Genomic DNA, 72089 nt, shown 5'->3' on the forward strand with positions numbered 1-72089 from the left:
ATTGATTATTTTTGTGTGATTTTGTTGTCAGCACATTCAACTATGTAAAGAAAAAAGTATTTAATAAGATTATTTCTTTCATTCAGATCTAGGATGTGTTGTTTAAGTGTTCCCTTTATTTTTTTGAGCAGTGTATATATATATATATATATATATTGTAAATATCCAAAATAAGCTTTGGCTTATTGTTACGTCATGCCAATAAAGAGAATTGAATTGAATTGAATTGAATTGAATTGAGAGAGAGAGAGAGAGAGAGAGAGAGAGAGAGAGAGAGAGAGAGAGAGAGAAGTTGTATGGGCTGCTGTATGTCTTACAGTAAGTTGTCATGGTGATGTTAAACCACTTTCTCAGTTGAGTTTGCTGCCAGTTGACAAGTCATTCCCTGCCTGAAAGAAAGAAAAGAGAAGCTCCTACAAAGCATCCCAAATGGCACCATATATGTTATATAGAGCAGTCATTTGGAACAAAGCCTTATGTGCCCTGGTCAAAAGTAATGCCCATTAAAGAGGACAGGGTGCTATTTGGGACACAGGCCTGGTTGTGGTGTCTACATTGTACACCATGTTCAGTAACTTACACAAGGTCAAGGACAGTAGTTACTCAACTCTCTGTGGATGATGTCGACATTCTGTCTTGTGTGTGCCAACAATATTGACAAACTACTGGTCCCACAAGCGATGCAACGTCAAGTCTCATTTGAATTGTGATCTTTGCTTGGTGAGTACCGAACTATAGTGTGATAGTAAATACATGTATCTGCATCACAAATGGAATCCTATTCCCTGTAGTGCATTACTTTGATCAGAACCCTATGGGCCCTGGTCAACAGTAGTGTACTAATAGAGTGTCATTTGGGACACAGCCTCACTCACAGAAAGCCAGCCTCAGGAAGATGTTGAGAGAGACTTGTAGAACACACAGCACTCCTAAACACACAGCAGCCAGCCTGTATAGTCTTGTTCTTCCATCTGCAGAGGAACAACACAGTGTTGGGGAAGATACTCTGATTATATAGTATACACCAAGCTACCAAATACTTCACACTGGAAGAAGTTAAGATATACTAAAGCTACCCTCAAGAAAAATATTGTTTTTACTTAACAGGAGTTACTTTGAAAAAGTAGTTCACTATAGTACATCAAAACTATTTTGTAAAAAATGATCATATCTGAAATGTCATAGATCAGATCACTCTCCAGTCAGATGTTGACAGAATGGGTAATTTACAGTGCCTTTAGAGAGTATTCACACACATTGACTTTTTCCAGATGTTGTTGTTTTAACAGCCTGAATTAAAACATTATTAAATTGAGATTGTTTTGTTAAAGGCCTACATACAATACCCCTTTATGTCAAAGTGGAATTATGTTTTCAGAAATGTCTGGAGTCAATAGTTATTCAAACCGTTTGTTTTGGCAAGCCAAAATAAGTTCAGGAGTAAATATTTGCTTAACAGGTCACATAATAAGTTACATGTACTCACTCTGTGTGCAGTAGTGTGCAGTAGTGAGTAGTAGTCTCTAGTGGCACAGCTAGAACTGCGATGCAGTGCCTTAGACCACTGAGCCACTCGGGACACCCTTGCAATAATAGTTTTCAACAGGATTTTTGAATGACGACCTCATCTCTGTACCCCACACATCTGTAAGGTCCCTCAGTCGAGCAGTGAATTTCAAACACAGGTTCAACCACAAAGACCAGGGAGGTTTTCCCAATGCCTCACAATGAAGCGCACCTATTAGTAGATGGGTAAAAAAAAAGCAGACATTAAAAAATCAGTTTGGGCATGGTGAAGTTATTCATTAGAATATGGATGGCGTATAAATACACCCAGTCACTACAAATATACAGGCATCCTTCCTAATTCAGTTGCCGGAGTGGAAGGCAACCGCTCAGGGATTTCATCATGAGGCCATTGGTGATTTTAAAATGGTTACAGAGTTTAATAGATGTGATAGGAGAAAACTGAGGAGGGATCAACAACTTTGTAGTTACTCCACAATTCTAACCAAAATGACAGAGTGAAAAGAAGGAAGCCTGTACAGAATAAAAATATTCCCAAAACATGCATCCTGTTTGCAACAAGGCACTAAAGTAATACTGCAAAAGAAATTGGCAAAGCAATTCACCTTTTGTCCTGAATACAAAATGTAATGTTTGGGGAAATCTAATATAACACATTACCGAGTACTATTCTATATTTTCAAGCATAGAGGTGGCTGCATCATGCTACGGGTATGCTTGAAATTGTTAAGGACTGGGGAGTTTTTCAGGATAAAAAAATTAACTGAATGGAGATAAGCACAGGCAAAATTCTAGATGAAAACCATGGTTTATTATGATTTCCATCAGACACTGGGAGATGAATTCACCTTTCAGCAGGACAAGAACCTAAAACACAAGGCCAAATCAACGCTGTTGTTGCTTATGTAACCGATGTGAAATGGCTAGCTAGTTAGCGGTGGTACGCACTAATAGCGTTTCCATTGGTGACATCACTCGCTCTGAGACCTGAAGTAGTTGTTCCCCTTGCTCTGCAAGGGCTGTGGCTTTTGTGGCGCGATGGGTATTGATGCTTCGTGGGTGTCAGTTGTTGATTTGTGCAGAGGGTCCCTGGTTCAAGCCCAGGTTGGGGCAAGGAGAGGGACGGAAGCTAAACTGTTACACTTACCAAGAAGACAGTGAATGCTCCTGAGAGGCCGAGTTCCAGTTGGGACATGAAAATCTATGGCAAGAACTGAAAATAGTTGTCCAGCAATGATCAAGAACCAATTTTGAAGAATTTTCAAAAGAATATTGGACCAATGTTGCACAATCCAGGTGTGTAAAGCTCTTAGAGACTTACCCAGAAAGACTCAAAGCTGTAATCGCTGCCAAAGGTGCTTCTGCAAAGTATTGACTCAGGGGTGTGAATACTTACGTGAAATAGAATACTTTCTGAAGGCACTGTAGCCTATTAAACACAAAAACTGTTTCAAGTGAGAATAAGGCAGGTCTGATCCTGCAACATGAATGACATTTTTTCCTACTTCACCTGTATTTTATTTTAGCAAAAAAAGTTGTGTATTTCCAGTAGTTGGCTTCATCGCTACATGACAAACAAGTCATTAACTACTGAAAACACTACCAAGATTTTAACTTAGTTTAACTACCACCAACCCACAGGCCACAGACATCAGTTCTGATTTACATTTGGTTGAGTTGTCTATCTGTGAATTCAATGTGAAATCAACAACAAATGTCACCATGTATTTGGATTTAAGTTAAAAGGTAGGTTCATTTTTGTTTTTATGCCCTTATGTTGATGACTTTTTGCAAATCCAACCAGTTTTCCAAATTGATTCAACGTCATCACGTAGATTTTTTTGTTTGAAATCACGTGGAAACAACATTGATTAAACCAGTTTTTTGCCCCGTTGGAAGCTATTGCAAAATGTAGTTCAGAAAGTCATTAGCGGTGCTGCGCACTAATAGTCATTAACTACTGAAAACACTTCCAAGATTTTAACTTAGTTTAACCACCACCAACCCACAGGCCACAGACATCAGTTTTGATTTACATTTGGTTGAGTTGTCTACCTGTGAATTCAATGTGAAATCAACAACAAATGTCACCATGTATTTGGATTTAAGTTAAAAGGTAGGTTCATTTTTTCTATGCCCTTATGTTGATGACTTTTTGCAAATCCAACCAGTTTTCCAAATTGATTCAATGTCATCACGTAGATTTTTTTGTTTGAAATCATGTGGAAACAACATTGATTCAACCAGTTTTTTTCCCAGTTGGAAGCTATTGCAAAATGTAGTTCAGAAAGGAAACACCATGTAGAAATATGTTTAACCATTTGTTAAAGAATGAATAACGCAAGTCTTGGCGATATGAATGAATAGTTGATCTGATGGGTCACCACCCGGTCCCTCTCTGTCTGTGGCCCACAGATGGTGGCAGGATGCTTCAAGGCCCCATCCACCACTAAGAAGGTGACTTGGGTTGCATCCAAAATGGCATCCTATTCTCTATATAGTGCACTACCAAGGGAAATAGGATGCAATTTGTGATGAAGGCTTGTAGTTCTTCTTCTTATTATTATGCTGATTTATGCTAATAATTGATCATGATCTTTATGTTGTCTCTCTCCGTCATTACCTTAATTGTCTTCTTCCTCTGCTGTGGCTCACTCTGACACTGAGTCCTAGATTCAATCCGTAGAGCAGAAGATCTATTTTATAGCACTATTGAAATGTAAAGTTCATTTTCAATTAAGCTGACATATGCAGATTTTATCGGGAATGCAGTCTCCACAAAGGCGGGAACATTGTCTTTCGATTGCGCTATAGCGTGGATCTTCTGCGCTATGGACTGAATCTAGTACCCACAGCGTGTACGTGTGTGAGAGAGAATGAAGGAGGAAGTTGTGTGCACTGTCATTGCCTTTGAAGGCTATTTCATGGTATGGCCTGGTATATTCCCACAGGCTTTAAAGATCCTGCACGAACAATTGTTATTTATCAAAGGTTATCTCCTCCTGGTGTGCATATGAAGTTGGTTGGATTGTTTGATAAATCACTTTTTTATGCATACCAACATTCTAAATTCCGTTCTTAATTGTCAGGGATTTCTTCGTCGGAGGACGATATGGCGAAATCCTCATCGGAAAATGAGGACCAATATGCAGCAGAGTTGAGATGGTTCATTTTGAACTTTTAATAAATTCCAAAACGAACATACAAAAACAACAAAAACGAACGCACGATACACTGACAGTCCTGTTAGGTTTACACACACTAAACACGGAACACGGAACAATCTCCCACCAATACACAGACAAACACACCCAACTAATATAGGACTTCCAATCAAAGGCAACACCACACAGCTGCCTTCAATTGGAAGTCCACCCCTATTAACTCAACATAGAAACAGATCAACCAGACTACACATAGAAATACATCAACATAGACCATAACTCAAAACCCGGAAATAATAAATCAAACGCCCTCCTAACTAACACACCACCCTGAACCACATAAAACAAATACCCTCTGCCACGTCCTGACCAAACTAAAATGACAATTAACCCTTATACTGGCCAGGACTTGACATTAATGCCAAAAATATGGGGTTAAATACATGTAAAAAAATATATATATATATATTTCCTGTTGTTTCTTATATCTCTCAGATAGGAGTGTCACGCCCTGACCTTAGAGATCCTTATTATTCTCTATGTTTGGTTAGGTCAGGGTGTGACTCGGGTGGGAATATCTATGTTTTTTGTATTTCTATGTTGGCCTGATATGGCTCCCAATCAGAGGCAGCTGTCATTTGTTGTCTCTAATTGGGGATCATATTTAGGCAGCCTTTTCGTACTGGGTTTTTGTGGGATCTTGTCTTTTGGTTAGTTGCCTGTGGGCACGCAATTTGCGTCACGTTTCGTTTGTGCTTTATTGTTTTTGTTTGTTGAGTTTCATTTATTAAACTATGTGGAACTCTACGCACGCTGCGCCTTGGTCTCCTTACGACGAACGTGACAAAGAGAAACATTTCAGAACACACTTCCTTCTGCTATTTTTTTGGACTACCTGTTGTTCCATGAAGTGAATCTGCTATTCATTGTGTTTGTATGGGCTAATAGAAGTTAGCCTCCCCCTGGAATAAACAGGGCTTAGACTCTGATGGGTTAAGTAGTATTGATAAATGAGGCCTCAAGGCCCTTCCTCTGATACAGTCCTATCTGCTGTCTGTCCTGTTTTTAGTATTGGTCGAGATGTAATACCAGCCTTCAAAATCATCTCTCTCCCTCTGTAGCTCTCTCTTTAGTCAGTTTGTTGTAACTGGTATCTCGCTTTAGTTAGGTTGTTGTAACTGGTCTGTAGATGGACTCTCTCTTTAGTTAGGTTGTTGTAACTTGTCTGGAGCTGGTCTCTATTTTTAGTCAGGGTTTTGCAACTGGTCAGTAGCTGGTCTCTCGCTTCAGTCAGATTGTTGTAACTGGTCTGTAGCCTCTCTCTTCAGTTAGGTTGTTGTAACTGGTCTGTAGCTGGCCTCTCTCTTCAGTCAGGTTGTTGTAACTGGTCTGTAGCTGGCCTCTCTCTTCAGTCAGGTTGTTGTAACTGGTCTGTAACAGAGGAGGAACTTAGCTATTGTACACAGATAACATCTGAATTTGGAGCTTGTTGTGAAAGTCTGATGTAGTGTAATGACTAGATAACAATAGACTCACAGACTAGTCTCAGGGAGATGTTGAGAGTGACTTATAGAACACACATTATCCCAAAGCTCACAGCAGCCTACCTGTAGAGTCTTCTCCCTGAATCCTCAGGTCTGAGGAGATACATACTGATGTGAGAACACACACACACCCACATACCGACACACACAGGCGCTTGCACACACACAATCACATGCACATTCACATGCACACACACACACACACACACACACACACACACACACACACACACACACACACACACACACACACACACACACACACACAATAGCACAAACACACTCGTACACTCCCCCAATCACACGCACGTGCACACACACACACAAGTAAAAGAGGGTGTTACAAAATCGGCCACAATAGGACAATAGTTTCTCACAGCTGTTTAACCAATCCATTCTTAAAGATGATAACTTATAAATGCCTCATCAGCTTAGTTCAACAGTTGTACCCCATCAGAACCCAAAATATAAGATTTTGTTTTTAATTGTTTATAAACAATGTTATTGTAAATAAACTGTACGAAAAGCCTCAAAACACGGTTAACTTCTTTGGGATAGGGGGCAGTATTTTCACAGCCGGATAAAAAAACGTACCCAAATTAATCTGGTTACTACTCCTGCCCAGAAACTAGAATATGCATATAATTAGTAGATTTGCACAGAAAACACTCTAAAGTTTCTAAAACTGTTTGAATGGTGTCTGTGAGTATAACAGAACTCATATGGCAGGCAACAACCTGAGAAGGTTCCATGCAGGAAATGCCCTGTCTGACAATTTGTTGTCCTTCTGTTGCGTCTCTATCAAAATTACAGCATCTGAGCTGTTACGTCACACTTTCTAAGGCTTCCATTGGCTCTCTAAAGCCGCCAGAAAGTGGAATGGGGTGTCTGCTGTCTCTGGGCAAAGTATAGGAGCAGAGTTTGTAAGTGGTCATCCTGGGGACAGTGAGACTGGAGATGCGCAGTCACGAGAACTCGCCATTTTTTTCTTTCTCTCTTTGAATGAATACAACGTTGCCCAGTTGGAATATTATCGCTATTTTACGAGAAAAATACCATAAAAATTGATTTTAAACAGCGTTTGACATGCTTCTATGTACGGTAATGGAATATTTTGAAATATTTTGTCACGAAATGTGCTCGCGCATTACCCTTCAGATAGTGACCTGAACACACGAACAAAATGGAGGTATTTGGATATAACTATGGATTATTTGGAACCAAAACAACATTTGTTGTTGAAGTAGAAGTCCTGGGAGTGCATTCTGACGAAGAACAGCAAAGGTAATCCAATTTTTCTAATAGTAATTCTGAGTTTAGGCTGCCCCGACGTTGGCGGGTCTGAATAGCTAGCCTTGACGGCCGAGCTATGTACTCAGAATATTGCAAAATGTGCTTTCGCCGAAAAGCTATTTTAAAATCTGACATAGCGATTGCATAAAGGAGTTCTGTATCTATAATTCTTAAAATAATTGTTATGTATTTTGTCAACGTTTATCATGAGTAATTTAGTAAATTCACCGGAAGTTTCCGGTGCGTATACTAGTTCTGAACATCACATGCTAATGTATAAAAAGCAGTTTTTTTTATATAAATATGAACTTGATTGAACAAAACATGCATGTATTGTATAACATAATGTCCTAGGAGTGTCATCTGATGAAGATCATCAAAGGTTAGTGCTGCATTTAGCTGTGGTTTGGGTTTTTGTGACATATTTGCTTGCTTTGAAAATGGCTGTGTGATTATTTGTGGCTATGTACTCTCCTAACATAATCTAATGTTTTGCTTTCGCTGTAAAGCCTTTTTGAAATTGGACAATGTGGTTAGATTAACGAGAGTCTTATCTTTAAAATGGGTTAAAATAGTCGTATGTTTGAGAAAACTGAATTGTGGTATTTTAGCTGGTTTTGTATTTCGCTCCGTACGATGCCATTGGCTGTTGGCTAGGGGTTCCGCTGGCGGAACGTCTGTCTTCAACAGGTTAAAACTATAATGTTGATGGATGATCAGTTGTTGCATCCATAGCTCTGTCTATGAATTTAACAGTGGTTACATTTCTCCAGCCCCATTCCTCAGCCTTTTACAAAATCAGTGGTTGGGTGACCACTTTGTTTAGGTTGAACAGTAGATTTCCTCTATAATATCTCTGAATACACTTAAAACATACATCTATTTGCATAATTGACAGTAATAATTAAAAAATGCATCCACTGGGACTTGCTATCAGTTAGCATTTTTCTGTGTTTTAAGTCATTTGTTTTTGTAAATCTGTGTGTGTATGTGTGTTCGTGTGTGTATGTGTAATCTGCTTGAGGTGCAGTGATTGCGTTTTATCACTGAGGTGCTTCAGTCTCCGTGATAGAGAGTTTTCTTAGTTCTTACCTGAGTGATGGGTCTCAGTCTTCACTCTCGTCGTTGTTCTGTTCTAATTTTCTTCAATAACCTGGTCGTTGATGTAGTCATCCATCTTAACTAACTGTATGATTACCTTTCTAACTGACTCCTAATGGTAATATCTACTGTATGATTACCTTTCTAACTGACTCCTAATGGTAATATCTACTGTATGATTACCTTTCTAACTGACTCCTAATGGTAATATCTACTGTATTCTAACTGTACTTGGTAGTCGTTCTAGTATTAGTAGTTGTTCTGATGTGTCTCCACCTTCTCCCTTTCAGTTTTCTGTCTGTGGTCCACAGCAGGCGACAGAATGTTTCAAGGCTCTATCAACCAAAAAGAAGGAGACTTGAAATGTGTCTGTAAATGCACCCTATTCTCTATATAGTGCACTACGTAGGGAAACAGGGTGTCATTTGGGACGCAGTTTTGTAGACCAGACAGTTGTGTGTAACGTCCTCTCCATCCCTTGTTCATTCTGTTCCCTGCCGTCTTTCTTCCTCTTTTTAATGTTTTTGGAAGGTTATTTATGATCCAACCCTTCTGGTGTTGTCACCACAAAGAGGATGTTAACAAGATATGAGTTAAAATGTACACTGAGTGTTCAAAGAATTATGAACACCTGCTCTTTCTATGACATAGATTGACCAGGTGAATCCAGGTGAAACTATGATCTCTTATAGAAGTCGCTTGTTAAATCTACTTCAATCAGTGTAGATGAAGGGGAGGAGACGGCTTAAAGAAGGATGTTGAACGCTTGAGACAATTGATTCTGTATGTGTGCCATTGAGAGGGTGAATGGGCAAGACAAAAGATTTAAGTACCTTTGAGTGGTGTCATGACGTTGGCCTCTTTGAGTACAGGGAGGACAGTTGACCCCCTCCCCCTTTGCACCATCCCCCAACCTACCTCCCCCCACCCAGGCCCTGTGTGAAAGGGTTGTAAAAACTCTAAGAGGAGAATCTCTTGCCACATGGCCCATAGAGAGACACAGGAAATTCTTCCAACTCACAGAATTGGGGAGCCAAGCGACCTTTGTGTTCTGGAGAAGGTATGGATGATTGGTGAAGAATCCAGCTACGAACTGGTCCGCTTGGTACAATTTTGTGATACTCAGAAGAGACAATATAGCCATATTACCATAAAACGGTTTATATAATAGCCTCAGCCTTGAGACTTGCACCCAAATGGTTGTATAGAATGTATTAATAAGGATAAAGCTTTTGTTATACATTGAGATGCTATGTACTGACGTTAATGTGATAGAATTGTATTTCTGTACCAAGTCTAACTCAGTCATCGGCACGCCCCCAGGGACACAGACAGGACCAGGCGTCATTTGACAAGCCTGTTCTATGTTCACTATAAAACCCCCTGACTTACTAGTCCAACAGACCCGGCCTCCACTCCATTGCGAGTTGGCCAATAGGTTTGACCATCCAAGTACTCTACTGAAAGTGAACTATACCACGTGGTTCACTTTTAGACTATTGATACTGACAGAATAAGAACAAGTCTTTGATATTAATTATTAGTCTGCAGCTAAGTAAATTATATCATTGAACGCGAAGACCAACGGAATATCCATTCTATGACGACATTAATGAATGTCACTTTGAAAGATCCATTCTAACCGAGAGAGAGAGAGAGAGAGAGAGAGAGAGAGACAAAACTCTCCACAGAACGATGCTCCAACAAGGATCCCGACGACACACTGAGCGTAAATATATATTGATTGCAATTGTTCCCGAATGAGTGAGCGTTCAATTGTCAATTGTTCATATTAATGAACTCTGTAGGGTCTTCTCAGCTGCCCTTTATGACCCATTGTCTAACAGACCAGCCATGCCTGTTTTACCCCACTAGGGCACATTACTCTACCAATTCTTTGTGATGATACTGTTTGTATACATTCTGTGAATTAATTAGTTTAGTAAATTAATGATTTTAAGACAATTGATGTATGGATGACTCTTAGTAAAGACTGGGTTCGTGCAGATACAACAATTTACGACGTTTGGAATGAGACTGGACGCGAGGTAAAATACACCATTTAAACCAGAAGATAATCGGCCTATACTATAATAGAATATAATATATAATGTTATAATATAGGAAAGTTATATTAGGAAAATTATAACTTTGTAATCTGAATATTTTCCTTGGTGCCCCGATCTCCTAGTTAATTACAATTAAATGATGAATCAGTTTGATCGCGTGATAATAATTACAGGGAGTTAATTGATAAACATGTCTTCAGTTTAATGGTACCCCAAAGACACGACAGTGGGGTATGGTAGTAGGTGCCAGGCTCACCGGTTTGTGCCAATAACTGCAACGCTTATTGGTTTTTCACACTCAACAGTGTGTATCAAGAATGGTCCACCACCTAAAGGACATCCAGCCAACTTGACACAACTGTGGGAAGCATTGGAGTCAACATGGGCCAGCATCCCTGTGGAACGCTTTCGACACCTCGTATAGTCCATGCCCCGACGGATTGAGTCTGTTCTGAGGGGAAGGCGGGTGGGGGTGGGGTTGCAACTCAATATTAGGAAGGTATCCTTAATGTTTTGTATACTCAGTGTATACTTACATAATTTTACAAAAATTGTACCGGGCTCCATTCAGACAAGGCTTGTGAGGCTTGTGGGAGTCATAGAGCAAATCAACCAACCTGTACGTGCTCGTGTGAGTCGTCTTTTCAAAGAGGTGTAAACCGAACTGATCGGACGCTACTGACGTTTTCGTGAGAAGACCGATTTTCGGATTCTCTCATGGTCTGATAAACCACAGATGCAGAAGGGCGACATCGACGGATGCAGTGGATTGAGAAGCATCCCATGTAAAACTCATATCTTGTTACCTTCCTCTTTGTGGTGACAACACAAGAATGAAATGTTGGATCATAAATAACCTTCCAAAGAAATGTGGCATTTAACAGAATGAACAAGGGATGGAGAGGTCTGGTCTATAAGTCTGTGTCCCAAATGGCATCCTATTTCCCTAAGCAGTGCACTATATAGAAAATAGGGTGCCATTAAGGACACATATCAGGTCTGTTTCTTATTGGTGGATAGAGCCTTGAAACATCCTGTCACCTGCTGTGGTCCACAGACAGAGAACAGAGAGGGTGGAGACCCCATTATGAGTGTGTAGCAGACAGGTCCTCTGGTGCTTGGTGTTGCCATTGGTAACCTACACATTGTCCCTTGTTCAGTGAAGGTTGTGAGTCACCAGTTTTGTTAGCATTGAGATTTTTGTGTGTTTGATCTCAGTACTGTTCTGCGCTCTGTCCAGGTCACACTGTTTTAAGTATCCATTCACATTCAATCAGGAAGCTGGTAGACCTTGTTTAACAACATTGTTCTTTCATTTATTAATCTGTGACCTTGTTCTTTTTTTAAACATTTTAGTCATTTAGCAGACACTCTTATCTAGAACAACTTACAGTAGTGAATGCATACATTTCATACATTTTTTTTTCTTTCTCCATACTGGTCCCCCATTGGAATTGAACCCACAACCCTGGCATTGCAAACACCATGCTCTACCAACTGAGCCACACGGGACCATTATTATTATTATTAAAGTGATAATCATAGGTTAATAATTGGTCCCACCTTTTTTTTTACTAAGCATAAGCCTATGGCAAATCACATGACATGTTTTTAATAAAAACAATGAAGAAGCATTTTACATAGTACAGTATGACTACATACTCTCTTCTAAATCTAAACAGAACAATTATTTGTCTTAATTTTCTTCTTCCTCCTCTATGTCTCTCTCTGACACTAAGGCTCTATCTCAATTACTCTTTCCTAGATTCCTCTCCTCCTGTCTCCTCTCCTCCTCTCTTTCTCAACCCTATTAGAGGATAAGGTCCAAGGTCCCTCCCATAGGATTGTATGTGTTTTGAGACTGAGGCAAACAGAGAGGATGTGAGGAAGAATCGAGTAAGGTCAAATTGAAAAGGAGACTTAGGCAAGTCTGTAATACCATTGTTTCACATCTTTGTTGTGTTCATCTCTCACTAGGTGGCAACATCACCTAACCGTTCCGGAAGTTTCCAGAACTCCCTCTTCCTTTCACCTTTCTACTGATTTGGACCCTCTGTTTAGTCCCAAATATACATCAACATGTTCAGGAGGTCCAGGACTACAAACGTGGGTCATTATAATGTCCATACAATATATTTGACACTACAGACTGCTCCAAGTGGATATTGAGGGTGGGTAGTCTTAACCAATGAGGATGAGATGAACACAGTAACCACCTGGGCTCTCCTCTCTCTTAACGAACCTGATTGGTTGAGGAGTTTTTGAGTGACATCTTCTTGACCCACTGAAAAGATCACTCCACTTCTCTTCCTTTTTGGGACCCATATAGGGGAACAACAATCAAATATGAGCATTTGATATTGTGCTTATATGTAACGTGACAACAAAGACTGACTGTCAAAGATTATTAAGTAACATGCTTTGATATCTCTACTACACTCATTGATTGGTGATACAGTCAACTCCTGTACAATGTATGTAATGGTGGGTTGGTACTGTTGAGAATGTTATCGCCAGGCCTAAATTGGAGCATGTAAATATCTGTAGTAAGTAAGAAGAATGTATTTGAATTGGAATTAATGAAATGAAATGCATGCAGAGTGTGCACAAAGTCAAATGTAACCGACCAGCTCAAATCAAGCTAACTTGCTAGCTACTTCCAGACACAAATGACAGAACAGCTCACTGAACATTACTCGCCCTAGCAGAGCTGGTTTGGCTGCTATGTTATCCAGAGCATGTAACTATGCTGCTGGCAACAATTTAATTACGCTTATTTGCAGACGTTTACTGACACCGGCCACATTTAATGGGTGTTGAGCACTCGTAAATTCATCAGTTATTCTGCGTTCTGGCACACAGACGAGAGTGCTCTGAAATCGGAGTAGATGGCCAGAATGAATTTACGAACGCACCCGAAATGGTTACTTGCATAGTGAAGTCTTTTGTTAAGACATGTAGCTAGCTAGCTAGCTAGGTAAACAATTAACCATAATCCCAACTCATGACGTTACTACCCTGCATGGATCTACAGGTAGCTAACCAACCAGGTTCAATGTTAGCTAGCTAAAATGAGGCTATAGCTAGCCAAGCAAATGGCTCTGAGATACGAATAATAAGATCATACACATAACGTTAGGTAGTGAGCCAGCCAGCTAACATTAGCTAGCTAGCTATCAGTACACATTAACTTGAAATGAAACCACTTTTTGTCAAAATGAGTTACGTGTAATAGCTAAAAATGTAGCTAGCTATAAGATCTTACCAGTATACATCATTCATGGATGTACACTTCTCCTGTCGGATGCCATGGTTGCCCTTAGTTTGAAGATATAATCCCGGAGACAGGTGTTTTCTCCATCTACTAAGCTATTGTCATGACGTTGGCCTGTGGGTAAGGTTTATGACCCCCCCCCCCATAAATACCTTTCTCTCTTCCTCTCTTACTGACCCTACTGAAGGACTGCTGTCCTGTTAAATATAGAGAGTCTGGGAACATCAAACAAATGTGGAAAGGTACCACATATTTGGTTAATAAAACCAGTTGGAAATATGCTTGGGAACGTAATGAGTATGTATGTCAGTTCGGTTGTCATCTGAGACATTATGACTGATGACAGGACGACATAAATTGTATCTGAGAAAGTATACACCCTCTAGTTATCAGAGTCACATGGAATTGTTATGCAATTGAAATGTTTGATATTGAAAATGTTTGTTAGGAGATGAAATGTAATTTTAGCTTCCGAATGAGAGATTTGGGTTTTCATAAGGAAAGTGCCCTGCTCGATCAGTGGCCAACCCTGTGAAGAGACAGGGGTTATAAACGATGAAACACCTCCCTCCCCCTCTCCACTATATAATCCTTTGACGAAAAGATAACCAGGTTGTTCCAGTACGGGAGGCCTGCAGCCTCCACGTTAGAAGGAGACACACATATCAAGGACAGAACTATGCCAACCTCGGCGTGAGCTTTGATGGCGAATGGTATGAACTTTGAGCTTATTCACTACAGAAGTGATACTTCCTAGCCGTTGAGTTAGCAGCTGCCGCTGTCGACGTGGGCTAGGAAAGGACGGACGACGGATCCAGTCTAACAGCGGACGAAGATACCACCACGTATCCAATTTACCACCAGAGACATTGTTCCGAGTACAGGAAGATCTGTTGGCCAACCCGGCCAGCATCTACGACCAATCTACCGAAGCGCAGCTCAGAGTAAATATTTATTGCATTTTCCTTTTCCAAATGGGCGGTAATTTAGAATGCATAGGATAATGTATTTACGATAGCATAGCTGCTGTTTCTTTGTTCCTAAATCTTCCCGCTCTTTCATTCTAGCCCAACCCCCTTTCCTTTGTGTAACCAGCCATGATACAGGTTCCGTCCACCAGGACGTTTTCTGTATGACGTCATTGTATTCTGTGTATTTGTAATTCTGTGTGATTAGTTAGGTATTTAGTAAATAAATAATTAAACCCAATTTTGTATTGCTGATTCAACTTGTTAGCCAGGGTTCGTGAAGATAGCCAAGAATTTAGAACTTTCATTATGAGACTGAAAATAAGGTGAGGATTGAGATGACGGCTATCGATGTAAAATATTACTAAGTATTTTAAGAGTTTATTCGGAAGATAACAGCTCTATAAACGTTCTTCCGTGGTGCCCCGACTTTCAAGTTAATTACATTTACATGATTAGCTTAATCAGGTAATATTAATTACAGAGAAATCATTTTATAAATTAGCCTGTCATATCACTTAATAGCCAAAGACACGACATATTGGAGCCCCCGTGCGAGGAATCTAAAATAGGATGAAGCTTTCATTTTGATTCAGCATATATAAAATTGAAAAGCAGATTACATAATATACCAAGTTGATTATATACATTATGGGAATTGTAGACTGAAATTATTGGTGCGTGTGTGTTCCGGAGAATAGCCTCCGTGTTGTGCTCTGACGTAGTCAGTGGGGAGCATAAACTATACATGTATGTATGATGGCTGATAAAGCTATCTGAGAAATAGCACGTTTGGCCAAACGCTAAGTATTTCTGCCTCTCATCAGTAATATTTTCACACAACCTATCCTATGTCTAGATAAAAAATGATGACAAACTCACGTTTCTCAGATTTATGCGCAGGCGCAAAAAAATGAAGTGATGACATGTCAACTTCCTTGGATTCTAATTTGCTCTCTGTTTATCATAGACGCTTCAAACAACTTTATAAAGATCGTTGACATCTAGTGGAAGCCGTAGGTGTTGCGAAATGAATCCTTTCTCACTATGGTATCTATAAAACAATGACACTAAATAGTACAGTCACAAAATTCACATTTTTTTTGGATCTATTTTTCACAGGTTTTTGCCTGCAATATGAGTTTTGTTATACTTACAGACACCATTCAAACTGTTTTAGAAAATTCAGAGTGTTTTCTATCTGAATGTGTTAATAATATGCATATCCTAGCTTCTGAGTTGGTGTAGGAGGCAGTTAAAAATGGGCACATATTTTTTTCAAAATGTCTCAATACTGCCCCCGAGCCCCAACAGGTTAAAGCACTTTCTCACATATCCATTTGAGTTTCCTGTCACATGACAAGTCATTCCATGGCTCAAGAGGACTCCGATGTTGTTGTATGTGAACACAGTCCTCCTCACCATATATGGCTAGGCCACCACCATTATCAGGCTGTGGTTGATACCAGTACCTACAGGGTTAACAACAGTCAGATATCATGGTTAATACCAGTACCTACAGGGTTAACAACAATCAGATATCATGGTTCATACCAGTACCTACAGGGTTAAAAACAGTCAGATATCACGGTTAATACCAGTACCTACAGGGTTAAAAACAGTCAGATATCATGGTTAATACCAGAACCTACAGGGTTAAAAACCGTCAGATATCATGGTTAATACCAGTACCTATAGAGTTAAAAACAGTCAGATATCATGGTTAATACCAGTACCTACAGGGTTAACAACAGTCAGATATCATGGTTAATACCAGTACCTACAGGGTTAACAACAGTCAGATATCATGGTTAATACCAGTACCTACAGGGTTAAAAACAGTCAGATATCATGGTTAATACCAGTACCTACAGGGTTAAAAACAGTCAGATATCATGGTTAATACCAGTACCTACTTGGGTTAACAACAGTCAAATATCATGGTTAATACCAATACCTACAGGGTTAAAAACAGTCAGATATCATGGTTAATACCAGTACCTACAGGGTTAAAAAAAGTCAGATATCATGGTTAATACCAGTACCTACAGGGTTAAAAACAGTCAGATATCATGGTTAATACCAGTACCTACAGGGTTAAAAACAGTCAGATATCTTGGTTAATACCAGTACCTACAGGGTTAACAACAGTCAGATATCATGGTTAATACCAGTACCTACAGGGTTAAAAACAGTCAGATATCATGGTTAATACCAGTACCTACAGGGTTAACAACAGTCAGATATCATGGTTAATACCAGTACCTACAGGGTTAAAAACAGTCAGATATCATGGTTAATACCAGTACCTACAGGGTTAACAACAGTCAGATATCATGGTTAATACCAGTACCTACAGGGTTAACAACAGTCAGATATCATGGTTAATACCAGTACCTACAGGGTTAAAAACAGTCAGATATCATGGTTAATACCAGTACCTACAGGGTTAACAACAGTCAGATATCATGGTTAATTCCAGTACCTACAGGGTTAACAACAGTCAGATATCATGGTTAATACCAGTACCTACAGGGTTAACAACAGTCAGATATCATGGCTAATACCAGTACCTACAGGGTTAAAAACAGTCAGATATCATGGTTGATACCAGTACCTACAGAGTTAAAAACAGCCAGATATCATGGTTAGAACATCACAATCCTAAATAACATACAGACATTTTTCATCTTAATGTACAGATATGCCACCGTCAATGTCAATAACCTGTATAGATAAAGGTTGAATGAACAAAAATGATGTATTTGTGAATTCACAGGGTCATATTTTTGTATCTGCTAAAATAAATTGGGATCCTGTTGTTTGACATACACACTACATATATCCTGACTGAGTTTACAGCACCACCAGCCTTCAAATGGAGAACACATTATGGCTCTCACTCTGTGACTGGTGGTGTGGGGGGAAGTTGCCCCAAGATAAAGATCTTAGGTCCATTATGCATTTCCACCACAAATGGTTAGGAAAGCTGATCCTAGATCTGCCAATGAGTGTGAATAGCAACAATGATCATATATGGGTCTATATAAGTCAGTTAAGAACAAATTCATATTTTCAACAACAGCCTAGGAACAGTGGGTTAACTGCCTTGTTCAGTGGCAGAACGACAGATTTGTACCTTGTCAGCTCAGGATTTGAACTTGCAACCTTTCAGTTACTAGCCCAACACGCTAACCACTAGGCTACCCTGCCTCCCCTATCTATGCTGACTGTGAAGATTTACTCAGAACGAAAAGCAGAAATTCTGACAATATCTCCATAGTTTCAGTTTGACAGATTTAAGAGAATAGAAAGAAGACTTTAAAAAACTTCACGTTTTATGACAAAAAGTTAATATTTCCACCCTGTGTTTTAGCACAACACAACATAACATACTGGTTACATCTAATGACACAACACTCTCTGCACTGATTCCACTGTTCCACATGACATCTACCTACATTAACTATTATACAACTCTATAGCTTTACTCTATTCCACAGGAGGAGAGAAAGCATCACACAGATCCTTATATACAGAGACAGAGTCAAAGGTGGACCTCTGGTTGACGTAGTACTAACTACAGGTACAGCTGTAGTGTTGGTGACAGAGACCTGGGTGGATGTAGTACTAACTACAGGTACAGCTGTAGTGTTGGTTACAGAGACCTGGGTGGATGTAGTACTAACTACAGGTACAGCTGTAGTGTTGCTGACAGAGACCTGGGTGGATGTAGTACTAACTACAGGTACAGCTGTAGTGTTGGTGACAGAGACCTGGGTGGATGTAGTACTAACTACAGGTACAGCTGTAGTGTTGGTGACAGAGACCTGGGTGGATGTAGTACTAACTACAGGTACAGCTGTAGTGTTGGTGACAGAGACCTGGGTGGATGTAGTACTAACTACAGGTACAGCTGTAGTGTTGGTGACAGAGACCTGGGTGGATGTAGTACTAACTACAGGTACAGCTGTAGTGTTGGTTACAGAGACCTGGGTGGATGTAGTACTAACTACAGGTACAGCTGTAGTGTTGCTTACAGAGACCTGGGTGGATGTAGTACTAACTACAGGTACAGCTGTAGTGTTGCTGACAGAGACCTGGGTGGATGTAGTACTAACTACAGATACAGCTGTAGTGTTGGTGACAGAGACCTGGGTGGATGTAGTACTAACTACAGGTACAGCTGTAGTGTTGGTGACAGAGACCTGGGTGGATGTAGTACTAACTACAGGTACAGCTGTAGTGTTGGTGACAGAGACCTGGGTGGATGTAGTACTAACTACAGGTACAGCTGTAGTGTTGGTGACAGAGACCTGGGTGGATGTAGTACTAACTACAGGTACAGCTGTAGTGTTGGTGACAGAGACCTGGGTGGATGTAGTACTAACTACAGGTACAGCTGTAGTGTTGGTGACAGAGACCTGGGTGGATGTAGTACTAACTACAGGTACAGCTGTAGTGTTGGTGACAGAGACCTGGGTGGATGTAGTACTAACTACAGGTACAGCTGTAGTGTTGGTGACAGAGACCTGGGTGGATGTAGTACAAACTACAAGTACAGCTGTAGTGTTGGTGGCAGAGACCTGGGTGGGTGTAGTACTAACTACAGGTACAGCTGTAGTGTTGGTGACAGAGACCTGGGTGGATGTAGTACTAACTACAGGTACAGCTGTAGTGTTGGTGGCAGAGACCTGGGTGGGTGTAGTACTAACTACAGGTACAGCTGTAGTGTTGGTGACAGAGACCTGGGTGGATCTAGTACTAACTACAGGTACAGCTGTAGAGTTGGTGACAGAGACCTGGGTGGATGTAGTACTAACTACAGGTACAGCTGTAGTGTTGGTGACATAGACCTGGGTGGATCTAGTACTAACTACAGGTACAGCTGTAGTGTTGGTGACAGAGACCTGGGCACAGTTTCCCAAAAGCATATTAAGGCTAAGTTCTTCTTAGAACAATAGGATCCTGTGGTAATAATAATGGACTTAGCCTTAAAACTGCATATGGAACAGTGGGACATTAGCGTCCCACCTCGACAACTTCCTGTGAAATTGCAGAGCCCACATCAAATTAAATTCCTATAAATATATAACTTTGATGAAATCACAAGTTTAATACATCAAAATAGAGCTTAACTTGTTGTTAATCCAGCCGCCATATCAGATTTCAAAAAGGCTTTACGGTGAAATCAAACCATGCGATTATCTGAGGACAGCGCTCAGCACACAAAACATTACATACAGTTACCAGCCAAGTAGATTTGTCACGAAAGTCAGAAATAGCAATAAAATGCATCACTTACCTTCGATGATCTTTGTATGGTTGCACTCACAAGACTCCCAGTTACACAATAAATGTTCGTTTTGTTCGATAAAGTCCCTCTTTATATCCAAAAACCTGGAGCGTTTTGTTCAGTAATCCAATGGCTCAATTGCGGTCACAACGGGCAGATGAAAATTCCAAATAGCATCCGTAAAGTTCGTAGAAACATGTCAAACGATGTTTATAATCAATAATATTTCAACCGGACAATAGCGTCGTCAATATAAAAGAAAAACAAGAAAGGTGCGCTCTCGGTCACGCTCAGTAACCAGCTCTGGGGACATCCCAGGGTCCACTCACTCAATGTGGTCATTCTCACTCATTTTTCAGAATAAAAGCCTGAAACAATGTCTAAAGACTGTTCATAACTAGTGGAAGCCAAAGGGAACACAATCTGGGCCATAACCATTTATGTGGTGGATAGGCTTTCAATGGAAAAACACCCATTTCAAAATAATGGCACTTCCTGGATGGATTTTCCTCAGGTTTTTGCCTGCCATATCAGTTCTGTTATACTCACAGACATTATTTTAACAGTTTTGGAAACTTTGAAATGTTTTCTATCCAAATATATATATATATATATATATATTGCATATCCTAGCTTCTGGGCCTGAGTAGCAGGCAGTTTACTTTGGGCATGCTTTTCATCCAAAATTCCGAATGCTGCCCCCTATCCTATGCTTTTGAGACACTGGCCCTGGGATGTAGATCTCCCAACTGCCCAAACAGAGTCCTTCACTGAGCCCATTGACACACCCATGTTGTCTGCCCTGTCCACTACCACTAGTTCTACCTTCTTTGAACAGCAGGTGGTGCTGTAGGCCACCCAGGTCACATTCTTGGCCCTGGGCCCACCTCTGTAGAAGTGTTGAGGGTCCCGTTGCCCTGGCATAGGGTGACTAACACGATGCCCGTCTCTTTGACATCTTCGGTTAGGTTGGCAGAGAGCTGCCAGTTTGAGGAGCTGCATGCTAATGGTAAGTCGGAGGAGACCACTGAGGTACAATAACAACTGGAGACTGCATCCAAGATGTCCGCCCATTGTTGTCAAGGTATTCATGTTCGCATAATCAGATTCATGGACGTCTATATCCTGGGTGCATCCGGTTTACACAATCCATCACATGCGCAGTAACACTCAGTGCACAGGGAATATTGTTAGCAGCAACAAAGTCATTAAGTTATTCAAAAACATGCCAGACATTGGATGAATATAAATTGTTTTTCAAAAATCGGCCTCAGCAACAAATATTTTAATAATTCAATGGATGTTTTGTGCACAAATGTGATGACTCGTGTCTTATGTGGAATTTTCTCATTTGGATTCTCAATGTGGCCGTGTATGGAAAATTGTCTTTCTGGGCCGTGCCTCCGTTAAACTGCAATACCAAACAAAACTGTAGATGCAATCAAAACCTTGGAGGTGACACCTGGTAGTCCACACTGGGAGAGGTAAAATCTGTCACCTGGAGAGAGGAAGGAAGGGAAGGAGAAGGAAGGGGAGAGGGGAGAGAGAGAACAAGAGCTAATGTAGCTGATAACAACTGGTAGCTTACCGCAACCAATTCCGTTCAAATCAGTGGCTGTGAGGGAGAGAGGATATGAAAAAAGGAGGCCATTTCAGAGTTTTGAAACAAGACCCTTCCTTTGCTGACAACAGACAGGGTAACATCCGTTCCTGACGGGATGCTGACGGGCGCCATGAGGCTCACCATACCGTTGGCCACACCGCCCCCAGTCACCATGGAGATGCTGGCAGGGAAGGAAGAAGTGAATCTGCGATCGTTAGTGGCTCGGACGATAAAGGTTCCTCCGGTTCTGTTGGCCGTTTCTACGGTAAAGGTGACTGAAATGGTGGAAAACGATGCACAAAACAGGGCGTACACTATGATGGGTTAAGTAGTAGTAGTATTGCTAAATGAGGCCTCAAGGCTCTGTTGGTACAGTCCTGTCTGCTGTCTGTCCAGTTTTTAGTCTTGGTCGAGATGTAGTATCAACCTTCAAAATCATCTCTCTCCCTCTGTAACTGGTCTCTCTTTAGTCAAGTTTTTGTAGCTTGTCTGTAGGTGGTCTTTCTCTCTTTAGTCAGGGTGTTGTAACTGATCTGTAGCTGGTCTCTCTTCGGTTAAGTTGTTGTAACTGGTCTGTAGCTGGTCTCTCTCCTCAGGCAGGTTGTTATAACTGGTCTGTAGCTGGTCTATTTCCTCGGTAAGGGTGTTGTAACTGTCATGTAGCTGGTCTTTGTGCAGATGTGTCGTGGTGCTGATCTCACTGTTCCCCCAGTGTGTCTGCACTGATGTAGATATCCACAATCCTTTCCTCCATTTCACCTCTGTCAAACCTTATTGGTCATATCTGGCTTGGTATAGATGGACTCAGACATTTTCAATAATGTTTTCTGACTACAGCTATAGTGTCTTAAAGCAGAGTTTCTCAAACTCAGTCCTGGGGCCCCCCTTAGTGAACATTTTGGTTGTTGCCGTAGCACTACACAGCTGATCAAATAACCAACTCATTATCAAGCTTTGATGATTAGAATCAGCTGTGTAGTGCTAGGGCAAAAAACTAAACATTCACCCAGGGGAGGCCCTCAGTACCGAGTGTCTGAGTCCGAATCTTGTTATAGTTGGGGACACTTTCTTCTTCTATTCATCTTTTTATCTGATTCCTGAGTAACTTCCTGGTCTACAGGGGGAAGTTCCACCCACATACTGTGAAGCAACACAGACATAGACAAAGACACCTGCATACACACACACACTAGTTAACATAGGCACTATATACACACGTACACATGGATTTTGTGTTGTAGATATGTGGTAGTGGAGTAGGGGCCTGAGGGCACACACTTAATATGTTGTGAAATCTGCTGTGAATGTATTGTAATGTTTTTAAAATTGTATAAATGCCTTAATTTTGCTGAACCCAGGGAAGAGTAGCTGCTGCCTTGGCAGGAACAAATTGGGATCCATAATAAACCCCAGAAAGAGTAGCTGCTGCCTTGGCAGGAACAAATTAGGATCCATAATAAACCCCAGGAAGAGTAGCTGCTGCCTTGGCAGGAACAAATGGGGATCCATAATTATTATACCTTTATTTCAACAAGGAACACAGACTGAGACCAAGGTCTCTTTTACAGCTGGGTCCTGTAAATACATGTTTACAGATACAGTTTAGGTACAATGATTAAACAACTTAAAAACTGGCTTACTGTTTTCAACATCAGCTGAAGGCCGAGGGACTGAAACAATAGACCGGTCAGGATCATGTTGGCCATTTTTTCTTTCAAAAAGAAAACCAGCAGAAATAAAATGCTTATTAAAAACATCACAAATTTCAGTTCGGTCACTGATGATCCCAGATTCCGATGTAATTTGCTTCGGCAGGGAAGTCAAGGAGTTTCCTCGTTTAAGTGAGTTGACAGTTTTCCTGAATTTAGCGGGATCACCAGCAGACTCTGTCATAGCATCAAGAAAATACCTAGATTTTGCCTTTTTTATTCCGCCGGTCCATTTATTTCTCAATTGCCTAAAAAGCAGCCAATCAGCTATTTCACCAGTTTTCCTCACCAAGGCCCATGCTTGATTCTTTTGCAGAAAAAGGATTTTCAAATCACAGGAGAACCAAGGATTAGTTCGATTTTTTACCCTAAGTCGCTTTAACGGGTCGTGTTTATCAGCCCTGAAGGTAAAAATTGATGAATAGAAAGAGAACGCTAAAACTGGGTCCATTATGCAGTTTACGGATAAAAGCTCGGAATAATAAAGGTCATGGATAAAGGCTTGCTCTGAGAAGTGTTTGAAGTTTCTCTTTAGAATTATACGGGGGTCAGGATTTTTTTGCCTAGTATCTCTGATACATGCAATAGGGCAGTGGTCACTGATGTCATTAGCAAATAATCCACTAGCTATATATTTGTGAGGTGTATTAGTTAAGATAAGGTCTATTAATGTAGATTTTTGGGGGTCTTTTGGATTAGGACGGGTAGGTATAGTTATTAGTTGAGTAAGATTTAGTTCGTTACAAATATCTTTAATTTAAACGATGCTGGCATCAGCCAGTCCAGATTGAGATCTCCGATAATCAATAATTCAGAGTTTACATATTTAGACATTAACTCAAACAATTTGCTTAGATCAGATACCGGAGCTGAGGGTGGGCGATAGAGCAGATACCAGAGCTGAGGGTGGGCGATAGAGCAGATACCGGAGCTGAGGGTGGGTGATAGAACAGATACCAGAGCTGAGGGTGGGTGATAGATCAGATACTGGAGCTGAGGGTGGGCGATAGAACAGATACCGGAGCTGAGGGTGGGTGATAGAACAGATACCAGAGCTGAAGGTGGGTGATAGAACAGATACCAGAGCTGAGGGTGGGTGGGTGATAGAGCAGATACCAGAGCTGAGGGTGGGTGATAGAACAGATACCGGAGCTGAGGGTGGGTGATAGAACAGATACCAGAGCTGAGGGTGGGTGATAGAACAGATACCGGAGCTGAGGGTGGGTGGGTGATAGATCAGATACCAGAGCTGAGGGTGGGTGATAGAACAGATACCAGAGCTGAGGGTGGGTGATAGAACAGATACCAGAGCTGAGGGTGGGTGGGTGATAGAACAGATACCAGAGCTGAGGGTGGGTGGGTGATAGAACAGATACCAGAGCTGAGGGTGGGTGGGTGATAGAACAGATACCAGAGCTGAGGGTGGGTGGGTGATAGAACAGATACCAGAGCTGAGGGTGGGTGGGTGATAGATCAGATACCGGAGCTGAGGGTGGGTGATAGAACAGATACCAGAGCTGAGGTTGGGTGATAGAACAGATAGCAGAGCTGAGGGTGGGTGATAGAACGGATACCGGAGCTGAGGGTGGGTGATAGAACAGATATCGGAGCTGAGGGTGGGTGATAGAACAGATACCGGAGCTGAGGGTGGGTGATAGAACAGATACCGGAGCTGAGGGTGGGCGATAGAACAGATACCAGAGCTGAGGGTGGGCGATAGAACAGATACCAGAGCTGAGGGTGGGTGATAGAACAGATACCAGAGGTGAGGGTGGGTGATAAACTCCCGCTAGCGTTAATAGTGTATTATGACCAAGGACCACATTTACAACTAAACATTCATACTGTTCAGGAACAGAAGTTGAAATGGACACAGTGACATCTAGGTTGCATTTAACGTATATGGCAATACCTCCACCTCTACCCTCTCTGTCTGCTCTGTAGACATTATACCCAGCTAACAGAACATCTGAGTCTGGAACAGAGACAGAGAGCCAGGATTCAGATATAATCATTATGTCAGCATGTGATTGTGCGACCAGTATTTCAATCAAATCTAACTTTTTGATCAAGCTTCTAGCATTCAAATGAATAATTCCAAGGTCACTATTTCGAGAGCTCATATCAGATGGAGCATTCAAGGTAATATTAGATGAGTGACACTTATAAATACAAATACATAGACCACACACACACACCCTCCTATATGGTCTCTTACTACTCTATATCACTGATTAACATATTGGATGTATACATCTTAATAATGTCTCTGGATGATTTAAAAAATAATGAATAACCAGACCTGGGTTTAAAAACTATTTGAAAACTGTCAAATACTTTGAGCGTTTGGGACAATTCTATTGGTTCCATTAAGCCAGGCAACGTCAACCAAGCACAGCTAAAGTATTTAATAACAGGAAGCTGTTATTAAAGGAAGACAGTGGTATGGCTAAATATGAGTTGGCACAGCAACGCATGCTGAAATCAACTGAAATTACAATACAATAGGTGCTCCTGCAAAAACTTCCCTAAACTCCCTGTGTCCCAAATGGAACCCTATTTCCTACATACTGATGGACCCTGGTCAAAAGTAGTGCACTATAAAGGGAATATGGTGCCATTTGAGATGTACCCTTCATGTCATTATTCACATTCTATGTAGGCCTTATGCACTGTATCTGTCCTGAAAACACAGGCCACTTTTCATCCATGGATATAAGGTCACCACAAGTACAACAGGACATCTAGAAAGAAAAATGATTAATTTTAAACTTTACGAACATCATTTTATTTAATCCTATTCATCATCTGTTTAGTTTCTGAATTTGTTCAAATTAGGTGAAGGTTGGGGTTAAGGTAAGGGTCAGTTAGGTGTTTTGCTTGTCAATGGAATGCATGTCAGAAAAGTCCCTCTTCTTGGGTATAATACCTACTTTTAAAAGTGTTTGTCTCCCCCTACTGGCTGTTTTCTACAAGCTCAGTTTCTTCATTCTATTACCGTGACCTTGACCCATAGAGATAGATAGAGGATTCATCTTTATCTGTTCCATTATAGCTACAATCCATAGAAAAACCAACCCAGTTGACAACCTTGACTACTTTGAAATGGTGGAAGGATGGTGGAAACCCAGGTTTTCTTCTCAGAGGAGAGGAAGTAGGAACTGCAGTCAAAGTATCTCCATTCCTCTTGACAATGCTGCTCTGTTGAAGAGCAAAGGTGAACACATTGAGAAAGTTAGCAAGTACCATTATACTCTCAAACCCATATATATATATTCACACTATTACTGTTGATTTTACTTCTAATTATCTCACCTATCACAAAAAGCTTTGCCTGAGATGGCCTCTCTCTTTAGTCAGGTTGTTGTAACTGGTCTCTCTCTTTAGTCAGGTTGTTGTAACTGGTCTCTCTCTTTAGTCAGGTTATTGTAACTGGTCTCTCTCTGTAGTCATATTGGTTATATAAGAGAAAAATGCTTCTCTCGAGAGTCTTTGATGCATCTGTTATCTGGAAAGGATTGATACATATAGCTACTGGTTAAAACTCAGTTTCCTATTGCTACTGTAAGTGACAGGCCTTTAAAAACAGACTGTCTAGTGGACTGCAATGTTCCCTCTAAACGGCGCACTTCCTCCAGGACTGCTGCGCAGATGAAACGCCATGCTACACAGAGGTAGAAGAGATTGAACTTCACTGAGTTCAACCCCATTAGTTTGCACTATATAGATCAATGTTTTTTCTGTGATCGAATCAGTATTATATCAGCACCTTTTCAATGCAACAAAACAAAAACGAATATAACTTTCCAAGATTGAGTCTGTGATTTTGTTGTAGGCAGACCCAGAGCACAACGGGGCAGATTTTTATTGGAAGGGGGTTGCCCCCCAGTGCTTCCAATTCACACCCTCAAACACGTAGATCCCCTGAACGCAGCTCACTTTCCAGCCCACTTTCCAGCTCACACTTTCGTGTATGACAGTTTTTGCCTATTCCCTGCCTGTACTTTAGCCTATCGGATTTCCTGTTATCTACCTATTGCTTGATCTCCCGGACAATGTTACTAGCCTTGTCCCTGCCTGTACTGTTTCCCTTTTGTACCCCCTGTGTATGACCTTCTGCTGCCCCTGGACCCAGCTACCTGCCTCCTCCTGTGGTCCGTTGCAATAAACACCTGCTGCGACCTGTGCTTGAAACCAGCTCTCTGCCTCCCCTCGTGTTCAGTACAGTTATACATTAGTATAGGTCAGTAATGGGGAGTTACTGCTTCCTACAAGAACACACAACGTGTAGGCTACATTTCAAGCTGAAAACCTGTCAGGTAAAAAGTCTTATGTCATAAATAAATGGGCGATGTTGAATTTTAAGACAGGTTTGAATATGCAAATAAGCCGATAATAATTAATTATCTTTTGTAGAGTAGTGTCTTGCATAATACAACACAATGCCATTTAGAGTCACCTATTTGGCCCATGGTGTTACAGACCAAATAAAAAATGAGTAGTAAGTAGTATGATTAGAACACAGTCGTTTTAGTAAGTAGTAGCAAGACAAATGTGGTTTGTCTATGAGGCAGGTTGACAAACATAAAATAGTGCAACAATTTTAGGATATATTTCACTTTTTTTTATAGATCTGATGAAGGAGTTTTCATATTCATATGACTGTCTCATACCTGCAAATGGGCCACACTTATTTAGGAGTTGGATTCTGGGGAAACAAACGTTTTAAATAGAGGTTGACAAATGCTTCGGTCTAGGTAGGCTGTGGTGACATGGAGCAATATTCACAGTTACCAGAAGAGGGAAGCATTTCACTTAACCAGCTAAAGGCATGATTGACAGAGAAAGCTTAGACTAGGGTTATTCAAATCCAGTCTCACACAGTAGGGATCTATGGAATGTAGATAAAGGTGTTCCATAGGAATCAGTTCCGTGATTGCCTAAATTCAACATCATCTGGTCTTCCAGGTCGGTTAAATTAAAAACATGCCTGTGGCACTACAGGACCACCTATAAGGTGCGGTACTTCCCAACCTTCTCCTCTGGGTTCACCAGACACGCACACCTGCATCAATTAGTCAAGGCGTTGATGGTTAGTAGACTGAATCAGGTGTGCTAGTTTAGGGCTAAAACCAAAATGTGAAACGTCTGGTGGTCCCTGAGGAGAGGGTTGGGAAACCCTGGACTGGGGGCCTCAATCGTCACTGATTGATTGATCAGTGGTATATTGGCTATTAGTATTCCAGACCTGAATCAGTCCCTGATTAGAGGAGAAGGATGATGATGAGGTTTAAGGGTCTTTCTGTACTGTTACTATGGGAAACATTTTCTCAGTATCAGCAGTCGTGTTGCTGTTAGTCATCTTCAGTATGAAAGAAGTGTGAACAATCAATTCTCAGAAGCCTTGTGTTTCCTGCCTGTGTGCGTGCATTAGAATGTGACCTCTATTGAGGTCTATACATCCCTCTATACATACAGTGCATTTGGAATGTATTCAGACATGTTTACTTTTTTCACATTTTGTTACGTTACAGCCTTATTCTAATGTTTATTAAATCGTTTTTCTCCTCATCAATCTACACCTAACACCTCATGATGACAAAGCAAAAACTGTTTTTTGACAAAATATATATTTTTTAAACATGAAATATTACATTTACATAAGTATTCAGACCCTTTACTCAGTACTTTGTCTAAGCCCCTTTGGCAGTGATTACAGCCTTGAGTCTTCTTGGGTCTGACGCTACAAGCTTGGCGCACCTGTATTTGGGGAATTTCTGCAATTCTTCTCTGCAGATCATCTTAAGCTCTGTCAGGTTGGATGGGGAGTTTCGCAACACAGCTATTTTCAGGTCTCTCCAGAGATATTCGATTCGGGTTCAGGTCCGGGCTCTAGCTAGGCCACTCAAAGACATTCAGAGACTTGTCCCAAAGCCACTCCTGCGTTGGCTTGGCTGTGTGCTTAAAACTTCTTACGGGCAGGTGGGACGGTAGCGTCCCACCTGGCCAACATCCGGTGAAATTGCAGAGCATGAAATTCTAAAATTCTAAATTCAAATATTTAACATTCTTGAAAAGATATGTGTTATACATCAAAATAAAGCTTAACTTCTTGTTAATCCAGCCACTGTGTCAGATTTCAAAAAGGCTTTATTGTGAAAGCACACCATGCGATTATCAAAAATTACCAAAAATTACCAAAAGTTTCCATTTATTTGGCTCATTTGATTCAGAAATACAGCGGTTTCAACTCGCCCAACATGCCTACAAAGTATCTAATAAGTTACCTGTAAACTTGGTCCTAACATTTCAAACAACGTTCCTAATCCAACCTTAGGTACCCTAAAACGTAAATAATTGATACAATATTAGACGGAATAAACTGTTTCTAATACCGGATAAAAACAATGTGGAGCTCGCTCCTCCTGCACTAAAACAGTAGAGTCCACCTGGAGTGACACTTACAATGAATAGGACTACTGCTTAATTTCTCAAAAGAAAAACATCGAACAATTTCTAAAGACTGTTGACATCTAGTGGAAGTCATAGGAACTGCAACCAGGTTCCTAATAATAAGGGTATCCCATAGGAACGCATTGGAAAATCCTATGACCTCAATTTATTTTTTCCCTGGATGGTTTGTCCTCGGGGTTTCGCCATCTAAATAAGTTCTGTTATACTCACTGACATTATTTTAACAGTTTTAGAAACGTTAGCGTGTTTTCTATCCGAATCTACCAAGTATATGCATATCCTAGCTTCTGGGCCTGAGTAACAGGAAGTTTACTTTGGGCACGCTTTTCATCCGGATGTCAAAATACTGCCCCCTACCCCAGAGGTTTTTGCCCTGAGAGGACAAGGGCCGTTCTTTTCCACTCTCTCAGCACCGAGGGCCTGTGCATTTTCCAAATGTTCGGGGAAGTTAACACATATGATGCACCTGTTTAACTTTTGGATGGACATTTGGCAAAGAAACAGAGTTTCAACAAAGCTTCCCAAGTGGAATCAGCAGCTCACTGTGCAACTAAGATCTCTGAGGCACAGACACATGCTTCCAGTGCTGTTCAAGCTGTGCAGCAGTCTCAGTGCTCAGACTGTAGTTGTCACTCAGACAGTGACATGAGTACCTCGGTGCAGTTGATGACAACCCATGCGCGTCAACGGTGTGCCAATTGTCGTTCCAATAGACATTTCACTTGCCCCTGACTGCCCCGCTCCTGGACCGACATGTAGACGATATCAGAAACCAAACCATTTTGCAAAGTGGTGTAGGTCAGCTCCAGCCTAGGCCCCAGTGCACCAACGCTCATGACCCATGGAAACACCCCCTGCTGTCATTCATACTGTTGGCTTGAACCCAGATGGGTTTTCCTCTTGTGCTGTATACCTGGGTGACTCCTGCATTCCTCTCATGCTAGACACAGGAGCAAAGGTGTCGCTCCTCAACATGGCTACCTGCGAGCAGTCCTTATCCCACCTGCCCCTCCAGCCACCCAGCCTTAGCCTGTACGGATATGGGCGCTCAGAGATTGACGTAGTCAGCCTTATACACTCACCTGTGCAGTAGGACAACAAGGCCCTCACTCAGTTCCTCTTCCACATCACATGGCAGGGCACTAATATCTTAGGTCTATACCTGTTCACCAGCCTGGGGTTCTCTCTGTTGGACAACATTGGCTCAGCAATCCTGCACGTCGTCTCCACGTTGCAAGAGCAATGGCCCACCCTCTTCAACGGCGTATTTGCCCTGGCAGCGTTCACACATAAGCCCCTTCTCGACCCTACGATGACTCCAGTCATTCCAGTCAAGGAAGACATGCACCCTGTCCCAGAACCGACATCTGCTACACATCTTGCCTCATTTCTGGGAATGACGGGTTACTACATGCTCTTCCTGCCCCAGTATTCAGCCATCACTTCCTCTCTGCATCAGCTGTTGAATAAGGAGGTGTACTTGGTCTGGACACCCACTTTAACCTCACCAGCCCAACTCTGGACACCTGTGACGTGTCACCCACAGCAGTGGGAGTGGTCCTCTCTCAAATTCAGGACCTTGTGGTCAGTTGTCATGGTCACAGTCTCTCAGGTTGTGTGACTGGTAATGATGTCACTGGATGAGTTGCAGACATTTCTCAGTAACAGGTTTTATTTAACATTTTGTGGCAGAACCAAGTATCATAATTTCAATAGAATGAAATAGAAAATCTTCATTGTCCATTAAAATATTTTATAAAATAGATCTCTTTAGTTAAATATGGAATGATACCAGTCATCAGTCAGTCATCAGGGTGACTTTACTCATATCCTCTGACTGCTGTTTAGCTCTTTCCTAACCTGAGTCCCAGATCTGTTTGTACAGTCTTGATAACTCATATATTGTTGTCACGCCAAACAATGACAGCACAAACATATCTGGGACTCAGGCTAGCTGTTTCCCAGTAACAAGTATATGTTTCTGATATCTTCCCCCTCAGAACCCACACTAAAGTCTGAGGCCCTCTTGAAGGTGTGTCACAGTCATCATCAGACTGACTCTGGTGTAAAACACAACCACAACACAAAGAACCTGACAAAGATAAATGCCATTCAGTTTCCCAGATGTAACTATGCAGGTGTCATCATTACTGTATAAGCTATTCATGATCATTTCCATCTCTTAGAGATATTGTGTTTTATAGTAGTGTCAAAGTAACCTGTGGATAGACAACAGATGATATGACAGTTAGCCTGTAGATAGACAGTAGATGTTATGACATTTAACCATTTTTTACATTTTAGTCATTTAGCAGACGCTCTTATCCAGAGCGACTTACAGTAGTGAATGTATACATTTCATACATTTTTTTCTCCGTACTGACTTCCCCGTGGGAATCGAACCCACAACCCTGGCGTTGCAAACACCATGCTCTATCAACTGAGCCACACGGGACCCCGTGGATAGACAGTAGATGTTATGACAGTTAACCTGTGAATAGACAGTAGATGTTATGACAGTTAGCCTGTGGGTAGACAGTAGATGTTATGACAGTTAACCTGTGGATTGACAGTAGATATTATGACAGTTAACCTGTGTATTGACAGTAGATATGACAGTTAACCTGTGGATAGACAGTAGATATTATGACAGTTAACCTGTGGATAGACAGTAAATGTTATGACAGTTAACCTGTGCATAGACAGTAGATATTATGACAGTTCACTGCCACCCTATGACGTCTGTTGTCTCTGCTAGTCAACATGATGGCTGCTGAAAGCTCCCTTCATAACCAAGTCCTGCCCTCTCTCTCCTCCAATCCCACTCATGACATTGGCCACGTTCCAGATTGACTACATTGAAGTCGCCTGCCAGATCTCACAATGGCTGGATTGGTGTTTAACACATCAGTTAATCACATCATGTTGTACAGTAATCTTATGCCCATTTGTTGATGCGTGCAACTCAACTGAAATATAGTCGGCCTGGAACGAGACTGTTCTCTCCTCGTTGTAGTTGATAGATTGAGCAGTGCTGAGCTCTGACTTCACAGATACAGGAAACTACTAACCCTGCTACTGTTCTCCCTCCCATCTCACTCTGACCTCAGACACAGGAAACTACTAACCCTGCTACTGTTCTCCCTCCCATCTCACTCTGACCTCACAGATACAGGAAACTACTAACCCTGCTACTGTTCTCCCTCCCATCTCACTCTGACCTCACAGATACAGGAAACTACTAACCCTGCTACTGTTCTCCCTCCCATCTCACTCTGACCTCACAGACACAGGAAACTACTAACCCTGCTACTGTTCTCCCTCCCATCTCACTCTGACCTCACAGACACAGGAAACTACTAACCCTGCTACTGTTCTCCCTCCCATCTCACTCTGACCTCACAGACACAGGAAACTACTAACCCTGCTACTGTTCTCCCTCCCATCTCACTCTGACCTCACAGATACAGGAAACTACTAACCCTGCTACTGTTCTCCCTCCCATCTCACTCTGACCTCACAGATACAGGAAACTACTAACCCTGCTACTGTTCTCCCTCCCTCCCATCTCACTCTGACCTCACAGATACAGGAAACTACTAACCCTGCTACTGCTCTCCCTCCCATCTCACTCTGACCTCACAGATACAGGAAACTACTAACCCTGCTACTGCTCTCCCTCCCATCTCACTCTGACCTCACAGACACAGGAAACTACTAACCCTGCTACTGTTCTCCCTCCCATCTCACTCTGACCTCACAGATACAGGAAACTACTAACCCTACTACTGTTCTCCCTCCCATCTCACTCTGACCTCACAGACACAGAAACTACTAACCCTGCTACTGTTCTCCCTCCCTCCCATCTCACTCTGACCTCACAGATACAGGAAACTACTAACCCTGCTACTGTTCTCCCTCCCATCTCACTCTGACCTCACAGATACAGGAAACTACTAACCCTGCTACTGTTCTCCCTCCCTCCCATCTCACTCTGACCTCACAGATACAGGAAACTACTAACCCTGCTACTGCTCTCCCTCCCATCTCACTCTGACCTCACAGATACAGGAAACTACTAACCCTGCTACTGCTCTCCCTCCCATCTCACTCTGACCTCACAGATACAGGAAACTACTAACCCTACTACTGTTCTCCCTCCCATCTCACTCTGACCTCACAGACACAGGAAACGAATAACCCTGCTACTGTTCTCCCTCCCATCTCACTCTGACCTCACAGATACAGGAAACGAATAACCCTGCTACTGTTCTCCCTCCCATCTCACTCTGACCTCACAGATACAGAAACTACTAACCCTGCTACTGTTCTCCCTCCCTCCCATCTCACTCTGACCTCACAGATACAGGAAACTACTAACCCTGCTACTGTTCTCCCTCCCATCTCACTCTGACCTCACAGATACAGAAACTACTAACCCTGCTACTGTTCTCCCTCCCTCCCATCTCACTCTGACCTCACAGATACAGGAAACTACTAACCCTGCTACTGTTCTCCCTCCCATCTCACTCTGACCTCACAGATACAGGAAACTACTAACCCTGCTACTGCTCTCCCTCCCATCTCACTCTGACCTCACAGATACAGGAAACTACTAACCCTGCTACTGCTCTCCCTCCCATCTCAGCCTGACAGCCACAGTTTCCTCATCTCTCTCTGGTTGGACAGCATACTTGTTACTCTTTGGCCTCAAGTTCATTTCAAAGCCATGTCTTAGTGTTACTTTTGTGGAAAACTATGTCTAATGATTACTTTGAAAGTCAACAATAGGTTTTTCTATATGTCCTGCAAACATTTCTGAAAACCTGTTTTTGCTTTGTCATTATGGGGTATTGTGTGTAGATGGGGGGAAAAACTGTGTAATCAATTTAACAAAATGTGAAAAGGTGAAGGGGTCTGAATTCTTTCCGAATGCACTGTACAGTAAATGGTATTTGGTGGCCAGTCAAACTCTGGGGGGAAGTTTCCCCTAGGTATAGACCTATGATCAGCAATCCCTCCCCCAATCCTATCCTTAACCATTTGTGGTGGAAATACAAAACTGACCTAAGATCATTATCTAGGGACAACTTCCCCCTACACCACCGGTCACAGAGTGAGATCCATAATGTGTTCTCCATTTGAAGGCTGGTGGTGCTGTAAACTCAGTCAGGATATAAGTAGTCTATATGTCAATTAAGAGGATACCAATTTATTTTAGCAGATACAATATTGGGACCCTGTGAATTCACACTTACATCATATAGCATGATAGAGTCATATCCTGTATTATATTATCAAACTAAGGCTGGTGGGAGTCATATCATGTATTATATTATCAAACTAAGACTGGTGGGAGTCATATCATGTATTATATTATCACACTAAGACTGGTGGGAGTCATATCATGTATTATATTATCACACTAAGACTGGTGGGAGTCATATCAAGTAGTATAATATCAAACTAAGGCTGGTGGGAGTCATATCATGTATTATATTATCACCCTAAGACTGGTGGGAGTCATATCATGTATTATATTATCACACTAAGACTGGTGGGAGTCATATCATGTAGTATATTATCAAACTAAGGCTGGTGGGAGTCATATCATGAAGTATATTATAAACTAAGGCTGGTGGGAGTCACATGGTGGCCAGTGTTGTGTTAATTTCACACTTTGGTTGACTGATAAAGAGTTTAACTTCCTAAAGTCACACAGACGCAGGACAGTGGAGGGGGAAGACACAGCTACAAACGTATATTAGAGTTGAAGTAAGGATGTAGAAGTTACTGTATTTGACCACAAGTGTGTTAAGATGTCAGAGGGAGTCTATGAAAACTCAGATGGATTTGAAGACAACAAACCTAATGCAATGAAGAACACAGACATTGATGGCCAATTATATGGCAACGTGGGAGCCTTCAAACCCAGTCCAAGAGTTGGAGTTGTTGCTTCAGGTAAGATTGCATGAACACACACACACACACACACACACACACACACACACACACACACACACACACACACACACACACACACACACACACACACACACACACACACACACACACACAGGGAAGTGAAGTGGATCTTTTCAGTGGTTCAAACAGCTGTCACTCAAAAACTCAACCAATCAGATTCATTAAGAGAGAAGAGCGCTGCGGCCAGTAATGTCGCCATCTCATCCTCTCTAGTTAAGCCTACCCAGCCTCAATATCCATTTAGAGCAGTTTGTAGTGTCAAATCTATTGTATGGACATTATAATGACCCATGTTTGTAGTCCTGGACTTCCTGAACATGTTGATGTATATTTGGGGGTAAACAGAGGGTCCAAATCCGCAGAAAGGTGAAAGGAAGGGGGAGTTCTGGAAACTCCCTGAATTATCTTGGGGCTGTTACATATGATATTTAATATATGTTAACAGATAGCCTTTGTTCTCCACTTCCCCTCTATTTTCTTTATCTTCCTGGTATGATAGTGTCCTGTCCATCATCACAAATAGCAAGTCCCATTCCCTGGACAGGAGGACTGTGTTGAGATATACTCTGGACAAGATGACCATGTAGAGACATGGAATGATTTTTATATTGTTCTGCAGAAAATGGTTTAACAATAACCACTGTAACAACCTCTCACACTCACACATGCACACAAGCATTTTATGCGTTAGCATAGCCACAACTACCCGTGTCATTTTGTTGATACTTCCCTAGAGTTAACACCTACAGCAGTCCCACAGACAGAGACACACAGATGACTCAGAGACAGAGATATCACTAGAAGCAGAGACGTAACGTGTAGAGGGCTTGCAGTTGATGTACGATGCCTCCTGGTGGCCATGTTGGAAGACCACCACATTAATTCTAGAATCAGAGACTTAATGTATAGTAGACCTACATAGAAAGAAAGACCCAGGCATTGTTAAAGATGTCAAAGGTCATCTATGCTGAACCAGATATGAACAAGAAGGTCAAGTTTGACAGAGGTGAGATGGAGGAGAGGATTGTGGATATCTATGTCAGTGCAGACACCCTGAGAGATGGTGAGACCAGCACCAAGAAAGAAGAGACAGTAGACACTGCTCCTATTAATGGACCAGAAGACCAGCAAACAGGTAACACAAACAAAAAACATAAAAGTCTCTTGTATGTGTCCACAGAGCCTGACAGCTCAGGGAAGAGACCCTTCCTAGTTGCTGCAGTGTGTCTGGGGCTGCTGTGTGTTCTACTGGCTGGGATCATAGGCCTGGCTGTCTACTGTGAGTTTGTGTCCACGTTCATTGCTTATCACCTAGTTGTAAGAAATGCAGGTTATTAGGCCTATTTACCTGGTGTTTTACGTAGTAACTATGTGTTTATACTTTGTAGATAACAGAGCCATCAAAGACTCTGAAGATAAAAGGAACACCTTGTTCCAGAGTTTCTCCCTTTATAAAATCAACGCAACTGAAGAGAGAGACCAGTTACAGACCATATACAACAACCTGACTAGAGAGAGAGACCAGTTACAGACCAGATACAACAACCTGACAAAAGAGAGAGACCAGCTACAGACCAGATACAATACCCTGACTACAGAGAAAGGCCATATTCAGGCAAAGCTTTTTGTGATAGGTGAGATATAAACTGTGATGAATTAGAATAATTATATATCAATGGGTTTTTGAGTATAGAGATACAAACTAAGTTTCTCAATGTGTTTTGCTCTTCAACAGAGCAGCATTGTCAGAAGGGATGGAGATACTTTGACTCCAGTTTGTACTTCCTCTCTACTGAGACTAAAACCTGGAAGGAGAGCAGGCAGGACTGTCTGGAGAGAGTTGCAGACCTGGTGATCATAAACAGCAATAAGGAACAGGTGAGAGAGAGAGAGAGAGAGAGAGACTCTCTCTTTTCATCAGTACACTAATATGTTTGCAGTATTTTATAAATATATTAAGAGTGACATAATCTTTATCTTTCGCAACAACAGACATTTCTCTTCAACCTCCACACGAGAGCCTGGATTGGTCTGACTGACTCTGTTACTGAGGGGACCTGGAAGTGGGTGGACGGCACAACACTGACCACAGGGTGAGATATTTGACCATTTTAACTTGTGACATGGAGATACAAAACAACAATGATATATTGCTTCCAATCATGTTTGTCAAAATGTATGTTTCTACTTATGAATGTCATTCAATGAGAACTAGAGATGTATCATAGAAATCAAGTCATATTTTTGTATTAAAATGTCATTATATAAAAAATACATATTGTTAATGGTCCATTCTTGATAACATCTTACAGAGTGTGTCTTTAAACCTGAGAACATAGGACTCTGTGTATAATTGAGGAGGATGTTTTTACCACAGTGTCTGACTGTCTGGTTCTCTGTGTCGTTTAGGTACTGGGGGACAGGACAGCCTGATAATGGTGGTCTGTTCTCTGGGCAGGAGGACTGTGTTGAGATATACTATGGACAAGATGACCCTGTAAAGACATGGAATGATGACAAATGTGGGACAAATCATAACTGGATCTGTGAGAAAGCGGTGTGACAATAACCTACTGTAACAATCTCTCTCTGTCTGTCTCTCTCTCTCTCTCTCTCTCTCTCTCTCTCTCTCTCTCTCTCTCTCTCTCTCTCTCTCTCTCTCTCTCTCTCTCTCGTTGATGGTGGAATACAGTACTGAATGGTTAAGTGATGAATCCACCTAGTGGTTAAAGTGAGAGATGAACTCACCATAGAAGTGAAATAGTCAATGACTTGTCTATGAGCTCTTTTTCAATTTGGCATTACTTGATTCCTCCTCACATTCTCTCTCCCCTCCTTCTCAAAACACATTGGAGAATACAATCCTAGTGGAGTAGGGGCCTTGGACCTTCTCCTCTAACAGGGTTGAAAGGAGGAGAAGAGATAGGAGGAGAGGAATCTAGGAAAGTCTAATTGAGATAGAGGAGGAAGAAGAAAATTAAGAGAATGATGAAGAGATAAAAATAAGACATAATTGTTGTGTTTAGATTTAGAGGAGAGTATGTAGTCATACTGTACTCTGTAAAATTATTCTTCAATATTTTTATTAGAAACATGTTATGTGATTTGCCATAGGCTTATGCTTAATACAAAAAAGTGGGTCCAATTATTAACCTATGTTTATCATTTTAATAATAAGAATAACAAAGTCACAGATTAATAAATAAAGGAAAAATGTTCTTTAACAAGGTCTACCAGCTTCCTGATTGAATGTGATTGGATACTTAAAACAGTGTGACCTGGACACACACAGAGGGCAGAACAGTTCTAAGAGGAAACACACACAAAAAAACTATGCTAATGAAAGATGATAATGACTCAACATTCACTGTACGAGGGACAACGTGTAGGTTACCAATAGCAACACCATGCACCAGTGGACCTGTCTGCTACATACCCACACACTCATCATGGTGTCTATCTGCTGTTGTGTCTCTTCCTGGAGGTTGCTGTCTGTTCAAACCACTGGTTAAGGTGTGAAGTCCTCCCTACATCTATAACACTGTACGTTCTCAGACACAACAGACTGTTAAACTAAAGCAGCTGTTTAACAGGACATACAACATAATATACTGTCTGTTGTACTGTTTGCAGCTCCATAATGAACCAACGTATATGATAAGGGAACAATTAGAATTAGCCTTTATATGTGTATGGAGCAGTCTGAGGAGAGTTATGCTATTGTGGCCAGGAAGAGCTGTGGACAGGACACTATGTACATGTCCATACATAAACAGCCTGAATCTCAGAACACTGGTAAGTACGCCGTAGTCATAGAGACACACACATGGAAGTTTAAACCAATGGTTATTATCCCTCCACTTGCCACACAAACTGTTTACCTTAAGATAATGAGGTTGGCCGATGTCCAATGCCCCAAACACAAGTCTTCCAAACTCAACTGTGTAAAATAAACCTTAACAAACAGATTATTAATATTTTAAAAACAGAACACAACTTGTCTTCCAAACGATGGTGTCTTACATCACAAGGGAAAGGTTTTGAAACAGTCATTAAAATAATTTATTTGTGGAAACTGATACATGAAATGCTACATGCTATGTGTCCCAGGTTACATGTTCTGAAATGTTGGAGGCTCCTAAGGTGTATTTACGATGTATACTAACTGCTGAAAGTTATTTCAATGTTCATGTAGTCATGTGTTCTGTAACTGGGCACTGTCTACTTCCTGTTGCTGTGAAAACCTGTATGGTTAACAACAACATGCACATCCTCCTCAACAGGAAGAGAGATGTGGGTGAGAAACCAGCACTTTAAAAGTGCAGCTATTCTTATTTTTTCATTAACAGATGATACAGAAGATAATCTTTATACTTGGGATCGATCACTAAATACGGGGTGAATTCTATCTACACTTAAGTCATATTTTAACTTGATGATACTGGGAGACATACTGACATTTGACTAAAGCTGAAGTTAGGGTTCACCCTATATCAATCACTATAGACCACGTTTGATTGTGTCTTGTTGATGATGCTATGGACAGTATCTGTCTCCACAGAGCCTGACAGCTCAGGGAAGAGACTCTTCCTAGTTGCTGCAGTGTGTCTGGGGCTGCTGTGTGTTCTACTGGCTGGGATCATAGGCCTGTCTGTCTCCTGTGAACATCTCAACTTTATGTTACACTAAACCTCACATAGACTGTGTCATTTCGGCATTTGGTGATTTCAGTGGAGCAGTTATTGTTTAGGGCTGTTTTGTTTGGTTATTATTCCTCTCTACCAGTGGCAGTCGGTGCCGTTTAAGATGAGGGAGGACGATTTTATTTTTCATGAGCATGGCCTTTTTCTATTACAGAATACTGGATGACTGTCCTTCATATTCCATTCACCCAGTTCAATGTAACAGCGAAAGGTTTAGGCTACTACATGATACTCAAAATGTCCCTTCATGATGTTGCTACGACCAAGCCTATAAATTAAAATGTACAACGTAGGTGCACGCAGGTCGAGAGAACATTTTGAGGTGACAGACACATTCAATAACGCCTTGCACACTCTTGCCTGCATCTAGCTTATCTAAGGTGTAATTATTAAGGTGTAATTATTAGTCCAACAGTTGCAAACAAGAGTTTCTATTGGACAAATTCAGGTATGCTTATCCCCATTTCTTATATTTGCTTCCATTTAAGAAACGTTTTTCAACATTTTCGGCAGAATGAATACACCCCTGATCACGTGTTAACACAGTTCACTTTCATAGCAGCCAATTTGTATTCCTTCTCGCAACTTAGCGCTCTCCTCCTCTCACCATTTCCCTTCGCTTGTGGACTTCAATAAAAATCACATCAGCTGTGTGTGACCAGCCCAAAAAACCTTTCCAAGCACCCATATAATAACCGGTACACACAGCCTACATCGTTGTCACCATATTAGCTAAAGTAACATCATAGTCAACATCAGTGTTGATTTTGCAATGTAAATCTTGGTGGGGAAAAAAATCTAATGCAAACTCCAGCGAAGCCGCTACAAAACACAACACAACACAACACTAAACAATACATGATTTAAACGGTGACAAATGGTGCACACAAACTGTTAGGGCCTACATAAATCTGTCCCAACAGCAGAGTCACAACAGCAGTCCCAACACCTTACCACTGCTAGACCTGGCTAATAGGAGAGCCTTGTCTGGCAGTGAAACAGTTAATTTCGCTGGCTGTCCCACCACCACAGAAACCTGTGAGCTAGGCTGAAACAGCTGCAGTTTGGATCTGCCTTCCTCAACAAACCATGTTTGTATGCAGCTTTATTAACTCATTGATTTCTTTTTTTTACATTGTTTGCAAACTGATATGCAACACGAATGAATGCCATAATAACATGAACCAAATAGGCCAATTATGAATGACAGGTCACCACTGCAACAGAGGTAGTTTTGTATTGTTCAGCTTCAGGACTTTGTTTGCAGACTGTCTGATGAGATCTACTTATACCTGATCAGAGATCTGACTTCACAAGCAGACATGACTACAAACCATGTTCCCACACTGAAGCACCACATATGTTCACAAATTCATGCAGACCTTCATGTCTGAACATCAGTGGTGGCTGGTGGGAGGAGAAATAGGAGGATGGGCTCATTGTAATGGTTGGAATGGAATTCATGGAACTGAGTCTTCCCTGTGGCCTTCCCTGTGGCTCAGTTGGTAGAGCATGGTGTTTGCAACGCCAGCATGGTGTGTGCAACGCCAGGGTTGTGGGTTCGATTCCCACGGGGTGCCAGTACAAAAAATTTTTTTAAAAAATGTATGTATTCACTACTGTAAGTCGCTCTGGATAAGAGCGTCTGCTAAATGACTAAAATGTAAATCTAAAATGTAAAAAATGAGTCAAACGTGGTTTCCATATGTTTGTGTTTGATACCGTTCCACAAATTCCATTCCAGCCATTGCAATGAGCCCGTCTCCTATAGCTCCTCCCACCAGCCTCTTCTGCCGCACATGTGCACGCGCACTCACACTCACTGATAATGTACACAGCTCTACCGTGGTTCACCACAGGCCCATTTTCAACTAAAAGTGATGCTGCTGAGAAAGAGTTAACTCTCCCCCTTCTGTCTTTCTAACGCTCCCCTCAACCCAAAGTCAACCACTGCACCGTGTGGTCAGTTGTCATGGTCACAGTCTCTCATGTTGTGTGACTATTAGTGATGTCACTGGATGAGTTCTAGCTATTTCTCAGTAACAGGCTTTCTTAATTAAAACATATTGTGGCAGAATCAAGTATTATAATTTCAATAGAATTAAATAGAACATTGTCCATTAAAATATTTGATAAAATATATCACATTAGTTAAATATGGAATGATACCAGTCATCAGTCAGTCATCAGGGTGACTTTACTCATATCCTCCAACTGTTGTTTAGCTCTTTCCTAGCCCGAGTCCCAGATCTGCTTGTACAGTCTTGATAACTCATATATTGTTGCCACGCCAAACAATGACAGCACAAACATATCTGGGACTCAGGCTAGCTGTTTCCCACTAACAAGTATATGTTTCTGATATTTTCCCCCTCAGAACCCACACTAAAGTCTGAGGCCCTCTTGAAGGTGTGACACAGTCATCATCAGACTGAGTCTGGTGTAAACCACAACCACAACACAAACAACCTGACAAAGATAAATGTCATTCAGTTTCCCTAATGTAACTATGCAGGTGTCATCATCACTGTACAGTGTTTTATACATGGGGTGGCCAGGGAGTGGCCAAGGCTACTTCAGGGGGTCAATAGACCATGACTGAAAATTAGTGTGTAACCTTAACCTGGCATCTAAGGAGCATGAATGAATCCTATGATTGCTGATTATTGGTAGAAGTGATAATTCACTTAACCCAGAGTTCTTCAATGTGGCAGATAGTGTGGTCCAAAAGGGTTTCTTCACTAGAATTCTTCTTAGGGATAGCCACCTTTTTTTCCTTTTTCGCCTAAAATGACTGCCTGTAGCTCAGGCCCTGAAGCAAGGATATGCATATTCTTGGTACCATTTGAAAGGAAACACTTTAAAGTTTGTGGAAATGTGAATTAAATGTAGGAGAATATAACACAATAAATGGGGTAGAAGAAAATACAAAGAAAAAACCAACCTGTTTTTTTCTTCCACCATCTTTGAAATGCAGGAGAAAGGTCCCCGTTCTAGCCACCAGTGTGGTAATTCCGATGGTGTCCACAAGACGGCAGCAGTGTATGTGCAACGTTTCAGACGGATAACTTGAAGTATGAGCGAACTACATGACATTTAGTGTGAAGTCACCCAGGTACATTTGGGCAAATCGTGAAGGAGACATTTGTGTTCATATGACATTTTTCTGCAAGAATATCGTCAAATCTGTATACTTGGACTTTGATTTAGCTTTTCCAGAATTAGAAGCCATATTATAAGTTCAACATTTGCAAAACAACCCGTTTTCATAACTTCATAACTCTGAATATTCTTATAATATTTGTCCAAAAGGAAAAGGCAAGCTGTCACACAAGGTTAGTAGCTACATTTAAAGACAGATACAGGGTTTCCGGATACTCCCGTAAAGCCCAGCTCATTAGCTATCTAGCTAGCTTTGTTTGACCCCGATTGTTGCTTATTTGACAAAGTTAGAGTCGTTCAAGTGAAGACAGCCCGCGTCATCGGCGTGCCATGAAGGCGTCGCTCTCTGACCAAATATGGTGTCCTATACGATATAGTACACCATTAATGATATATTGAAGCCTGGTTACGTTCTAGGATCTCTGTGGAATACATACAAACGTGATTTGACTGGTTGAAACAACATTTAGGGTTAGATTTTCACAGATACCTTTCGTTGCAAATTGAACGAGAGGAAATAAAAAATTGATCGTGCATGCTATACGGACCTTTTTAGGATATGAACAAAACGACACTTCATGTTATCTCTGGGACCCTTTGGATGATAAATCAGAGCAAGATTTCAGAATGTAAGTACACATTTTTCCTTCAGAGGTGAATTTATCAAACCTATTGCGTGAAAAAAGTGTTTTGTTGTTAGGAGCTCTCCTCAAACAATAGCATGGCATTTTCTCGCAGTAATAGCTATGTAAATATCACAGTGCAGTTATATTAACAAGAATTTAAGCTTCAGCCGATATAAGACACTTATACGTACCAACATTTGTTGTTTCTCTAAAATCTGCAATCGTCACACAAGGCGTTGCATGATTTACAACTGTCCCGTTGACGGGACACCGATCCCTAAAATGAACATACAATGAATAGTCAGTGTCCTTACCTCTGAACTGCAGCTCAATCGCTCTCTTTCTTTCTTTCTTTCTTTCTTTCTTTCTTTCTTTCTTTCTTTCTTTCTTTCTTTCTTTCTTTCTTTCTTTCTTTCTTTCTTTCTTTCTTTTCTCTCTCTCTCTCACTCACTCACTCACTCACTCACTCACTCACTCACTCACTCACTCACTCACTCACTCACTCACTCACTCTGTTGGGTCACTCTGTTTTCATAAATATATAATCTGGGTCTGTGTTGAACATCTAAAATATTTTCAGAAAATAAAACACACTGCAATTTGACATACCAGGTATCAAGCAAAAATGGACTTGAAAAATGAACATAATTTTGGTGCCCATCAATATTACAAACTTACAGTATCATATTTATGCTCACATATATTATGTTAACTAAAAGCAAAGAAAAGTTTTGGAATTGGCCTAATCAAGACCAAATGAAATCTGTGTGACATGATACCCTTTGGATTTATCATTTTAGAATGTCAGTGTACTAGCTAGTACACAGTGCAGGTGTTAATCATGACCAGAGGGGCCGCCTAAGTGCCAAATTATCCTAGGTAGATTGAAAACAGCATAATTCTGCGGTTCTGGTGAGAACTGGCAAAATGTTTCACAAACTCACTCATGTTGGGGGAGCCTGCCCTCCTTGACTCAACACTGAGAATTCTGAGGTGACAACCTGTCATCAACCATTGTTGTCCTCAGATGGGTTTTAATCCGTTTTAAAGCTGAGAAGCTTCTCTCGCAAGAAGCACTGCTGACTGGTGTAACAACAGAAATCTTACAAAGTCGAAATAGCTCATGGAAGACATCTTTATAAGGTTCTAGAAACACAACAAAGTCAAGGAGAGTAGACGGTCTGTCCCTTCCACTTTTCTCTCTCCTATCAAGAAGCCACTTGGTTTGATGAACCTCATGTTTGATGTCCTCTAAATCTGACTCAAAGGTCTGAGCAGAGGCAAACAGGAACCCTTGCATTATCTCGCAATTCTTCTTTGAAAAACACCTCTGCAGCTCAGCTGTGAGACTGTCAAGCACCTGATAAAATATATATTTTGAAGCTCTCACCATCACCTTGGTCACAATTTTGCTCATCATCAATGAGTCGTGAAATCTTAAGCTTGTTTTAGCTTGTTTTTGTCTTTTACACACTGTTGGTACACTTCTTTTGCAGTGCTCTGCAGTCTCTTCAACATCTTTCCATTGTTCTCCAAAGTAACCCTCACTTCTGTAGTCCTGTAATGTGTCTGTAAGGGCACCTACTAGATCCACAGCCCTTGCATGTATTATATTATCAAACTAAGGCTGGTGGGAGTCATATCATGTAGTATGACTGTTTTTAACCCTGTATATACTGGTATTAAGAATGTCTGACTGTTGTGTTAACCCTGTAGGTACTGTCATAAACCACAGCCTGATAATGGTGTTGGCAGACTAGACTATGGTGAGGAGGACTGTGTTGAGATAGGTAAAGATCAGCGTCCTCTGGAGGCATGGAATGACTTGTCATGTGACAGGAAAATCTAATGGGTTTGTGAGAAAGTGCTTTAACGTCACCATGACAACATACTCTAACACATGCAGTAGCCTACAGTGCACACAACTTCCTCCTTCATTCTCTCTCTCTTTAGCTCTCTCTGTCTCTTTCTCTCTCACTCTCTCTCTCACAGACATTCTCTCTCACAGATATTCTCTCTCTGTCTCAAACCCACACACACAACCTAACACACACATGCACACACACTGCATGCACACATGCATGCAAACGCATCTATTGTTGTATTTGTTTGTAGTATTATATTAATAAAAGGCCTACTTATTTCCTGTTTGTAACTTCCTGTGTACCATGTTTTATACATCATCAGGTTCAACATGAAGTCAGTACATTTTACTTTTCCATATACATCATTGCTAATTGAAATATATTCTACAGATATTTACATGCTCCAATTTAGGCCTGGTGATAACATTCTCAACAGTACCAAACCACCATTACATACATTGTACAGCAGTTGACTGTATCACCAATCAATGAGTGTAGTAGAGATATCAAAGGATATTACCAAATAATATTTAACAGTCAGTCTTTGTTGTCAATTTACATATAAGCACAATATCAAAAGCTCATACTTGACTGTTGTTCTCCTATATGGGTCCCAAAAGAGGGAAGTGGAGCGGATATTTTCAGTGGTTCAACCAGCTATAACTCAAAAACTCCTCAACCAATCAGGTTCATTATGAGAGAGGGCGGCAGGTAGCCTAGCGGTTAAGATCGTTTGGCCAGGAACTAAAAGGTTGTTGGTTCGAATTCCTGAGACGACTATTTGAAAAATCTGTAGACGTGCCCTTGAGTAAGGCACTTAACACTAATTGTTCCTGTAAGTCTCTCTGGATAAGAGCGTCTGCTAAATGACTAATCTGTAAATGTACAGAAGAGCCCCGGTGGTTTCTGTTGTCATCTCATTCTCACTGGTTAAGCCTACCCACCCTCAATATCCACTTGGATCAGTTTGTAGTGTCAAATCTATTGTATGGACATTATAATGACCCATGTTTGTAGTCCTGGACCTCCTGAACATGTTGATGTATATTTGGGAGTAAACAGAGGGTCCAAATCAGCAGGAAGGTGGAGTTCTGGAAACTCCCTGAATTATTGTGGGGCTGTTACATATGATATTTAATATATGTTAACAGCTAGTCTTTGTTCTCCACTTCCCCTCTATGATCTATATCTTCCTGGTATGATAGTGTCCTGTCCATCATCACAAATAGCAAGTCCCATTCCCTGGACAGGAGGACTGTGTTGAGATATACTCTGGACAAGATGACCATGTAGAGACATGGAATGATTTATATTGTTCTGCAGAAAATGGTTTAACAATAACCACTGTAACAATCTGTCTCGCACACACACGCACGCAAGCACGCACACACACACACACACACACACACACACACACACACACACACACACACACACACACACACACACACACACACACACACACACACACACACACACACACATACACACATGCACATAAGTATGCACACAAGAAGTAAACTTGTTCTATTTTTTGTATTAGCATAGCCACAACTATCGTTTCATCTTTTTGATACGTCCCTAGAGTTAACACCTACAACAGTCACACAGACAGAGACACACAGATGACTCAGAGACAGAGATATCACTAGAAGCAGAGACTTAACGTTTAGAGGATTTGCAGTTGATGTACGACGCCTCCTGATGGCCATGTTGGAAGACCACCACATTAATTAGAAGCAGAGAGTTAATGTACAGTAGACCTATATAGAAAGAAAGACCCAGGTCTTAAAGATGTGTCATGACAGGCCTGTTCAGGTCAGGTTACCATTGACCCGACTCCTACAGAGACATCTCTCACACCCGCCAGAGGGGAGAGATGGAGAGGTATGGAGGTGTGGGGTTTTATGAAACCCTTTGTAAATCTTAACCTGTTGGGGATAGGGGGCAGTATTTGCACGGCCGGATAAAAAACGTACCCGATTTAATCTGGTTACTACTCCTGCCCAGTAACTAGAATATGCATATAATTATTGGCTTTGGACAGAAAACACCCTAACATTTCTAAAACTGTTTGAATGGTGTCTGTGAGTATAACAGAACTCATATGGCAGGCAAAAACCTGAGAAGATTCCTTACAGGAAGTGGCCTGTCTGACCATTCCTTGAGCTTCTTGACTCTGTTTATTGAAAACTGAAGATCTTTGCTGTAACGTGACACTTCCTACGGCTCCCATAGGCTCTCAGAAGGCGGTAAAAAGCTGAATGATGTAATTCCAGCCCCAGGCTGAAACACATTAGCGCTTTTGGTAAGTGCTCTATCAGAGGACAATGGGCTGAGGCGCGTGCACGAGTCGACCCCGTTTTTATTTTCTATCGTCTTTGAACCGTAACACAGATTCCCGGTCGGAATATTATCGCTTTTTTACGAGAAAAATGGCATAAAAATTGATTTTAAACAGCGGTTGACATGCTTCGAAGTACAGTAATGGAATATTTAGATTTTTTTGTCACGAAATGCGTCGTGCGGCGTCACCCTTCTTTACCATTCGGATAGTGTCTTGAACGCATACGAACAAAACAGAGGATATTTGAACATAACTATGGATTATTTTGAACCAAACCAACATTTGTTATTGAAGTAGAAGTCCTGGGAGTGCATTCTGACGAAGACAGCAAAGGTAATAATATTTTTCTTATAGTAAATCTGATTTTGGTGAGTGCTAAACTTGGTGGGTGTCTAAATAGCTACCCTGTGATGCCGGGCTATCTACTGAGAATATTGCAAAATGTGCTTTCACCGAAAAGCTATTTTAAAATCGGACATAAGCGAGTGCATAGAGGAGTTCTGTATCTATAATTCTTAAAATAATTGTTATGTTTTTTGTGAACGTTTATCGTGAGTAATTTAGTAAATTCACCGGAAGTTTAGTTCTGAATGTCACATGCTAATGTAAAAAGCTGTTTTTTGATATAAATATGAACTTCATTGAACAAAACATGCATGTATTGTATAACATAATGTCCTAGGGTTGTCATCTGATGAAGATCATCAAAGGTTAGTGCTGCATTTAGCTGTGGTTTGGGTTTATGTGACATTATATGCTAGCTTGAAAAATGGGTGTCTGATTATTTCTGGCTGGGTACTCTGCTGACATAATCTAATGTTTTGCTTTCGTTGTAAAGCCTTTTTGAAATCGGACAGTGTGGTTAGATTAACGAGAGTCTTGTCTTTGAAATGGTGTAAAATAGTGATATGTTTGAGAAATTGAAGTAATAGCATTTCTAAGGTATTTGAATAACGCGGGACGATTTCGTCCCGCCGACCCTAGAGAGGTTAAGGCAGCAGAGAAAATCCCTTTGTCCTCTTACTGTGGAGGAATGGAATGTATGTTAGGCCTATGGAGAACCTACCTCAGAACAGTAACATGCAATTTAGGGACTTTGGGACAATATGTTTTGTCACCCAAAATGGTGGTAATGACGATAGATGGAATATGGAAATCAATGTTGTTTTTGTTATGTTATTAAAAGTTAAATGATGACGTTATAACGAAAACATTGTAACTTGAAGAGATGTCACAATATGTACCTGAAGTTTGCATACTGTACGTTGTGTGGAACATGTTCAGATCAAATAGAATGTTTTTGAAAACATTAAATGTGAAGTTAGTTGTCTAAATCCAGACCTTGCCTCATAACTAGTTACGCCCAGAGTACTTGACAAAAAGACAGAAATGCCCCTTTCTGACCCGAGGGTATAAAACATGCGAGTAAAGAATTAACATAACAGACTATGTGACCATGCGCTGCAGCCAAGGTTCGATTTGTTGTAACCCCACAAAGCAACACGAGGTTGAAGAAGACAAAGGAACCTTTTAACAAATCTATGCTACGGATGAGTAGCTGTGTCTTGAATTCAAGCAAGACCACCTGGTTACCACTCTCTAAGGATTCGTGTGTCTACACTGCTTTCATTCCTACGCTGGAGCCCTGAGCTCCACGGCTGACCATCCTCAGAAGACCCCTTTCAGAACAAGGGTGAGGAAACAGACCACTAAGAGACAGGACCCTGACATCGTGTGGACAATCAGAGAGTTACACCCAGTAACCAAAGAAGTGCTGCCATCAGAGTAGGAGGAACTCAGTCCACAAGGAGATCCCCCATCGGAGACCTTTGACACGTAATTACATCATTATATTCTGACCCAGAAGAGAGGCAGTTCGGGGTAAGGTTAGGGCTAAACTAAGCATAGTTTACAAATGTACCCAAGTGTGCTTTTCTCTCGTGCTCTCTCACTTTCTCTCTCTTTTTAAATCCCCATTTTGTGTAACGTGTCATATTGTGTTGGCCCGCTAGGGACATGTTTCATTGTACTACGTTCTAATCAATAGTCTAGACTGTGTGTTTGTGTATGTGTATCTTCTATTATCATTTTAGCTTGTTAGTAAATAAATAATCAACTCAATTGGTGCGGTACGGACTTATTTATTGGGACTGGGGTTTGTGCAGATTCCCAGATTATGCGACGTTCAGGATGAGACTGTAGAGGAAATGTATTAATTAGTGACTGTTGTAAAATCGATATTCTGATATTCTTTGAGTTAATTTGGGAAATAGAAACTCGGTAAAACAAAACTTTCCCATGATGCCCCAGGTTACTGAGTTAATAATTACCTGATTCATTTAATCACGTAATTATAAACAGTTAATCATTCAATGAACAGTAGCCGTCACAATCAATACAATGCCATAGCAGATGTCAAAGATCATCTATGCTGAACCAGATATGAATAAGAAGGTCAAGTTTGACAGAGGTGAGATGGAGGAAAGGATTGTGGATATCTACGTCAGTGCAGACACCCTGAGAGACGATGAGACCAGCACCAAGAGAGAAGAGACAGCAGACACCGCTCCTAATAATGGACCCGGAGACCAGCACTCAGGTAACACACACTCAACACTAATACAGGAGGTTCAAGGTCACTCCCCTAGGATTGTATTCTCCAATGTGTTTTGAGAAAGAGGGGAGGAGAGAGGATGTGAGGAGGAATTGAGCAAGAGCTAATAGTCAAGATTGTAATACCAATATTTCACCTTTATGGTGAGTTCATCTCTCACTTTAACCACTAGGTGGAATCATCACTTAACCATTCAGGACCTTATCCAACAGACTGTGCACACTGCCCACAAAATGAGGTGGAAACTGAGCTGCATTTCCTAACCTTCTGCAAAATGTATGACCATATTAGAGACACATATTTCCCTCAGATTACACAGACGCACAAAAAATTACAAAATTAAATAAAAATCATAAACTCCTATATCTATTGGGTGAAATACCAGTGTGCCATCACAGCAGCAAGAATTGTGACAAACATCATTGTTAATACAACCCATATTTATGTACTTATTAAATTGAACCTTTATTTAACTAGGCAAGTCAGTTAAGAACAAATTCTTATTTACAATGACAGCCTACCAGAGAAGAGTGGGTTAACTTCCTTATTCAGGGGCAGAACGACAGATCAGGGATTCGATCCAGCAACTTTTACTGGCCCAACGCTCTAACCACTAGGTTACCTGCCGCCCCATTTATATTTATCTTCCCTTTTTGTACTTTAACTATTTGCACATTGTCATGACTGTCCTGATCAGGTCAGGGTACAGGAGACCACCACCCTACAGATTATCTCCCAAACCCCCAACAGAGGAGGAGAGATCTAGGGGTCTGAAGATGTGGGGGTTTTATGACCCTTCACGCCCATAATAAACCTTAGGCCACAGAGAAATTCCTTTGTCCTCACAATGGAGAACTGGCCTCAGAACATTAAACATGCAATAAAGGGACTTTGGAACAATGGTTTCCGTCAGCCACAATGGTGGTCATGACGAGAGGTGGAATATGAAAATGTATGTAACTTTTGTATTGTTATTAAAGGTTAAGAGATGACGTTATTATGAAAAGATTGTACCTTCAAGAGTTTTCCCAGTATATGCCTGATGTTTATACATTGTACGTTGTGTGGAAAATATCCAAATCAAAGAGAATGTTTTGGTAAGGATGAAATGTGAAGTTAGTGTCTAAAATTGGATTTTAGTCAAATCTAGGCCTTGTCCCTTAACTTGGTACGCCCAGAGAATTGCCCTAAAGGTGGTTACGCCCACTTCTGACCCGAGGGTATAAGACAGGAGAGTGAAGAATTAACATATCAGACTAAGTGACCCCAAGCTGCAGCGAAGGTCTAACAAAGTCAACGAACCCCAAAACGAAACACAAGGTTGAAGACAAAGAAATATTTTTCTACACGAGCTACGGACGAGTAGCTGTGTCTAAGCGGGTGAATTCAAGCCGAACCACCCAGCCTCCACTCTCCATTGAATCGTGGTATCTACACCGTTCGAATCCTAAACTGTGAGCTCTGAGCTACAGAGCTGTCTGTCCTCAGAAGACCCCTTTCAGATCAAGGGCGAGGGATCAGACCACTAAGCCAAGAAGGACACTGACATCGTGAGGACAACCAGAGAGTTGCGCCGGAGAAGTGCGTCATTGAGAAGCCTAAACGACCCACGCGGAGCTTCCCACCTGTGACCTCCAACACGTAATTACATCATTATATTCTGACCCATAAGAGCGGCAGTTCGGGGCAAGGCTAGGTTTAAATAAGCATGGCTGACAAATGAACCCAAATGTATATTTCTCTCGTGTACTTTCTTTGTTTCTCTCTCTTTTAAATCCCCATTTTGGGTAACACGTGCCATAGTGTGTTGGCCCGTTATACTAAGTCCTAATCAATAGCTAGACTGTGTTTTGTGTATGTGTATTTTTATCATCATTTTAGCTTGCTAGTAAATAAATAATCAACTAAGATTGGTGTGGTAAACTCATTGGTGTAGCCCGGGTTCGTGCAGATTCCCGGATTATGCGACGTTCAGACATGAGACAAGAGGTTGATTAATTTAGCGACTGTTGTAAAATCGATATTCTGATATCCTTTGAGTTAATTTGGGAAATAGAAACTCAATCAAAATAATGTTCCCATGGTGCCCCAGGTTAATGAGTTAATAATTGCTTGATTCATTGCTTAATTCATTTAATCATGCAATTATAAACCGTTAATCATTCGATGAGCAACAGTCGTCACATTAACTAATACAACGTCACGACATATGGTGCCCCTGTGAGAGTCTAAGATAGGACTAGGCCGCACTGTTGGGTGAGTCCATATCAATTGTGTAGCAAGATATATACATTCCATTAATAGCTATAGGCAGGACTAGTGCGGGAGAGAAGTGTGTGTGTCGTTCCATTTCACCCAGATACTGGTCGGAAGAGAACGACCCCTGTTGTATATCTGACCAAAGCCAGTGTGAAGGGGGGTCTACTGAATGTTACGAGCTAGGACATATGTACCAGCCGATGTAGGCATTCTGAGAAATAATACTAGTTGGGCCTAACGTAGTGTTATTTCTGTCGATCGCTTTCAGGAGTGATCTGACTCGGTCATAAGTAATTCCTAGAGCAGAGGACATATGAGCCAGCCATTACGGAAATTAGAGTAGATCTATTCGTTTGACCGAAGCAAAGTTATTATCTCTCTACCTCTCGCGTTTGGTAACGGGAAGAGGTTAAGGGTTGAAACGTGAGACATCACCAAGTAAACCTGTTCCCTTGTTGGAGGAACTTCCCTTGTGCGGCGAGGGGGAAACCCCGCGCAAGGAAAGCTAAGCATTTCGCCAGATGCTAAGCTAACAAAGGAGAGCAGCCATTTTTGTTTTCCTCTTTGTTCATAGTGAATTCCCGCGTTAGGCAGGAATCCTGTGAGATCTCAGCTTGGGCTATCCGTAACCTCTGGCGAAGAATCGCCAGTCATTTTTCGTGAAATAAGTCAGGTTACGCTGTAGGATATCAAACCAGTCTTAACTGATAAGATATCATTGTCTTGTTCAATTTTATACATACATTCAATTGATACACTACCTTTCCAGGTTGGTTATGGGAATAATACACACACGAATGTGCCATTACCAATGAGACATGGTTAAACTGTTCCACGTTAACTTAGATATAGCAACTATTTCAGGTTAATTAAAGCTAATTCCTTTAGCCTATACGGGGTTGACTAATCATTCAAATTGATTAATAGATTAAAGCTGTTTTACCAGCTTAATGGTGTTTAGGTAGACTTTTTAACAGTATTGTAAAATTCTATTTTCACTGGTACCCTGTCGATTTTAGCTTGTGTTAACAGTGACCTCCGGTGGTGAAGAATCACCAGTAATTATTTCTAAATAATTCCGGTTATGCTGTACGATATCTAACCAGTCTCAACTGATTGGATATCATTGTCTCGTTCAATTTAATATACATTAAATTGCTACACTACCTGTCCAGGTTGGTTATTGTAATAATACGCAAACTAATGTGTTCTAACCAATGAGACATAGTTCAACTTCTCAACGTTAACTTAGAGATAGCAACTCTTTCAGGTGAATTAAAATTAAATTTCCCAACTAGCCTATACAGGTTAGATTTATCATTAAAATCGATTTAATCAATTAAACCTGTTTTGGCAAGTTCAGTAATAACCAACTCACATTACTGACCCAGTCTTGATGATTCATTGACGTTTACAAACTGAGTTAAATCGTGTTTGCAGCCTCCAACTGAAAAACCCAAACATTACGTAAATTGAAATAACTGACAATCATAATAATGAGCAATCCATCAGATGGGTTTCCACCCATTTCCCCTCTAATCAGTGGACCTTCACCCACGGAAAGATTGATCGCGGACCTCAGCAACGATGCAAATCCTAACTATGCCGAGGGGCTGAAAATGTTAGATTTCAATGCCATAAGCAAGAAAAATGCAGACATTGCGAAAGACGCTCTTCAAAATAGACCATCAGGCGGAGGCCTTGTGAAGGTTCTCTCCGAGTTTAGCCCTCAACTATGCCCACCAGCAGAGATGGACAGTGCACCAGTACCTCAGTGCCCAGCAGAGGCACGAGCAGGAAGCTGGGGAGTTCAGGGTACAGGTGGAGAGAACCAGGGCGCTGGCATCGAAAGCCGAAAAAGATAAGCTACTGCTAGCCGAGGAACTGTGTGTGAGAACAGATAAATTGGAAGATCTGTCTAACACTTATAACAAAGAACGCGAACAAACTCTTGACCAAGTCCGATTCTAAAAGAACAACTCGGTTTAGCCAAAACTAAATACGATGAAGTCCACGCGAAACTAGATGAATCGGAAGAGCTAGCTAGAAAACGGGGCGAGCAAATTGATGCCCTGCAAGCGGTTGTGAATGAAACCACTCAAAGCAATAATGCTCTATTCCAAAAGCTGCAGACCAAAGACGATCAGTTAATGAACACAATGACCAAGTTGGAGGACAAAACAGCAGAACTCATTGAAGTCGCTGATTTAATGAAGGATGAGAAAGACCAGGTGAGAAAGTTGGAAAATGAGACCTCTAAACAAAAGGAGGACATCGCATCACTGGATCTCTCACTCCACACTCGCGACCTCTCCCTGCAAACCATGACAGATAAGTATGAGGCCGAGCGAAGCAAGGGCAACACCTACGTGTCGAAAATAAACACCCTCAACTCCCAGGTGGACTCTGCGATGCAGCATAACACCACCCTTAGGTATCATCTGGAGGAACTCCAGAACAGTCACGCGCTATCGCGGGACAACCAAACCAAGCAACCTAGCTCACATCCGGAGCTAAGAGAACGAGGGAATGTAGATGACAGGAGATTTCAGCCTCTTTCTCTTGGCCATTCGGCCCACAGTGAATTGGGGCCTCCTCGCCAACACAACCACAGCTTGACTTTTCCTCTTGGCCTCTCGGCCCACAATTCTCCACGGGAGAGTGCAGATGCTCCCCGCGCACTTGGCGGGGATTGCCTTGACAAAATCGTCAAAAACTTCCGCCTCTTCGACTCCGTTCCGGGAAAGCTAAATGACACTGAGACATTCTTAGCAGACATAGAGGACGCCTTGGATGGCTACCCAAATGCTACGAATGCGGACAGGCTCTATCTTTTGAAGCGAACGTCCAACAGACACGTGACAAGGTTCATCCGTCTACAAGAGCAACACGTGCAAAACGACTATGCTAAACTTGCCACGGTTTTGAAAATAGAATTCAGTGGTTCTGCGACTCGCAAACACGATAGTTCGTTGGCTAACAATATCAGACAAGCTCGAAATGAACATCCACAAGACTACTATCACCGGCTTCGTTCAGCTTACTTTGGCATGCTCACTGAAACAGGAATGGAAGACCTATTACCGTTCAAACAACTTTTTCTGTCAAACATGTCTCCCAACTTCATTAACCTGTCTGGGATAGGGGGCAGTATTTTCACGGCAGGATAAAAAACGTACCCGATTTAATCTGGTTACCACTCCTACCCAGTAACTAGAATATGCATATACTTATTACATATGGATAGAAAACACCCTAAAGTTTCTAAAACTGTTTGAATGGTGTCTGTGAGTATAACAGAACTCATTTGGCAGGCAAAAAACTGACAAGGTTTCATGCAGGAAGTGGCCTGTCTGACAAGGTGTCGTTCTTCTTGTCTCTGTTTATTGAAGAGTGAGGATCTTAGCTGTCCCGTGACACTTCCCTACGGCTGCCATAGGGTCTCAGAAGGCGGTAAAAAAGCTGAATCGTGGCTTTGCAGGCTCTGGCTGAAAAAAAGTAGCCGCGTTTGGGTAGTGGCTGGTTACAGTACTGTGAGACTCAGGCTCATCTTCGAGGTTTCACTCAAGCTACCTCGCCTAACCAAACGTCTCCTACTTAAACTCAACTTCGAAAGCGTGTCACTGATACACCCCGTGTATGTGACTAGCATCGAAATCGAACGGATGCTGATTGGGAGTGATTTAATTGACCGTTTGTTACCACTAATGGATTGGAAAACCAATCAAATCTGGTCACAAATACCTATGCCAACTCCGTTGACTTCGCCGCATTCTTCCAAGGCTACCTGCCATACATTGTGCAACGACGTGGGTCCGACGTCAGCATCTGACGCAAACCCGGTGAACTTGGCCACGAGCCCGCCATTTGTGGCAAATGACAATGTGAGTTCGACTCGGAACTTAACCGAACATGAGGTTTTTCTTGTGCGGCTTGGGTGATTCACCAGCCGACACTTACCGCCCTCCTCTGATAGGGGCGTGTGCCTAAACGGCACTATGGCTGAGGATACCAGGCTGGCCATCTGGTCCGAAAAATCCGCAATCAGTTTGGAAATGTTCAACGAAATTTCGAAAACGGCTAACTGCCATCCCCTTGTGCCGAAAACGTTTAGATTTCCACCGGGGAACGACTCCCCAGACAACACTCACCGCAATAGGGGTGTGTGCGCTATCGATCCGCATTGGAACCAAGGAAGTATCCCACTACCTACTGGTTGTCGCGGACCTCCCACATACAGTCTATGTGGGAGCGGACATTTTGATAAGATTGGGTGTTAAACTTGATACCATACACCAAGTTCTTTGGTCTTTGGCGCAGCCAAACCAACATGCCTTGTCTTTCGACCCGGTGCGAATGGCTTCCGGGCAGACTATTTCTGAAGCTTGCAAGGCGATAACTGAGTCCGCCATGTTGATACCGGCAAGAACCACAGAGGTTTCTGTAAGACTGAATCTGGCGCCCGGATACCGGATGGAAGGCACCACTGCATTCTTCCAACCCTCTCCAAAACTATTCGACTTGGGGGCTAACTATCAATGGCAACCCACTGTTGGAACTAACCGCTAGATCCACTTACCTCCTGGTACAAAATCTGACTCAAGCGGATATCTCCATTCCTCGGCACACTCAGCTAGGAACATTGATCGATTATGCCTTCCATGATTTTGAACTAGTTGTTCCCGTGATTGGTCCTCTTCCGTCCTCCCTAGACCTAGATGGCGAGGGAGGTACGCTGTTTACTTGTCAGTCAAAAGCAATAGCACTAACTCCCGTATTGCAACTGGACGACACATCGGCGTTCCGGCTAGATGTCGATCCTGACAGCAACCTGTTAACCTGTTATGGCTAGGGGGCAGTATTTTCACGGACGGATAAAAAACGTACCCGATTTAATCTGATTAGTACTCCTGCCCAGAAACTAGAATATGCATATAATTATTAGCTTTGGATAGAAAACACTCCAAAGTTTCTAAAACTGTTTGAATGGTGTCTGTGAGTATAACAGAACTCATTTGGCAGGCCAAAACCTGAGAAGATTCTGTACAGGAAGTACCCTGTCTGACCATTTCTTGGCCTTGTTGATTATCTCTATCAATTACAGGGGATCTCTGCTCTTACGTGACACTTTCTACGGCTCACATGGACTCTCAGAAGGCGGCAAAATGCTGAATCGTGGCTTTGCAGGCTCTGGCTGAAACAAAGTAGCGTGTTTGGGTAGTGGCTGGTTACAGTACTGTGAGACTCAGGCTCGTGCCCGTGTCGACCGAAAGCTTTGTTTTCTTTCCTCTGTTTAGCTAAATGGAGATTCCCGGTCAGAATATTATCGCTTTTTCGAGAAAAATGGCATAAAAATGGATTTTAAACAGCGGTTCACATGCTTCGAAGTACGGTAATGGAATATTTAGAAATCTTTTGTCACGAATTGCGCCATGCTCACGACCCTGATTTACCATTCGGATAGTGTCTGGAACGCATACGAACAAAACGCCGCTATTTGGATATAACGATGGATTATTTTGGACCAAACCAACATTTGTTATTGAAGTAGCAGTCCTGGGAGTGCATTCTGACGAAGACAACAAAGGTAATCAAACTTTTGTAATAGTAAATCGGAGTTTGATCAGGGCTAAACTTGGTCGGTGTCTAAATGGCTAGCCGTGATGGCTGGGCTATCGACTGAGAATATTGCAAAATGTGCTTTCACCGAAAAGCTATTTTAAAATCGGACATATCGAGTGCATAGAGGAGTTCTGTATCTATAATTCTTAAAATAATTGTTATGTTTTTGTGAACGTTTATCGTGAGTAATTTAGTAAATTCACCGGATGTTTGCTAGTTCTGAACGTCACATGCTAATGTAAAAAAGCTGGTTTTTGATATAAATATGAACTTGATTGAACAAAACATGCATGCATTGTATAACATAATGTCCTAGGGTTGTCATCTGATGAAGATCATCAAAGGTTAGTGCTGCATTTAGCTGTGGTTTTGTTTTTTGTGACATTATATGCTAGCTTGAAAAATGGGTGTCTGATTATTTCTGGCTGGGTACTCTGCTGACATAATCTAATGTTTTGCTTTCGCTGTAAAGCCTTTTTGAAATCGGACAGTGTGGTTAGATTAACGAGAGTCTTGTCTTTAAAATGCCGTAAAATAGTCATATGTTTGAAAAATTGAAGTTTTCGGATTTTAGAGGAATTTGTATTTCGCGCCACGCCCATCATTGGATATTGGAGCAGGTGTTCCGCTAGCGGAACGTCTAGATGTAAGTATACTCCATCGTCACGGAGGATGATATTGCGTCTCCTCCTGCATGCGAAGTACACTCTTGTGAGGTAACAACCGATGACTCTTCCAAAAGTGACATGCCGTCACCACCCGATGAAGACCTGTACAATGTCGCCGAACCATATCCTGGTTTCCATGCACAGGTAATACAACTACTGTCGGAGGCTGATGCTCTTGTCAATGACACTGAACGCCATCAGTTGAGAGAATTGTTTAACAAACACAGTGAGATCTGGTCGACAGACTCGCTGGATTGCGGGTTTACGAATATCCATGTGGTGCGTATTCCTACGCCACCCGGAGCAACTCCTACATTTGTTAGACAATACAAAATCCCGCTCACAGCATACGCAGCAGTACAAGAGATTATCGATTCCTTATTAGCTAAACGGATAATCAGGGAATGTAACAGTACGTACAGCGCTCCCGTGTGGCCCGTTCTGAAACCAAATGGCGTCTTACCATTGACTATAGACAACTCAACAAACTGGTTCCGTTGTCTCGTTGGCCAATGACACAGCTTCGACCAAGAGTTGCCAAAGGTGGCAAACGCCAAGTACTTCTCCACCGTCTACGTGGCAAATGGTTTCTGGACCATGACAGTCAACCCGCGTGACCAACACAAGTTGGCTTTCTCTTTCTCGAACAAGCTCTTCACGTTCAATTGTTGCCCATTCGGCTATGCGAACTCCCCCTCAGAGTTCAACATCTTCCTGCACAAGCGATGCCAGACGCAGCCTCTAGGGGACGATAATTTACGTGGACGACGTTCTCATGAGAAGTGAGACTTGGTCACATCACCTCAATGAAATGGACCACGTTCTCACCCAACTCGGGACTGCAGGGGCTAAGTTGGCCATCATGAAAGGACAATGGTGCAGGACCAAGGTAAACTACGTTGGGCTTCTGGTGGGTGCCGAGGGCATCCTGCCACAGTCTAACAGAATCCAAGCAGTCCGCAACATCAAAACACCTACAAACCTTCACGAGGTGCACAGCTTCTTGGGAGTATGTAATTACTCCCGTCAATTCATCAAAAACTACGCCCGACTTGTCAAAACCGTTGACTCACCTTCTTCAGAAAGACACCCCATTCGTTTGGGATGCCACTCACAACGAAGCGGTGGCTTCCTTGAAAAACCTGCTTTGCGAGGCACCCTGCCTGGTATACCCCAACAAAGACAAGACATTATTTTTGGAAGTTGGTTTCTCAGAGCACTGCCTTAGCGCTGGGTTGTACCAAAAATACGACCAAGACAAACGTGTGGTTGCTTACGCGAGCAAAACACTCAACCCCGCCGAACACAAATACTCAGACTGCGAAAAAGCGCTGCTGTCGACAGTCTGGGCGATCAAACACTTCACCAGTTATGTCGGCGGACAAAAGGTGATCATAGAAACATGTCACCAGCCTGTGACTTTTCTGAAAAGCCAACGAATCCGTGAGGGTGCTGTACACAACAGCAGGATAGCGGCTTGGCTCATGACGCTGCAGAGCCATGATGTAGTAATCAACTTCGCAAAAGCAAAAAACCTGCCTTTGGGCAGTGCTTTAGCGGTGTGTCAACACTGTGGTGACGATGAAACCGACTCCGGACCACCCCGCGTGACATCGCTCCGCCATTGCCTTCGAACCATCACTATTTCGAAGAGAACGTGTGTCTCGACATGCCGATGGCATTTGTAGATGGCTGTTACCGCCATCTAGACCACTTGCAAGCTGGGGTGGGATTGGTATGGCACAACGACATTCCGTGCAAACCACTTCAATTTCAGCTTGGCAACAAGACCAGCCAGTTTGCAGAAGTGGCTGGCGTGCTGATCACCCTGCAAACAGCGGTAAAACACGAATTGGCAGAACTGGCGATCTGCACCGACTCAAACTACGCGAGACTCACCTTCTTATGCCACTTGCCGTTTTGGAAACAAAAGCACATGACTACTTCAAGTGGTAAAGAGGTGAAAAACAAAGAGCTCATTCTAGCTTGTGATGACCTCATCACCAAACACGACATACAGGTGTATTGGAAGAAAGTCAAGGGACACTCCAAATCACCTGGTCGTGACAAACTTAACAACGACCATGCTGACAGCATGGCGAAATCTGGTGCAATTCACAGCACCCCCTTGGGTGTTTGATGCTCGAGACGAAAAACCCACTGAGGAAGCTATGGTGTCTGCGGTAACGCCGTAGCCATGTAGCACCACGGAAAACGTCTTCGCACGAACATAATGTGTTGCTAACGCATTCATTCATGAATGGCGACCTGGTAGCAATGCAACACCAAGATGAGTCCTTCGCCACTTTGATGGCATTCCTGTCGGATCCTGTCAACCACCCAGTGTCCGAACTGGCTTTGGCAGGTTCACACGACTTGCGTTCGCTGTACGCAACTAAACAGCACCTCACACTTGTAGATGACCTATTGGTGTATGTTTCAGAAACCGACACCGCTCGAAGGTGGGTGGTTCCTAAAACACAGAGGGGGATAATGATAGCTCATGCCCACGACGAGCCATGTGGAGGCCATAGGGGGGTCAAGGCTACATGTGAAACATTGTGACAGGTGGCCCACAGGCCTCACATGGAACAAGACGTGGCACGATACGTGAGGGCGTGTCTAGTTTTCTGCCAGTTTCAACCCACCAAGCCACTTCACAGAGCACCCCTGCAACGCAAGGGTGTGTCTTACCCCTGGAGCTCGATCCAGATCGACTGGGTCGGCCCAGTTGCCAGGTCGGCCAGAGGCAACAAGTACCTCCTCACAGTGACTTGCGCATTCACAAAGTGGGTGGAGTGCCTGCCGGCGACCAATGACACAGCGGAAACCACTGCCGTTCTTTTGCTAAACCACGATTTCAGTCGTTTCGGCCTGCCAGGAGAAACCGTGGACAGCGACAGAGGAACCCGCAGCTGTAATGACCGAACTGTGGAAGCTCCTGGGAGTCAAAGCTAAACTCCACATCGCATACCACCCTAGGAGCTCGGGGGGGGTAGAAAGAAGCAACCAATCAATTGTCAGAATCTTGAGGAAATATGTGGCAGCCAACCACAAAGATTGGGACCTCAAACTCCCATTGATACTGATGGCAATCAGAGCCACACGCAACAGGTCTACGGGAATGACACCCTTTGAGATGATGACGGGCCGGCAAATGACCCTTCCACTGCATCTCCTGTACCAACCGGGAGATGTCGCCGCAGCCACCGCCTACACGGCTCATCAATACGTGACCGACTTGCGGAACCATCTCCAGACTACCTTTGCGACGCTCAAGGACAATTGGAAAGAAGTGCAGAAGGTGACAAGACCTATTACGACAAATAGCCTCACACCAGGTGTTCGAGGTCGGAGATAAGGTGTGGTACTACATATACACCAAACCCGCGGGCGTCGCAACAAAGTTCCTGCCCCACTGGACGGGGTCACACGAGATTGTGGTGAAGCTATCACCTGTAGCTTACCAGATCAAAATCAGCAAAGGTCGACAAAACGCCACATTAAAGTGGGTCCACCGGAACCAAATCAAGTTGTACACTCCCCCATGGGAATAGAAGGGGTGCTAGCCAGCACCGAATAGATAAAAACCTAGCAAAACCAGAGGTACTAAGAAAATTCTTAAGTACCCTCAGCTGATCCCCTTCCAGGAGACCAGTACGTTGCACCTAACATCTTTTAATTTCTTCCCAGCTACCAGATAAACATCTGTTGTCACTAGTGATATCGTCCTGCGCTGTACTGATTAAAAATAAGAAAAACAGAAAAATAGTTGGCAAAACAATTTTTGTTTACGAAGAACTAGCATTCCCACCGAACACTTCCGGTGAATTTACTAAATTAGTCACGATAAACGTTCACAAAAACATAACAATTATTTTAAGAATTATCGATACAGAACTCCTTTATGCGCTCGCTATGTCCGATTTTAAAATTTTGAAATATTCTGAGTAGATGGCACGCCATCACAGGCTAGCTATTTTGACACCCACCAAGTTTGACCCTCACCAAACTCCGATTTACTATTACAAAAGTTTGATTACCTTTCCTGTTCTTCGTCAGAATGCACTCCCAGGACTTCTACTTCAATAACAAATGTTGGTTTGGTTCAAAATAATCCATAGTTATATCCAAATAAGCGACGTTTTGTTCGTTGCGTTCAAGACACTATCCAAGGGTGACGAAGGGTTACGCGCCCAACGCGTTTCGTGACAAACAATTTCTAAATATTCCATTACCGTACTTAGAAGCATGTCAACCGCTGTTTAAAATCAATTTTTATGGTATTTTTCTCGTAAAAAAGTGATAATATTCCGACCGGGAGTCGTTGTTTTCGTTCAAAGACGAAATAATAAAAACATGGGGTCGCCTCGTGCACGCGCCTCCAGTCTCTGTTCTCTGATTGACCACTATCAAAATGCGCTAATGTTTTTCAGCCAGGGCCTGCAAAGCCACCATTCAGCTTTTTGCCACCTTCTGAGAGCCTATGGGAGCCATCGGAAGTGTCACGTAACAGCAGAGATCCCCTGTTTTGGATAGAGATGATCAAGAAAGCCAAGAAATGGTCAGAAAGGGCACTTCCTGTACAGAATCTTCTCAGGTTTAGGCCTGCCAAATGAGTTCTGTTATACTCACAGACACCATTCAAACAGTTTGCCTACTATCGCTTGCCATGCGATAGTAGAGAGAGACAGTCTATGACTGGGGTGGCTGGGGTCTTTGACAATTGTTAGGGCCTTCCTCTGACACCACCTGATGTAGATGTCCTGGATGGCAGGCAGCTTTGCCCCAGTGATGCACTGGGCCGTACGCACTGAAGTGCCCTCTTAAGCGCCTTGCGGTCGGAGGCCGAGCAATTGCCGTACCAGGCAGTGATGCAACCGGTCACAAATTTTTTTGTTTCCTGAGGGGAATAGGCTTTGTCGTGCCCTCTTCAGGACTGTCTTGGTGTGTTTGGACCATTCTAGTTTGTTGTTGATGTGGACACCAAGGAATTTGAAGCTCTCAACCTGGTCCACTACAGCCCCGTCGATGAGAATGGGGACGTGCTCGGTGCTCCTTTTCCTATAGTCCACAATCATCTCCTTGGTCTTGGTTACGTTGAGGGATAGGTTGTTATTCTGGCACCACCCGGCCAGGTGTCTGACCTCCTCCCTATAGGCTGTCTCATCGTTGTCGGTGATCAGGCCTACCACTGTTGTGTCGTCAGCAAACTTAACGATGGTGTTGGAGTCGTGCCTGGCCATGCAGTCGTGGGTGAACAGGGAGTACAGGAGGGGACTGAGGACGCACCCCTGGGGAGCTCCAGTGTTGAGGATCAGCGTGGCAGATGTGTTGCTACCTACCCTCACCACCTGGGGGCGGCCCGTCAGGAAGTCCAGGATCCAGTTGCAGAGTGTTTAGTCCCAGGTTCCTTAGCTTAGTGATGAGCTTTGAGGGTACTATGGTGTTGAACGCTGAGCTGTAGTCAATAAATAGCATTCTCACATAGGTGTTCCTTTTTTCCAGGTGGGAAAGGGCAGTGTGGAGTGCAATAGAGATTGCATCATCTGTGGATCTGTTTGAGCGGTATGCAAATTGGAGTGGGTCTAGGGTTTCTGGGATAATGGTGTTGGGGGCTGAGTGCTAGGGGTCTGTAGTCATTTAGGCAGGTTGCCTTTGTGTTCTTGGGCACAGGGACTATGGTGGTCTGCTTGAAGCATGTTGGTATTACAGACTCAATCAGGGACATGTTGAAAATGTCAGTGAAGACACCTGCCAGTTGGTCAGCACATGTGTATGTTGACCTGTTTAAAGGTCTTAATCACGTCGGCTTCAGAGAGTGTGATCACACAGTCGTCCGGAACAGCTGATGCTCTCATGCATGCCTCAGTGTTGCTTGCCTTGAAGCGAGCATAGAAGTGATTTAGCTCGTCTGGTAGGCTTGTGTCATTGGGCAGCTCGCGGCTGTGCTTCCTTTTCTAGTCTGTAATAGTTTGCAAGCCCTGCCACATCCGACGAGCATCAGAGCAGGTGTAGTATGATTCAATCTTAGCCCTGTATTGACGCTTTGCCTGTTTGATGGTTCGTCGCAGGGCATAGCGGGATTTCTTGTAAGCTTCCGGGTTAGAGTCCCGCACCTTGAAAGCGGCAGCTCTGCCCTTTAGCTCAGTGCGAATGTTGCCTGTAAAACAGTCCTGTAGTTTAGCATCTGTTTCATCTGACCATTTTTTTATAGCCCCAATCACTGGTGCTTCCTGCTTTAATTTTTGCTTGTAAGCAGGAATCAGGAGGATAGAGTTGTGGTTATTATATATTATATTATATACATAGTCCTATGTTTTGTCAGTTTAAAAACGTTAAAGACATCCCTTTGGCTCTACTCTTTTGGGTCTCTCTCTTTATATATTTTCTGTTGTACACACCATCTCTCTCTCTCTCTCTCTCTCTCTCTCTCTCTCTCTCTCTCTCTCTCTCTCTCTTTCTCTCTCTCTGCTGTTTATGATCACCATGGAGTTGTTGCTTCAGGTAAGATTACACACACACACACACACTTAACTAGACAAACACTAAAATCATATAATTGTGTTACCTGTAGTTTGAAACAAACAAAATAGACTGTCAACCATGTCCATAGAGAATTGAGATCTAGGATGAACTTCCCTCCCCCAATCCTAACCTTAACCATTTAGTGGAGGAAAAACTGACCCAAGATCAGCGTCTACGTGAAACATCACATGACACCATATTTATTTTTATTTTAGCCCGCTCCACAGAAGAGAGAGATAAGTTAGAGGCCTGTTACAACACCACTGGCCTGACGAAAGACAGAGACCAGCCAGTTCAATTTGCACTAGCACTAGACAGCTGATTCTAATCATCAAAGCTTGATGATGAGTTGGTTATTTGAATCAGCTGTGTACTGCTAGGGCAAAAACAAAACGTTCACTAAGGGGGGGCCCAGGATCGAGTTTGGGAAACTCTGCTTAGAGGCAAAACAGTCAATAAACATTGTTGAAAATGTCTGAGTCCATCTATACCAAGCCAGATATGACCAATAAGGTTTGACAGAGGTGAGATGGAAGAGAGGATTGTGGATATCTACATCAGTGCAGAGACCCTGGTGGAACAGTGAGATCAGCACCACGACACATCTGTCAGCTAAATGACATTTACAACACCCTTACTGAGGAACGAGACCAACTACGAGAGAGACTAAGAGAGAGACCACTTACTGACCAGTTACAACAACCTAACTGAAAAGAGAGACAACCTACAGACCAGTTACAACACCCGAACTAATGAGAGAGACCAGCTACAGATAAGTTACAACACTCTGACTAAAGAGGGAGCCCAGCCACAAATCAGTTACAACACCCTGACTAAAGAGAGAGACCAGCTACAGACCAGTTACAACAACCTAACTGGAGAGAGAGACCAGCTACAGATCAGTTACAACACCCTGACTAAAGAGAGAAAGACCACCTACAGAAAAGCTATAACGAGCTGACTAAAGAGAGAAACCAGCTACAGAGGGGGAGAGAGATGATTTTGAAGGTTGTTACTACATCTCGACCAAGACTAAAAACTGGAATAGAAAGCAGACAGGACTGTACCAACAGAGCCTTGAGGCCTCATTTATCAATACTACTAATACTTAACCCATCAGAGTCTACGCCCTGTTTTGTCCATAGTTTCCACCATTTCAGTCCGCTTCACTGCAGAAACGGCCAACAGAACCGGAGGAACCTTTACCGTCCAAGCCACCAACGATCGCAGATTCACTTCTTCCTTCCCTGCCAACATCTCCATGGTGACTGGGGGCGGTGCAGCCAACAGTACGGTGAGCCTCATGGCGCCCGCTAGCACCCCGTCTGGAACAGATGTACTGTAACCCTGTCCGTTGTCAGCAAAGGAAGTGTCTTGTTTCAAAACTCTAAAATTGCCTCCTTTTTTCATATCCGCTCTCCCTCACAGCCACAGCCCCTCACAGCCTCTCTCCCTCACAGTTCTTATCAGCTACATCCGTTATCTGACTAAGCTCTCTTGCTCTCTCGCTTTATCTATAACCTCTCCCTCTTCCTCCCCTTCTTCACTTCCTTCCTCCCTCCAGGTGAATGATTTTACCACTCCCCAGAACAGGCTACCAGGCATCTCCTCCAAGGGGCCAGGGTTCGATTGCTCCTACAGTTTTGTTTAGGTACTGCAGTTTAACGGACTCCCGGCCCAGTAAAACAATTTTCCCATACACGGCCACATAGGAAAGTCAGATTACAAAATTCCTAATAAGACACTTTAGTCATCACCTTTGTGCACAAAAAAATCCATTAAATTCTTCAAATAGTTGTCGCTGAGGCCGATTTTTTTAAAAACATTTTATATTCATCCAATGTCTGCCATGTTTTCGGATGATGTAATGATCTCGTTGCTGCTCAAATCAAATCAAATTGTATTGGTCACACACATACACATATTTACCAGATGTCATTGTAGCGAAATACTGTGCAGTGTGCCCCCGGTAAATGCGTTGGGCAAACCGTACCACCCTCTGGAGAGCCTCGCGTGCTCCCTGTACCCACTGAGTGCTAGTGTGCATGTGATTTTGGCTGTGTAAACCTGATGCAACCCAGATACAGACGCCCATGAATCTGAGTATGCGAACATGCTTACCTTGAAAACAACGACATCTTGGACACAGTCTCCAGTTGTTATTATACCTCAGCAGTCTCCTCTGACTCCACGTTAGCAAGCAGCTCCTCAAACTGGCAGCTCTCTGCCAACCTCACCGACTGTGTCAAAGGGACAGGAATAATCTGCATCAGCCTATACCAGGGCAATGGGACCCTCAACACTTCAAGGGCAGTGGGCCCCAGGTCCAAGATTGTGACCAGGTTGCACTACAGCTTCACCTGCTGTTCAAAGAAGGTAGAACTGTTGGTAGTGGACAGGGCAGGCAACGTGGGTGTGTGTCTGGGCTCAGTGAAGGACTCTGTGGGGGTGGATGTGAGCTCTACAGCCCAGGGCCCGGTTTCCCAAAAGCATCGTAAGGCTCAGTCCATCGTTACAACCACAGGATCCTATTGTTCTCAGATAAATGTATCCTTAATATGTTTTTGGGAAATCGGACCCAGGTCTCTGTCACCAACACTACAGCTGTACCTGTAGTTAGTACTACATCCACCCAGGTCTCTGTCACCAACACTACAGCTGTACCTGTAGTTAGTACTACATCCACCCAGGTCTCTGTCACCAACATTACAGCTGTACCTGTAGTTAGTTCTACATCCACCCAGGTCTCTGTCACCAACACTACAGCTGTACCTGTAGTTAGTACTACATCCACCCAGGTCTCTGTCACTAACATTACAGCTGTACCTGTAGTTAGTACTACATCCACCCAGGTCTCTGTCACCAACACTACAGCTGTACCTGTAGTTAGTACTACATCCACCCAGGTCTCTGTCACCAACACTACAGCTGTACCTGTAGTTAGTACTACATCCACCCAGGTCTGTCACTAACATTACAGCTGTACCTGTAGTTAGTACTACATCCACCCAGGTCTCTGTCACCAACACTACAGATGTACCTGTAGTTAGTACTACATCCACCCAGGTCTCTGTAACCAACACTACAGCTGTACCTGTAGTTAGTACTACATCCACCCAGGTCTCTGTCACCAACATTACAGCTGTACCTGTAGTTAGTACTACATCCACCCAGGTCTCTGTCACCAACACTACAGCTGTACCTGTAGTTAGTACTGCATCCACCCAGGTCTCTGTCACCAACACTACAGCTGTACCTGTAGTTAGTACTACATCCACCCAGGTCTCTGTCACCAACACTACAGCTGTACCTGTAGTTACTACTACATCCACCCAGGTCTCTGTCACCAACACTACAGCTGTACCTGTAGTTAGTACTACATCCACCCAGGTCTCTGTCACCAACACTACAGCTGTACCTGTAGTTAGTACTACATCCACCCAGGTCTCTGTCACCAACACTACAGCTGTACCTGTAGTTAGTACTGCATCCACCCAGGTCTCTGTCACCAACACTACAGCTGTACCTGTAGTTAGTACTACATCCACCCAGGTCTCTGTCACCAACACTACAGCTGTACCTGTAGTTAGTACTACATCCACCCAGGTCTCTGTCACCAACACTACAGCTGTACCTGTAGTTAGTACTACATCCACCCAGGTCTCTATCACCAACACTACAGCTGTACCTGTAGTTAGTACTACATCCACCCAGGTCTCTGTCACCAACACTACAGCTGTACCTGTAGTTAGTACTACATCAACCCAGGTCTCTGTCACCAACACTACAGCTGTACCTGTAGTTAGTACTACATCCACCCAGGTCTCTGTCACCAACACTACAGCTGTACCTGTAGTTAGTACTAGATCCACCAGAGGTCCACCTTTATCTAAGGATCTGTGTGATGCTTTCTCTCCTCCTGTGGAATAGAGTAGAGCTATAGAGTTGTATAATAGTTCATGTAGGTAGATGTCATGTGGAACAGTGGAATCAGTGCAGAGAGAGTTGTGTCATTAGATGTAACCAGTATGTATATGTTGTGCTGTACTAAAAGACAGGGTGGAAATATGAACCTTTTGTAATAAAACATGTGAAGTTTTTTTAAATTCTTCATTCTATTCTATTAAATCTGTCAAACAAAACTATGGAGATATTTTCAGAACTTCTGCATTTTCATTCTGAGTAACTCTTCACAGACAGCACAGATAGAAAGATCCCTATATGGCCGTTGGTGGCCGGTCACACTTTGGGGGGAAGTTTACCCTAGCTACAGATCTAGGATCAGGTTTCTCTCCCCCAATCCTATCCTTAACCATTTGTGGTGGAAATGCATAACAGACCTAAGATCATTATCTAGGGACAACTTCCCCCTACACCACCAGTCACAGAGTGAGATCCATAATGTGTTCTCCATTTGAAGGCTGGTGGTGCTGTAAACTCAGTCAGGATATATGTAATGTATATGTCAATTAACAGGATAACAATTTACTTTAGCAGATCCAAAATTGTGACCCTGTAAATTCACACATACATCATATAATATGATATAGAGTCATATCATGTATTATATTATCAAATTAAGACTGGTGGGAGTCATATCATGTAGTATATTATCAAACTAAGACTGGTGGGAGTCATATCATGTATTATATTATCAAACTAAGGCTGGTGGGAGTCATATCATGTATTATATTATCAAACTAAGGCTGGCGGAGTCATATCATGTATTATATTATCAAACTAAGGCTGGTGGGAGTCATATCTTGTATTATATTATCACACTAAGGCTGGTGGGAGTCATATCATGTAGTATATTATCACACTAAGGCTGGTGGGAGTCATATCATGTAGTATATTATAAACTAAGGCTGATCGGAGTCATATCATGTAGTATATTATCAAATTAAGGCTGGTAGGAGTCATATCATGTAGTATATTATAAACTAAGGCTGATGGGAGTCATATCATGTAGTATATTATCAAACTAAGGCTGATGGGAGTCATATCATGTATTATATTATAAACCTAAGGCTGGTGGGAGTCATATAATGTATTATACTATCAAACTAAGGCTGGTGGGAGTCATATCAGGTAGTATATTATAAACTAAGGCTGATCAGAGTCATATCATGTAGTATATTATCAAATTAAGGCTGGTAGGAGTCATATCATGTAGTATATTATAAACTAAGGCTGATGGGAGTCATATCATGTAGTATATTATCAAACTAAGGCTGATGGGAGTCATATCATGTAGTATATTATAAACTAAGGCTGATGGGAGTCATATCATGTATTATATTATCACAATAAGGCTGGTGGGAGTCATATCATGTATTATATTATAAACCTAAGGCTGGTGGGAGTCATATAATGTATTATACTATCAAACTAAGGCTGGTGGGAGTCATATCAGGTATTATATTATCAAACTAAGACTGGTGGGAGTCATATCATGTATTATATTATCACACTAATACTGGTGGGTGTCATATCATGTAGTATATTATCAAAATAAGACTGGTGGGAGTTATATCATGTATTATATTATAAACTAACGCTGGTGGGAGTCATATGATGTAGTATATTATCACACTATGGCTGGTGGGAGTCATATCATGTAGTATATTATAAACTAAGGCTGATGGGAGTCATATCATGTATTATATTATCAAACTAAGGCTGGTG

General features: G+C 42.2%; 1 protein-coding gene across 3 annotated transcripts; it reads left to right on the forward strand.

The window, feature by feature from the left end:
* The first annotated feature begins 35754 nt into the window (after window positions 1-35754).
* Window positions 35755-39004, forward strand: LOC106610422 (C-type lectin domain family 4 member M-like). 3 transcript variants are annotated; one of them, XM_045722904.1, is made up of 6 exons: window positions 35755-35983; window positions 37188-37286; window positions 37396-37641; window positions 37743-37885; window positions 38000-38100; window positions 38417-39004. In XM_045722904.1, exons 1-6 carry the CDS (start codon window positions 35842-35844, stop codon window positions 38568-38570), a joined length of 885 nt encoding a protein of 294 aa, XP_045578860.1. In that variant the 5' UTR covers window positions 35755-35841; the 3' UTR covers window positions 38571-39004. The 3 variants fall into 3 exon arrangements, with proteins under 3 accessions (XP_045578860.1, XP_045578861.1, XP_045578862.1); XM_045722906.1 differs by lacking the exon at window positions 35755-35983 and adding an exon at window positions 36776-37013; XM_045722905.1 differs by lacking the exons at window positions 35755-35983; window positions 37188-37286 and adding an exon at window positions 36774-37142.
* The last annotated feature ends 33085 nt before the right edge of the window (window positions 39005-72089 follow it).

This window comes from Salmo salar, chromosome ssa08, assembly GCF_905237065.1.
Source record: "Salmo salar chromosome ssa08, Ssal_v3.1, whole genome shotgun sequence".
Taxonomy (NCBI): domain Eukaryota; kingdom Metazoa; phylum Chordata; class Actinopteri; order Salmoniformes; family Salmonidae; genus Salmo; species Salmo salar.

Excerpts from the sequence above, each read along its gene's own strand:
- LOC106610422 (XM_045722904.1), top strand. The coding sequence starts at position 35,842 with ATGTCAGAGGGAGTCTATGAAAACTCAGATGGATTTGAAGACAACAAA. Across the intron at positions 37,642-37,742 it reads GGCAAAGCTTTTTGTGATAG|AGCAGCATTGTCAGAAGGGA; the intron begins GTGAGATATAAA and ends GCTCTTCAACAG. Across the intron at positions 37,886-37,999 it reads TAAACAGCAATAAGGAACAG|ACATTTCTCTTCAACCTCCA; the intron begins GTGAGAGAGAGA and ends TCGCAACAACAG.